Here is a 72,089-nt window from a genome sequence, read left to right as displayed (position 1 = left end):
TAATAAACCTCTGTTTGTTTTTCTCTTGTTAATGTGTTTTTTATTATAGGAGGTAGAGGAAAAATTACTTTTCCTCCCCTATGGTGACTTTGAGACTGGCTTTTTTCACTTAGTGTCAGGCATCTGAGATTTAGCCAAGCTGCTGCATATATTGATGGTTTGCTCTTTATTGTCTAGTGGTATCGTATCCCATTGCATGGGTGTACCACAGTCTATTTATTCAATCAATGAGAGACATTTGGGTTATTTCCAGATTTGGGAAATTGTGAATAATAATGTTATACACATTCATGTATGGGTTTTTATGTAAACATACATTTTCATTTCTCTAGTACAAATACTTATATTTGCTGGGTCATATGATAAATGTATGTTTAGCTCTATAAGAAATAGCCAAACTATTTTCTAGAGTAGTTGTGAATATTTCACATTCCCATCAGCAGTGTCTGAGAGTTCCAGTTGCTTCATATCCATAACAGCATTTGGCGATGTCAATAGTTTTAGCCATTCTAATTGGTATGTAATGGTATCTCATTCTGGTTTTAATTTTCATTTCCTTAATGACAAAGGATATTGAGCGTCATTTCATGTACTTATTTGCCATCTGTTTATCTTATTCTTTGGTGAGGCTTCTGTTCAGATCTTTGACCCATTCAGTACATTTGGTTGTTTCTTTTCTTATTAAATTTTGAGTTCTTTGTATATTCTGGATATAAGTCTGTGGTGTGGTATGTGATCTGTAAATATTTTCTCCCAGTCTTTGGGCTTTTTTGTCTTTCTCTTTAAGGTGTCTTTCGCAAGAGTAAAAAAAGTGTTTAATTTGATCAAGTCCAATTTATTGATTTTTCTTTTATGGACCATACATGTGTTATTGTACGTAAGAACTTTGACTTATTCAAGATCACAAAGATTTTCTCCTCTGTTTTCTTCTAAGAGTTTTATAATTTTATAGTTTACATTTAGGTCTATGATCTATTTTTAGTTCATTTTTGTGTAAGGTAGGAGATATAGGTCAAAGTTTATTGTTTTTTATAGGATGTCTAATGTTTTAGCACCATTTGTTGAAAAGACTCTCCTTTCTCCATTGAACTGCCTTTGCATCTTTTTCAAAAATCAATTGACCATACTTGTGTGGGTCCATTTCTGGGTTCTTTATTCTGTCCATCCTTTCATCACCACCACCCTGCCTTGATTACTGTAGCCTTACAGTACACCTTAATGTCAGATAGCATGAGTCTCCAACTTTGTTCTTTTTCAAAATTGCTTTGGCTTTTCCTTCCCATATAAATTTTAGAATTTCTTTGCCTGTGTCTCCAAAGACCCCTGCTATGATTTTGATTGGGACTGTGTTATACAATCCCAGTTGTATTGTATTGGGATGTGAGAGAGATCAATTATGGAGATCAGTTTGTGGAGAATTGACTTCTTACCTATGGGGTGTATTCCAGTCGATAAACATGCTCCAGCAGGGAGGTGGGAGGATGCTGAGGCCCAGCCTCGGTGTAAGGAGCCTCCTGTCTCCCGGCCCAGCTTGACCATAAGAGTTGAGTGATCTTGGAAAAGTCACGTCACCTCTCTGGCCTTCAATTTCCTCAGCTATAAGATAGAAAGGTTGGATTGGATACATGGAAAGTTTCCTTTTCAGCTCAGACATACTGGTGATTCCCAGTGTAACCTTGAACTGACCTGCCAGAACATAAGTGATATTATCGGGTCTCCCCTCAGGGCCTGTCTGATTAGATGGTCCAACAGCCACTGTACCTAAAAGGCCAGCTTCGAAGCAAAGAGTTCCAAGTGGGAGCCCCGCTGATTCAAGAGTCCAGAGGCTTCAGCCAGCTGAGTGCCCTTTCCCATTCCTGGGGCACCACAAGCCAGATAAGAATGACAGCCTGAGACCCTGTCCTGTCTGTGACAGAGCAGCAGACCTGGGCCTCTGTTACCCCCCAGTCCAGGCAAGCAGTGTGAAGAATAGCCTTTCCAGGAATGCAGGTAAGAGGCGGTCCCCGTCCCCATTCCACTGCCCGCCCCCCCAACCATGTCCAGGCGAGGGGGAGAAAAGCCAGGTGGCCCAGCAGTGTTATTTATAGTGTTCAAACACTGGAGGCAACCCAAATGCCCGGCAATCGGGGAAAGCTTAAACAAAGTGAGGGACATCAGGACCCTGGAGTCCAGTGTAGCCATTAACAATGACAGATATGCAGATTATGCACTGAAGTGTGCAATAGATAAAATAATGTCAAATAAAGAATTTTGAGAATCAGATAGCACTTGCCTACCATTACAGTGACGCTAACACGTTTAGAAATTACACGGGCAAGATTTGGGAAGAAATTAGTAGTAATACAGACAGTCTGTGATTGATAACATGCGTATAATTGAGCAGCTATTTGGCTGAGACACCGCGTTAAGTGCTTTGGGAAGTGCAGAGGGCACTGCGGCTCGAGCCTGGTCCCAGGAGGACCTCGCGGTGTAGTTAGGGATCCATCACCAAACCTAAGACTGTGAGGCGGATTCTGACTGGAGGCCGCTCCACGGTTATTCCACTTCAAGAGTCTAAGTCGAGGGATCGAGAGTCTGGGACGGGAGGGCTTGTACAGAACAGCCCTCCCAGGCATCCTGTGGACAGTGGAGGCACTTGATAAAACAAAGCTGCAGGCCAGCTGGAGCTCCACTGCAGCTCAGGCCCCAGCCCAGCTTCGGTGGCGTGTGATAGGCCTCAGGACCAGAGACTTGGGCTGAGGCCCCTTCATGTGTGCCTTCTGGAATTTCCCAGAATCCTGCTGGGGTAAGTGGGCCTCCAGCTCTTTGCTCTCTGGATCTCCTGGTCCACCACCTTCAGAAGGTGCCCCTCGGGTGGGTCTGCTGTCCCAAGAGCACTGGCAAGCCAGAGGCTCCCTCTTCAGCAAGCTGCAGTGGGTAAAGTTGGCTGGCACAGGGCCCCGGATTCTGACCCAGGCTCCACTTGCCTACCGGTGGTCCTAGGCAAGTCGCTTAATGCCTTGGGCCTCGATTGGCACATCTGCTATGAGGAGCAATTGCATAGTGTGTTACAAAGCACGTTTATATTCACTAAAAAAGTGGCTTTTGTTATATCTGTTTACTGATGAGGGATAGAAGCTCAGGGAACCTCAGTGACTATCTCTGGGCCACAATGCTCAGCCTTCCTAAGGGCATGCAGTGGTTGGTGGCTAAGAGTCCAGTGTTCACCCTCAGGGCAGCTCCGGGCCCTGCCTGGCCTCTGGGACCAAGGAAGGGAGTGGCCTTGAACACTGGCTGGGTGACCAGCGCTGGGGCAGAGGACGTCCTGTTGAACTCAGGCAAGCCTCTGTTGATTCTAGAGGGCTCAGGGGTTCTTAATGGGAAGAAGGAGCCAGGCTCGCTGTGTCATAATTGCATCACCCCGTTGTTGATGGTTAATTAGTTAATTACAGTGGGAGAGGGTGAACCAAAACAGAAATGCCAACTCTAGGCTGGAAACAGCACTTAAACCGTGAGTTAACGCTCATTAACCCTGATAACAGGCCTACTTTGCTGGCAGCCATGGGAGAGGGAGCTAGGATCCCAGGAGGCCCTTGATTCCCAGGGCATCGGAGCACTGACCAGTTTCCAGCATGAAGAGGCAGGAGAACAGGCCTGCGTGCCCCCCACAGTGCCAGCCTTCACCCCACAAAAGCCGGGGATTGGTGAGGTGCCCAACTAGGTCAGGGGTCTCAGACTCCTACCCTTCCCCGACCTGGGCTAAAGGAAGGTCCTGCCTGCTTCCTGCTGCTTTTTGGACGGAAGGGCTGCCCTGTACTCCTGGCTTCACCTGGCTCTGGGGGACTTCTTAACTGACCCTTTGGAAGCAAGATATGTCATCTTCAAGCTTCTTTGGGTGACTAGCATTGTTGCTGGTGGTCACAGAGAATCCATGAGACTGAATTAGAACTCAATCACTTCTTCTGGTATTTGAGAAATAGTTACCTGAGAGGTAGAAATGATCCATTATCGTTCTGAGACATGTCAGTCTGTGCCCACACTCCACAGCAACATGGAAAGGAGGCCACGTTCCTCTCTCCCCACATCATCCCCCAGACACTGCCAGGCTCCCTACCTTCCCACTGCCCTAAGGGGGTGACCGTATCATTAATCATCCAACCCAGGCAGCTCTGAAGAGTGAAAGGAAATGGTGCTATTCATCATTCCCCTGAGGCAACAAGCATAAACTATGACTGTCCCTGGCAGACAGGTCACCTTTCCTAGGGAGGACGTCCAAACTGTTTTCCGTGGCACATGGGATCCTTCGTCATTGGCCCTGGCTGACACCGCAGCCTCATCTCTAGACACACTGCCCCTGCTCTCCCTCCTGGCTCCAGGTTTCTTTTAGTTCCTGCCTATTCTCTCCCCTCTGCACCTTTGCATATGCTGTTCCCTCTGCCAGGAACCTCTCCTCTTCACAGTTTATTCCAGCTCATCCTCCAGCTACCAACTTAAATAGCACTTCCTCCTTCCCAAATCAATTTCCTAACCCCCTCTCCCACTTCCAAGTCTGGATGAGATGCTCCTGCCTGGTGCATCCGCATCCCCCTGACCTGTCCTGTCGCTGCACTTACTCCTTCTATTGCTGGTTCAATGTCTCAGGTCTCCACTGGACGGTAGCTCCATGAGCACAAGGGACATATCTCTCTCGACCACCATTGTCTTCCCAGATAGAGTATCTTCCCAGTGCAGAGTAGATACTTGCTGAATGAATGAGTCACAGTGTCCGAACTTGTGGCCAAGAATACAAACTCATTCTCAACTGAGGTGAGGTGTTTTCATTCAACGTATAACAAAACCCCATCTAACTATCCTAAGCTAACGTGTTAACATTCTGATCATAGGTTTCCAATGTCAGTAGCCAGTTTAGAAATCACCCTCATGTAAGTGGTGGTGAATTTCATTTAAAACTGACCCTTGGGGGCTTCCCTGGTGGCGCAGTGGTTGAGAGTCCGCCTGCCGATGCAGGGGACACGGGTTCGTGCCCCGGTCCGGGAAGATCGCACATGCCGCAGAGCGGCTAGGCCTGTGAGCCATGGCCGCTGAGCCTGTGCGTCCGGAGCCTGTGCTCCGCAACAGGAGAGGCCACAACAGTGAGAGGCCCGCGTACAGCAAAAAAAAAAAAAAAAAAAAAAAGACCCTGGTCTGGTAGAAGGTCATGACTAGAAACTCACCCCAATATTTTTGACATGGATGTACTTGACAGAGCTGTGCTTGTCACTGTATGAACTCTCTAGTCCTTGGGAATCCGAGGGGAACTAGCATCACACATGAAATGTTTTAGTTTTGAAAATACTGACCCTTTGTCTCAAGAAGAATAACTGCATCTCTGGGCTATTTCTAATTTGCCTGCTGTTTGCATGTATACTAACTTACCTGTGTCGTAACAACCCGCCAAGGAAGCAAGCTAAACCCTTTTATAGACACGGTGCCCACAACCCGCAAAGTTTAAGGCAGTTGCTCAAGACCTCACAGCCAGCATACGGCTGAGTCTGGAAGCCCATCTGGATGCGCTGAGTCCAGACCCAGAGCTCTCTCCACCATGTGTCCTCGTCAGCACAATGGAACCTGAGGCCGTTTTTCTCCCGGCAGCACAGGGCTGGCTGGCTAGATATTGGCCATGGTTTTTAGATAAACTACTGCTGATTGATCACTACATTTTATTTTCCCCATTCGATTATAACTCCTTAAGGATAAGACTTATTCTTGTCTTAATAGGACTTATTCTTGTCATATTTACATATTTTCATCTCCTTACACAGTTTCACATGCCCCTGGAAGGTAAGCTGGAAGAGGGCAAGGACTTGCCTCTTGTGGACAGCCTTACTCTCTGCACGTGGAGAGCACACTATGAGTGTTTATTGAAGGAAATTATTTGCATGTTGCGGAGGGGCCTCCTGCAGAGCTGAGGCCATAGCAGACGCTCAGAAAATGCTTAAGAATCACACAAGGGTAAACACTGGCTCCTTCTCCAGGAGGGTGGTTCTGCGAGACAGATGTCCTGGGAAGAAGGTTGGCTACTGAGACAGATGGAGGGGCCTAGATATGTGGGAGACGGCTGTGCCCTCGTGTGTATGTTCCTTCTATTGAGAGAAAAGGTATTTATCACAGCAAGTGGCAGGAACACAAAGGAAGCAAAGTCAGGGCTCAGGCGAAGAAGCATTTAAGATGCTATCTTCTGGTGCAGAATAATTCATTTCACACCAAGATCCCAGCTCAAAGTCCTCCTCTGCTGTGCAAGTCTGCCACAGAAGGGATGGCAGGTCTTTCCATATCTGAACGGTATGCCCAGAGCTGGGTGTGAGAAGGCAAACCAAAACTGTAAATAGAGATAAAGGACTTTGTGTCTGAAGACATGAGTGTCTGATCGGGGCCAGGCCTGCTGTTGGCTAAATAACCTGCGATACGTCATTTCCCATCTGTGACTCTCAGTATCCTGTGGTTACGTCATCCGGGCTCTGCCAGGAGAAGGTGCGGAGCTGGCGGCATTAGCACAGCACTAGTTCCCTACCCACAGCTGATCTGGGGGAGAAGGGAAGAAAGAAGAACAGCCTGAGCCACAGACATTCATACCTGAGGTGCTTTTCTATAAAGAAAGTGCCCGCAGCACCCATTCCCAAGACGCTACTCTTAAATAATAGACTCCGGGCCTAGACGAAGGGAGAGCGTGGGTCTGGGGGCAGCCAGCGAACCTCCCTTCTGTGCCCTGTGATCATCTGTTGGCGAGGAAGGAGGTCTTGGCCCTCATATCAGGGAGGCACCCAGCTCACCCAAGTGGATCTGCGCCTGAGCCAGGCATTCGGAATCCTGGATTTCCTCTGCTTCCACAGGTAACTCATGGCCCGATCTGTCATTTGGACCCCAGATGTGGGCGAAGGAACCTTGAAACTATTCAAGGCCAGGAGCTGGTAGATTATAACCCAGGATAGAGCCAGGGACCTGTGCACACCTACTGAGGGGGTGCCTGATAGAAAGGAGGAGCACGTTAGGGAAGTAAGGTAGGCTTTCCAGGAGTGAGGCCTAGGATAGGGGAGAAAAGAGAAGGTGGGCTTACTGGAAAGTTCAGGGCAATGACACCACTCACCCTGACACCATGTTGGAAAGTTAGGCTAGCTTCATAAAATACCAGAAGTTAGGGACTTCCCTCGTGGTGCAGTGGCTAAGACTCTGTGCTCCCAAAGCAGGGGGCTCAGGTTCGATCCCTGGTCAGGGAACTAGATCCCACATGCGTGCTGCAACTAAGAGTTCGCATGCTGCAACTGAGGAGCCCATGAGCCACAGCTAAGGACCAGGGAGGCCACAACTAAGGACCCCATGAGCTGCAACTAAGGAGCCTGCCTACCACAACTAAGACCCGGTGCAACCAAATAAATAAGTAAATAGATAAAATTTTTTTTTAATACTGAAAGTTAAAGTGACCTCAAAGCATCCAATCCTATTCTTTCTTCTACAAAAACTGGCAAATGAGGCCCCCTAACATTAAGTTGCTTGTCCAAGGACTCGCTGCCAGTCAGAGGCAGAGTCGTAAGGAGAACCGACTCCCCAGGCTGGACTCAGGCGCCTTCCTTTACGCCACCCACAGACCTGACAGGATGCTAAATGGAGCTGGAGGGCAGCCAAGTCTAGGAGCACAAGAAAAAGCATGCCAGAGGGTATCAGATGGAGTCACAAACACCAACGTCAGCATCATGGAGGATGACAGAAGATTGTGGAAAGAGACTGGGATTGGACGAGGAGGAACAAACTCTGAGAGTTTGTTATACATCGAGGGCAACGTGGACAACTTGCTCAGGCCCCTACTGTAGAGCTCACTGGGATATAGCATGGATATTTGCTTCTGTGGGTATTTCTCTCACTAGGCTGTGAGCTCCTTGGGGGCAGGATGTATTATTTATCTATAGATCCGTGGCACAATCCCTGATTCAGTAAATGTCTGATAAAGGAATGAATAAATGCACACATGCGTGAATGAATGAATGTCAGCAGGGCTTCCAGAACAGGACATTTGGAGTTCTAGCCTCAGCTGTGCCACTTACCAGCTATAAACCTAAGGCAGGGAACTGAAAAATGGGATGAATGACGGTGCTTGCTTCCTAGGGCCATGTAAGGATTAAATGAGATCAGGCATCAGAAGTGCTCGATAAATATTAGCTATTTTTACTATGACTATTTTCAGGAAGCAGAACAAGGGGGTAGTTAAATTTGATGAGCCTGGAGGCTGGCATACAAGTCAGTGAGAAGTTTAGGCTGAAGTGCTTTGTGTATCTTATCTCTCATCATCCCTGCTTTCCTCTCCCTGCACCACCATAATTTCTGGAATCTACCTGCTCTTTATTTGAGAAGATCTTTATTTGAATCTTCCTGGTCTTTATTTAGGAAGATGTTTATTTGAGATCAGGACAACCTTGCCTTTCTCCAGCCTGTGCTCTCATATAAATCCGTGCTTGTGAGGACGACATAGACAATAATCACCCCTGCATTTATGATTCTGCAAATGGTGGCATTTCAGACACCATGGTGCCTGGGAGGACCATGGTGCCACTTCACTGGGGGCCTTGGCATTCTTGAATCAGATCACACAATGATGATGGACAGCCATGCCATGGACCTGCTCCTAAGGCCATCTTGCACAGGGTAACAGGCCAGGCCAGTGGAGGTCAGTCTCCTGTTTCTGACCTGTCTCCTCCTAAGCTCTGGAGAACCTGAACTAATACACAGGGAAAGCATTTATCCCCTTTGTGCCAGGTGTAGGGATATGAAAGCAAATCTCAGGGCAGAAAACAAGCAAGATATGTTAGAACTAAATCATGGAAAGCCTTACATGCCAAACTATAGGTTTTTAGGCTTTCTCCAGCATCTCATGGGGGAGCTGTTGAGAGCAGGAATATAACCTGATCAAAACTCTGTTTTTGAGAGATGATTTGGCAGACATATTCAGGAGAGAATTGGCATGAAAGGATAGGAGAGGGAGGGAAGTAAGAACAGCAGGAAGAGAAGTTTGGTGGGGTTTTTTTGGCCGCACTGCGGGATCCTAGTTCCCTGACCAGGGATCGAACCTGAGCCCCCTGCATTGGAAGCACAGGGTCCCAGCCACTGGACTGGCAGGGAAGTCTCAACAAGGACCTACTATATAGCACAGGGAACGTTGCTCCATATTATGTAACAACCTAAATGGGAAGAGAATTTGAAAAAGAATATGTCAATCCTAATCTCCCAATTCATCCCACTCTCCCCTGGGAGGGAGGTGGGAGGGAGGTCCAAGAGGGAGGGAATATAGGTATACATATAGCTGATTCACTTCTTTGCACAGCAGAAACTAACACAACATTGCAAAGCAATTATACTCCAATTTTTTAAAAAAAAAGAAAAAGAATAGATACATGTATATGTATAACTGAATCACTTTTCTGTACACCGGAAACTATCACAACATTGTTAATCAACTATACTCCAATATAAAATTAAAAATTAAAAAAAAAAAGAACAGCAAGAAGGGTCATTAATAGCAGAGGGCAAATGAGAGGAGGGAAGAAAATCATTCCAGAAGCTTCCCAGAAAACCTCCTCTGATATCTTATTGGCCAGAACCAGGTCACACGGCCATGCCTGGCTACAAAGGAGGCTGGAAAAGGAAGCATCTGGACTTTCTGTCTCTATCCTGGTAAGTGGGGTCTGCTGGTAGGGAGGGAAGGATGGGGAATAGCTACGAGGTAGGCAGCCAGCAGTGTCTACTGCTTGGTCACAAATAGACTGAGCAACAGGTCTCGGGAGATGAAGGCCAGGGTCATAGAGGCCAGGAGGAAGAGGAAGAAAAGAATTCAAGAGGTGGAATTGGCAGGACCTGGTAACCGATGAGCCATAAGAGATTAGCAAAAGGGAGGAGTTGCAGATCAGCCCAGGGTTTCGAGTCTGGGTGACTAGGAGAGTGGTGATGTGTGAGCAGAAACAGGGAAGTCAAAGGGAGAAGGGAGGTCATGGGGGATGGAGAGGTGATGAACCTTCTGGGGTCATGTTGAGTTTGAGGTGCCTGTGGAACATTCAGGTGGAGACATCCAGCTTGGAAACATGGAGCTTTGAGGGGCTCAGAACAGAGTCCCTATGTCACAATCTATCTGTTTAAGGGCTAAAGGGTTACAAAGGGGAAACTGGCTAGAGGCACATGAGAGGGCTTCCTGCAAAGGGTTGAAAAGAGAGCTTTGCAAAAGGAAATGCCGTGGGGTCACAGGAAAAAACCCAGGAGGAGGGTCACGTGGAATGCAAAGTGGTTTGTGCAAAGCCAGGAGAGGGACAGAGGACGGACTCTCAGCTGCTGGGGAGAACTGACATTGCAGAGATGAAGACAAACTGTGACTGGTGAGGTTGGCTAAGGTGGGAGCGGATAGGTTGCCACTACTGGGTTTTAGACATAGAATGAGGAGCGTGGGTCTCAAAAAGTAACTAAGAGGGACCCACTGACTTTTCTTGAACAAGAGAGGATGACAAAGTGATGTTCAAGAAAAATCAATATTGTGGGTACTCCCAGGGCCTATTGTCTAATATAAGAAGTTCCTCATTTGGAGAAATAGAATCTTCTTACATTAGGTCCATCTTCAGAGTTTAAAAAAATTTTCACATCTGCTGCCATCACCCTTTTGAGGAGAATTAGGAAGACTAAGCCCCATTGCAGACAAGGAAACTGAGATTCAAAAAAGTTTAATTTTCTTGATATATGATTGGCCAAAGAAGCACATGAAGGGATGTATAACATCATTAGTCACATGGAAATGCAAATGATAACCACAGTGAGATACCATTATACCTCCTGTAATGGCTAAAATGGAAAAGACCAACCTCAACAAGTGTTGACAAGGATGTTGGGCAGCTACAACCTTATATATTAATGGTGGAGTGTGAAAGGGTACAGTCACTTTAGAGAAGTCTGGCAGGGTTTTTTTTTAATTTTTTAAAAATAAAGTTAAACATACTCTTAAAATGTGGCTCAGGAATTCTACTCCTATTTACCTAAGAGAAGTGAAAACACATGTCCACACAAAGTCATATACACATATACTCATCACAGCTTTATTCGTTATAGCCCCAAAGTAGGGAAATAAAAGCCCATCAACAGGTGAAAAATTTTGAGGCCTATCCGTACAGTGAAATCCCACTCAGCGATAAAAGGCAACAACTTGATAGATGCAAAAATGTGGATGAATCTCAAAAACATGCTGAGAGGAAGAAGCCTTTAGGGACTAAAGAGAACATATTGTATGAGTCCTCTTATATGAACTGCTAGAACAGGTCAAACTAATTTGCAGTGAGAGAAAGCAGATCAGCTATTTCTGGGGTGGTAGGAGAAGGAACTCTTCGGGGTGATAGAAATGCTCTATTTCTTGACGGGGTGGTTTTTGCATGGGTGTGTATACATTTGTCAAAACTCATTGAGCTGAACATTTTAAATGAGTGCATTTCTTGTTTGTAAGTTCTATCACAATAAAATTGGTTTTAAAAAAAGAAAAGAGGGGGGCTTCCCTGGTGGCGCAGTGGTTGAGAGTCCGCCTACCGATGCAGGGGACACGGGTTAGTGCCCCGGTCCGGGAAGATCCCACATGCCGCGGAGCGGCTGGGCCCGTGAGCCGTGGCCGCTGAGCCTGCGCGCCCGGAGCCTGTGCTCCGCAACAGGAGAGGCCACAACAGTGAGAGGCCCGCGTACCGCAAACAAACAAAAAAAAAAAAAAAAAAAAAAATCCTGAAGCCTGGCCCCACCCCCATCCCCAGAGATTCTGATTTAATTAGTCTGGGCTTGGGTCTAGGCAGTAAGAGTGACTTGAAAGCTCCCCAGGTGACTTAAAGGTACAGTCAGGGCTGAGAACCCCCAATCTACACAAAGGCATAAAGAAGAGAGTGAGCATCACCTAAACTCCCATTGCCTGGAGTTATTGGTGTGGGCTGCAGGGACCAGGGCAAGGAGTGAGAACACTGGTGTTTACACCTTTCAAGGAGCATCATCTGGGGTCCTCCAGGTGTCCTGTACCAGAGGAGACGCTCACCCCGTCCTGCCTCAAGAACCAGGTGTTTTAGATGTCTGTGGTGCTGCTTGTCCCTACCTCCTAGGGTCACAAAGATGCTGAAAAAGCAAACATCCAGGCAGCCTTTCAAGTTTGTAAGACAAGACTCCAGGAGAACCTAAACGGAGGATGTGAAAGTGGTGGTGGGTGGAGAGGTGTGGGAAATTCCACCACGACTCCAGGGAACCGGTGCATCTTCCTCAGCCTACCCAACCCTCAACAAAGAATGCTTAGCCGAACCTGGAACTTCTGGGCTTCCCTGGTGGTGCAATGGTTGAGAGTCTGTCTGCTAATGCAGAGGACACGGGTTCAAGCCCTGGTCTGGGAGGATCCCACATGCTGCGGAGCAACTGGCCCCGTGAGCCACAACTACTGAGCCTGCACGTCTGGAGCCTGTGCTCCACAGCGAGAGAGGCCGCGACAGTGAGAGGCCCGCGCACCGCGATGAAGAGTGGCCCCCACTTGCCACAACTGGAGAAAGCCCTCGCACAGAAACAAAGACCCAACACAGCAAAAATAAATAAATTAATTAATAAACTACCCCCAACATCTTCTTTAAAAAAAAAAAAACCTGGCACTTCTGAGCAGAGAAACTTCGTTGACTTGACTAAAAGCAGAGGTAAGGGCTTGGAAACACAGTTATCTAGTAACCTGAAGAGAAGGACAAACATCAGAGGAAACAGTAGGGGGAGGATTTGAGATGGATTCTAGGAATGGAAGAATGCAAGAAGCCCCCTTGTGCCTCTGAATTTCTCACACTGCCTGGAGTTAGCCAACTGTTCCAAAAGTTTTGTTCCCTCACCCTTTGTTCACTGAGCACAGTGTTCCGGGCTCATTGGAGTAGAGGGCCAGATCTAGAGCCCCAGCCTTCATCTTGTTGGAGAGAGAGAGAGACACACACACACACACACACACACACACACACACACACACACACGGAGAGAGGGAGAGAGGGAGAGAGGGAGAGAGGGAGAGAGAAACCACCAAAAACTGCATCATTTAATACAGTCATTCACCACACAGCCCTCTTTTAAATGGCTCTGTTGTTTCTCCAAAATCCCTTGCCAATTCTCCTTATTGACCCCAGAAATCCAGCTCTGGCCCTCAGCTTACAACCGCATCTCAACCATGGAGTTAGCCAGCCCTGCCCACCTTTGAAAACAAGTCAGTGGTTACGTATCGTAATCAAAAATGTGCCCTTGAAGTTTCACACCTACACACACACCCACCAAGAATTCACCCCACAGAGCACATTTCTTTCTAGGCAGGATGTGGCAAACATTGTCAGTGCCTATTTGACCATCATTCCCCAGACTTCCCGGCCAAAAGAAATGTTCCTAGGCTCTGGCAATGAATTGGGATTGGTCCACGTCAGTGGCTCTCAACTTTTAATTTTTTTAAAGACTTTGTTTTTTTAGAGCAGTCCTAGGTTCAAAGCAAAATTGAAGGGAAGGTACAGAGATTTCCCATATCCCCCCTGCCCTACACATTCACAGTCTCCCCCATTATCAACATCCCCCACCAGAGTGGGACACCTGTTACCAAGGATGAACCTGCATTGGTGTGTCATTATCATCCAAAGCGCACAGTTTACATCTGGGTATGCTCTTGGTGCTGTACAGTCTATGGGTTTGGACAAATGTATGACATGTATCTACCATTATAATATCATCCAGAGTATATGCCCTAAAAATCCTTTGTGCTCTATTTGTCCTTCCTTCCCCACAGCCCCTGGAAATCAGTGATCTTTTTACTGTCTCCATAGTTTTGTCTTTTCCAGAATGTCATATAGTTGGAATCATACAGTAGGGAGCCTTTTCAGATTGGCTTCTTTCACTTAATAATATACATTTAAGTTTCCTCCTCGTCTTTTCATGGCTTGATCAACTCATTTCTTTTTGGAGCTGAATAAGAATCCATTGTCTGGATGTACCACAGTTTAGTTGTCTGCTAACCTACTAAAAGACATCGTGGTTGCTTCCAAGTTTTGGCAATTATGAATAAAACTGCTATAAATATCTGTGTGCATGTTTTTGTGCCAATCAATCTTTTTTTTTTTTTTTTTTTTTTTTTTGCTGTATGCTGACCTCTCACTGTTGTGGCCTCTCCCGTTGCGGAGCACAGGCTCCGGACGCGCAGGCTCCACAGCATGTGGGATCTTCCTGGACCGGGGCACGAGCCCGTGTCCCCTGCATCGGCAGGCAGACTCTCAACCACTGCGCCACCAGGGAAGCCCGCTAATCAATTTTTTAAAAAATTATTTTTATCCCCTTAGGGAGTTTTTTAGACATTTTTTCCCTAATTGCCCCCTCCCATGAAATTTTAATACCACAGACACACTGTATATGTCTATATACTGTTTGTATATCTGTGCTTATACATAAAAAGAGTAAGATTTTTTTGCTCCCCCGCCCCACCAAGAACCAAGTTTCATCCCATGGAGGGTGATATCACCCCCACTGGGAAGTTAGGGTCTTAGTCAACAAAGAATTGCTTTTGCCAGTGATTGGGGTGGGCATCTGATCCAGGTCTGGCCAATGAAACATAAAGGAATCCGATTTGGGAGAGTCTTTCCTCCTTGATCAAAGAGCGATGTGAAGAGAAATGACCATTAGCTCCGTCCACTTCGAATTATGGTATCTCATGTGAGGATTTGCCACTTGGAACTATGGCTATGTTGTAACCATGAGAGTGGTAGAAAGAAAGCAGAGAAAAAGCCCAGGCCCTGCTGAAATCATTGAGCCACTAGACAATCATAACCACTGCCTGCTTCCAGACTTCTTGTTAAATGCGAGAGTGAAGGTCTCTATGCCACTATCAACAAGATATTCTGAGGCTTGCAGCTTCAAACCTCCCAAGGTTTGAAGGGGGCTTCTCTTGCTAAGAAAGAAGCTTTTCTCCCCACAGCACATTTTATGGAGGCAGGCTTGAGCGAGAAGGGCAGGAGGGAGGTTAGTTCGGTAGGGTTGCAAACATTTGGATATTCATAAGCGATGTGGTTCAGGCCTCTCAGAAGATGGGAGCTGTGCTGAAAAGTGGGCCACTGTGGCCACACACAGGGTCTCCCTCAGGCCAACAGCCCAAAGTAAAGTGCTAGGATTCGCCTGAACCCTTGTTTCATTTTAAATAAATGAGAGACAATAAAAGCTGTTTCCAAGTGCAGAGTGTTTTTCTGAGAGTGTTTCCCCAAAATAAAAGTGCTTCTGTTCTCACTCACTGCACGTCTTCCACAGTGAGTCAGGGTGCCGAGGCCGTGCACTCCCTCCACAGAAACCCCCATCTGGAGCTCTCCCGACCCCGCTCTCTTTGGTCGACCAGTTGCCTGGCGTGGGGAGGGGGCTGTACCTCCCAGGAGGGGATGGTGAGGTGTGATATAGGCCACCAGTCTTACAGCTGGCTCTTCCCCCAGAAGCCCAGTCCCAGCCCTGAACTTGCGTAGCAGGTATTCTGAGAGCTGAAGCAGACCTGGAGAGTGAGCACAAGTCCCACCGTGTTTATAGAATGAGGGGTTTGGGGGCCCAGTGAGCCAAACACAGGGGCTTAGCGGTCCAGGCCAAACACTCACCTCCCAGGAGGTCATGGATTACTCGGGTAACAGAGCAAGATGTTGGTGGTCTTGGGAGCAGAGCCCTCCTCTCCTAACCCCCCACTCAGTAGTCTTGCCCAGCACCCTGGGGCTGTAGCTTATCTGTCCTCACCCTGGACTGTGCTGGGGTGTCTCAAACTCTCTATTCACCTGTTTGTTGCTTCCCAACAAAACTGCAAGCTTCTCAAAAGCTGAGGTCTTGACGCGCCTGTCTTGGGACACCCTGTGGCACACGTAGGCCACTCGACATCCAACCATCAGTCAGCTTGATTTCTAAGCAGCTGATGTGGTGAAGAGACCAGAAGTACTTTCACGGGATAGTGAGATGTTTGGGGAATTCTGTATTCTTTTATGTGATGATCAGTCAGGTTCGGCCACAAGAGGAGACGAAGGAGAGGCTCAGGAAAAAACAAGTTTATTATGTTCACAGGTGCCAGAGACAGGAGGCCCACGCTCCATGTAGGGTCATGTGGGAAAGACACCAGGGTGCTCAGAAGACAGAAGACAGGAGCAAGAGGAAGGTATAAACCATGGCCTCGTTGGGGTTTTTGTGGGAAAAGCAAGGCAGAGCTGGGGGAACAGGTTAGGATTGACTAGTTGGGAAGATTTCAGTGGGCTTTGGGCTATAGAAGTGGTCTCTAGTTGCCTGGTACCTGGCCCCAGGATGATTAAGGCCAAGGAATATTGCCTCCCGGAATGGATGGGCCAGGTAGAAGCTGTGTGGCTCTGGATTGGGGAGTTTGTATATCAAAGGTATTCGTCTTATGAGTACTTTGCTATCCCTAAGAATTGGCTAGCCCTGGGAGGAGCATTCTCCTCCCAGCCAGAAAGGTTTTTTAAGATGTCAAAACATAATAATATACAGAACAAATTATATATAAAGTATTTATATATATATATATATACATATTTAGGCTACTCCTAAATCACTGCAGATCAATAAGTGGGAATGTCCACAATAACCCAGAATCTGGGCCCCCTACCTCTTATCCACTGGTTGGCAATGATGCTATGTATTTATATAAATAAGTATCAGAATCATATGATCCCCGGGCTAGAAAATGCTCTATATATTCTGACATATTCAAATCTCCTCTTGTAAATACTTCCTTTGAAGCAATCTCCCATTTAGTCAAAGGAGAAGTTGAGGAAGAGGGAGGGTCCCGAGATGTTGCCCTGAATCTGAATCGAGAGCCACTCCTCTGGGTCTGCTGCGTGGCATCCTCACCATTGGAGCCTCTCTTCTAAGCAGCTCTTTCCTGGACTTCTGTCTGTGTGGCTGCTGTGACAGGCACTGAGCAAAGCAAGCTACACGCATGGTTTCCACTCTCTGGACATTAGCAACGCGAGACGGACCGCGATGAGGAGATGGAGTTACGGGACACGTTTGTAAACAATGAGAATATGAAATACTTTTGTGCAAGCGTCTGATGGACTGAGAAGACCAGAGGAGGGGTGGCCCAAGCAATGTTAGTGTGGAAAGGACAGTGGACCCATGTTCTGACTGCCACTAACTAACTGGGCAGCTTCAAGGAAGTCTGTTCCATTTCATTTTCTCATCTTCAAATTTTGTGATTGGATAAGGTGATCACAAGGTCTGTTTTTTAGTTCTTCTAGTCTAAGACTCTCCAAATTTGGGGAAAGGAATGGAGAGCAATGAGGCAATAGTAATACTAGTACTAATAACAACAATAATAATAATAGACACCATGTATTGAGTGTCTCCTAAGAACCCGGATACTGTCCTACGTGTTTTACGTGTTCATTTAATCTCACAGTGACACGAAGGTGTACGTAATGTTATCTACCCCCATTTTACAGATGAGGAAGATGAGACCTAGCAAAATAAAGCACTCAAAGTTATATATCTAGTAAGTGCTACAGCCAGTACTTGAACCCAGATGGTCTGACTGTGCCACTAGGAAGCCGGCGTTGGTGTCCTAGCCTCTGTGAAGGAGCTGGGTTGCTGTTCCATCTAGCAGTCTCCCTGGGGAGTGGAGGCCTGGCTCCTGCATTCCCAAGGCTAGGGTACAGCTCGAGTGCCAGCAACAGCAGAAAGAGGGTGGGGAGAATGAAGAGGAGGGGGAGGCTGGCTACTCTTCTGTTTGGGGCACACACATACCTTGCTGATTAGCAACGATGGGAAAGGAAGCACACGCTGAGGGCCCTTGACAGCTTAATGGAGTTTTAGAAAAATACACATCTATATTTTTAAACTTTTTTTTTCCATTCGTACATTTTTAGCTTCAAGTTCTGGACTGAAATAGCAGTTGTCTTAGATAACTCTTCCTCCTTAGGCTCCCACGTTTGGAAAAGGTCTTAGCCCAGCCTGGGGGTGTGGGGAGGGAGAGAGAGAGAAAGAGAGAGAGAGAGGTGACAAGCTTAACATAACGTCTGGCACAGATAGTAGTTACTTAATTGGATACTGGATGGATAGATGGATGCATGGATAGATGGATAGGAGAGAGAAGGGATATGTCGGGAGCAAAAGAAAAACATGTTTACCCATGAGATTTTCCTAAGAATTAAGAGTAGACTCCCCGTAGAAATGTACTTACCCTGCTTAGGATCACAACTAAAAAACTGACACTTCACCAGGGCCTGGCCTCTTAGAAGCAGTTTAAACCAAGTCTTGAGAAAGAAGGACATTCACAATTCAATTCCCATCAAACAGCCCAATCTCCAGTCACTTCTCACATCTTCTGACTACTGTGGACCACTCATACCTTTCCTAAACCCACTATGGCAGATACCGTAGTTTGGCTTAATTGACATCGATTCTAATACCCTTCTGCCATACCTTCCTCTACTACAGGACGTGGAAAAAGAACTACTCAAATCCCCACCTTGTCTTGCAAGTAAGGCACCAGCTTGTTATACTATTCTGGCTGGTTCAAGATAGGCAGAAGTCCTGGAGGAAGGTTTCCTACTGACATAAATGGGCAAAGCTTTGTCTGTCATTTCTTTTTCCTTCCTGCCTGGAACTCTGATGCAATGTTTGGAGGTATGGCAACCATTTTATGATGAATAGGGCAAAAGCTTTGAGCTAAAAATGGCAGAGCAGGAGGACAGAAGGAAATGGTCCCAGTGGCCTCATTAAACTGCCATGTCAGCCCTGGGCTCTCTCCCTCTGTTCTTCCAGTTTATGAGAAAGACGAACCCCTTACTTGTTTAAGCTACTCCCTGCCAAACACAATCTTAAATGATATATGATAAAGTTAAGCCTTCATACCTTTGTTCATGGGACTCCTCCTGCCAAACTGCCCTTCGCTGCCTTTTCTTCTAGTGAACTCTTATTTTCCATTCATCTCAAATCTCTGCAGACTTCCCTGAGCCTCTCGCTCCCCCTCTAGGCTGCTCTCTTTTTGAATGCCCTTATCACCTGTGGGGGCCTCTCCTAGCATTTGCACTGTGGTTATTTATGTACATATATTTTCTCAGTAGAGAGGAGGCATTATAAATATTTGAAATGTGGAACTAGAGATGCCATGAAGTGGGACTGAGCAATATGTTCTCTTAAATGCTGCTCCCTTCCCACCCAGAATCTTTAATTTCTTCCTCTCTTGGGGTTCCATCCACCTTATCTAAAGACGTGCTCCAGTATTCCCAATCTTGAAAACACTTTGGTTTGCTCTTGCTTCCCCTGTGAGCTACCAATTCTCTCTACCCTTGACTCTGTATTTGACTTTCCACCTATAGGAAATACGGTGTAAGGTAAGGGGGTATCAAACAGGCTGGCATCACATCTGATCTCTACCACATACTACCTGTGTATCTTTGGGCACCTGTCTCTGAACTGCTGGACCTTCATCTGTAACATAAGACTAATCATCTTCATTGTACAGAATTGTGGGGAGAGTTGAGTGTGGTGAGGTATTCAAAGTGCGTGGCGCAGAGTAGGTGTTGGATAAATACAAGTTCCCTTGCCATTCTGATTCCCCCCTGCCCACCCTCCCTCCCTCCCTTCCTTCCTTTATTTTTTCCTCCCTCCCTCCCTCTCTCCCTCCCTTCCTTCTTCCTTCACATTCTAGGCACTGGGCTGGTTTAAGAGACAAAGCTGCATTATGCATGATTTCCCTCCTCCCTTCACTCCTCTATGTGATCTACTCCAAGCTTTAATCCTTAGAGGAATTTGCAGTTCCAGTACAGTATTTCTCAAAGATCTCATCCACTTTCACAACTTCAAGCTTCAACTCACAGTGAATCAATCACTCCCAAATTGACAAATCAAATCTAGGGCTGACTCTCCTCCTAAATGTCCTGCCCCAGCCATCCCCACCTCCTGGGGGGTCTCCCCCCAGAGGTCCTACAGTCAGCTGCCCTCCTCTTCCTCCCAAAGCAGGAAGTACTCTGTAAACATAGCGCTCCATCCAAAATCCCTGAGGGGTAGAGTAAGGAATAGGCAAGATGAAAGCCCCGCCCTCACCCAATAATGGCAGCTATTAAGCCACAAGATGCTCCCTCTTTCTTAATGAAGTTGACTTAAGTTGGTAAGGTGTTATGATGCTGTGTATAAACCAGCACAATGGAGTCTCTAGTCAATATTACAAACCTTGGCCCCAGAGATAAGGAAGACAGAAACTAGGCGAGTGGACGTGCATTTTCAGCCTCGGTATCTATTCGAGGAATTCTGGGCTGCGACCTTGGGAGCGCTCCCTGCTTCTGCAGCAAGGGAACACATTTATCCCTCTCCTTAGGTTGAGCCTTAGGCCCTGGCAGTCCTCAGAAGCACCTCCCCACAGGTCCCTTACATTCTTTTCTAAATGCCTAGTCTGTTGCCAATGGGTCCCAGTTCTCTGCGGCAATAACCCTGCAGTCCCGACAGTGCACTTGTGGGAGGCTTTCTATGGAAGGCCCCACTCCACCCCCGTGGCCCTTCTCTCTTTCTTGGAGAAAGGGACCACGTGCCACCAGTCAGGGCCCGTGCTCAGCTCCCCCAGTGGACCCACCACAGAAGGGCAGAGGGCAGAGGGCAGAGGGCAGAAAATAACTCATGAGAACCAAAAACAAAACCCCATTGGAACCACAAATGAAAATGGCTTAGGGAAAAAGGGTCCTGAGATGCTTGGGCTATTAATAAAGTCACATGGGCCTCAGCCCTCTCACCCTCTCTCCCAGGGAGCAGGCCTGGCCAGCTCATGGCCAGGCACGTTCATTCTTGGGAAGGCCCCAATTCACCAGATAAAATGTGCCCCAGACCCTATTCATTCTGCAAGCCCCTCCCAGTGTGTGCACATTCTCTCCCTCTCTCTCTCTCTCTCTCTCTCTCTCTCTCTCTCACACACACACACACACACACACACACACACACACACACACACACCCCTTCTTGACTTCTTGTCTATCATGTCTTCTAGGCCCTGCCTTACCTTTACCCTCTTGTTGGTCAGCCCAGTGAGGGAAGAAGGAACAGAGCGAATGGAAATGTAGAAAGGCTGGGAGACTCCTGAGGACTTGGTCAGAGGTAACTATGTCTTTGCCTTTACCCTCTATGACCCTGGGAAGCTTGAACCACAGGGACTTGAACTACAATCCCATCAGGGACAGACGGGCACATACACTTGCTCACAGACTGTTGGGAAAAGAATCCCTAGAACTTCCTTCTACAGAGTTGTCTGCTGTTTTCAGCTTGAGTAATTTGTGTAGTTAGTGGATTTATCACTTCCACTCCTTGTTCACATTTTCTACTACTTCTCTCCTCTTCACTGCCCCTCCCCCATGTCCTGCCCCAGGATCATGGACAACCCTAGGGAACATTCTAGAATGGGCTGCGCCAGAAGAGCCCTTCCCAGCTCACATCTTGGAAAACGACATGTGAACCAATTAACACCTCTCAGCAGTGAAGAAGCTCTGAGTCACCAACTCATAATCAAGGTTTTGAGAGCAAGACGGGACCACACAGGGTCATCCTGCCCAGCCCCCTACCTTCAGGAAGAGAGGCTGTCAAGCCTGTTGCATAGATGAGGCCACGGCTACAGCAAAAGCCTCCAGCTGGGGCAAATGCTATATTGGTCTGCACGTCTGCTGGATCCACTTGCTTCCTGAGAGTGTCATAGCCTCGGGTTTTGTCCAGGGTCCTCATTTCCTGATACCCTCTGAACCAACTTAGGGTGGGGGATAGAGGCCCAACATCCCAACCATCCCATCATCCCACTGACATTTAGCTTGGTCGGGGACCCCAGAGTAAGCCACTCTCAATTTGATTCAGGAAGAGCATTTTTTTATTAGCATAGTCAAGAGATTAAGTTTCACCCAATCCACCCCATGCGGTACAGAGAGGAAGTGTGGCATAGTAGAAACAGTGCTAGATTGACCTGGGTATGAGTTTCTGCTCTGCCCCTTGCAAGTGGGATGGTTGACCTTGAGCTACGCATATAACTTCTTAGAGCCTCCATTTCCTGATCTACATAATGGGAGTGATAGTGACTCCTCTCGTGTTTGGTGTGCAAGTTCCTTGAAAACTCTTCAGTGATTACTGTTAAACTCTTTAGTATGCCTCTGGCAGCCTAGTAGAAAATGGTGGCAACTGTTCTGCTTTGCACATGGGAGATGTCTGTTCTTCCACCACCGGGTCCCCTGGCAGAGCTCTAAGCGCACAGTAGGCATAGAAAATTATTTGTTAAATGAATGAATGATGAGCTCATATCAACCTATGATTTCAATAGCCAGACGCCTTCAACATGGTCCCCTTTCATTTTAAAGCTGATGATTTGTCTTGGTGTTGGTTGGACTCTGTGATCTGGAGTGTAAGACGGTCTTAGGTTTGGTTCAGGGCTATTTAGACCAGAAATATCAGACTAGGCTGCTTGGTATAGAGTGAGTGCAGGCTACCTGTGCTGTGAACACTGCTGTGAGTCAGTGTGTGCACCTCTCACGCCCCATAACAACAGACATTGTAAGAGAAGCACCTTGCCAAGAAAGCCAGGAGCCCCTGGTGGTGGGCAAGGCCCCAGTAACAAGGCCCATTTAGTAGGTACCAGGAGTGCTGCATGCCTTTTCTTTTTTTTCTTTTTTTTTTTTTGCGGTACGCGGGCCTCTCACTGTCGTAGCCTCTCCCGTTGCGGAGCACAGGTTCTGGACGCGCAGGCTCAGCGGCCATGGCTCACGGGCCCAGCCGCTCCGCGGCATGTGGGATCTTCCCGGACCGGGGCACGAACCCGTGTCCCCTGCATCTGCAGGTGGACTCTCAACCACTGCGCCACCAGGGAAGCCCAGCATGCCTTTTCTTGTTCAATGCACACAAGTCCCATGTGGGGTGGGTGCTTTTTTGATCCTCATATTACAGGCAAGAACACTGAGCTTCAGAGAGGTTAAGTCACTTCCTGAAGGTCACCCAGCTCTTAAATGGAGGAGCCAGGATTGGGAGTCTAGACCCTGACTTTAAAACGCTTGCTCTTTAGCTGCTCTGCCTGCCGTGAGCCACATTGCAGAACCAAAGAACCAGTCGCAGAGTCACAGATTGACAGCCCTGGATGGACCCAGCCCATACACCTCGTTCTGTGCACTAGGCCCAAAGCCATTCACAGATTAGTGGCCACACAGGGTCTACAACCCAGGCTTCTATCTTCTAAGTCAGCTCTTTCGGCAGACCCACGCCCCATTCCTTCTCCATTCCTGCTGTCCGGAGCTAGATTCCCACCGGCTCACTCTTCCCACTGCCCCAAGGTCCTTCCCAAAGCAAGAGAAGTCATTTAGGAGGAACTGAGATTCAACGTGGGCCCGAGCACACAAATCATTTCTGCTGGAGACCGAACAGATGATTCACATCGTGGGGACTTGCAACATTAATAACTGGGTTGCCATAGGGGATGGTAACAAGTCCTAATCTTAAAAGCCATAAAATTCCAATAGACTGCACCTATCAGGGACGACAGCTGAGACCAGAGCTGAAAGGATAAACTAACTAATCAGACTCTATGCCCTCCTTTTGCAACAAATATTTTATAACACCCTCTATATTATCCTGAAATGAAACTCATAAAAATATAAACTACTACACACATAATTTCAAAAATTCAATTCCATGCCTTAATAATAAAGGAAAAATAAAAAGATATATATGTGTATATATATACACACATATATGTTATATATATAATATATATTCATTTACATAGTCAAAATTCACTATTACACTCAGAGACATAGCGAGAGCTACGTGGTCAGAGCCACTTCCGTTCTAGCCAAGAAGCACCTTCCATGCCTCCCAAGGGGCAGCAGCCAATCCCAGACTTGACCAACCTTGAACTTTTCAGGTAGAGGCTGTCCCAGCCAGAGGGAGGAAAAGCAGGGCTTGGATTATCTGTGAAGCTGAGCAGCCCATGTTTAGGGCACCAGCCAAGCAGGAGAGAAAAGCTATGTTTGGAAAAAATTTTTTTTTTAAAGCATTACAGTAGTCCTCAGAGGAAACAATCAGAACTCTCCTGCACCTTCTCACATTCTTTCATGATTTAGCCCTAGTTTTATTTTTGAACTACATATGTGGGGTGGGGGTGGGAGGATGCTGTAAACCTTTCCATGCTTAGAATAAAGCATCTGCCAGTGGTTACTGGTTCAGCCTTTGGAGTCAGACTGGCTGCCTCTTACTAACTACGTGACCTTAGGCAAGTTACCCCTTCTTTGTGATTCATTTTCTCCCTCCATAAAATGGGATAATAATTTAGTACTTACCTCATAAGATTTTGAGAGGATTAAAGAGAGTTAATATACAAAATGCATATAGAAACACTCTAAGCATGTTGTAAGTAATATGAGTACAGCTATTAGTAGTCATATTCCTCTTATTATCATTGTCACTAAGGTCTTATTCTGGCCCTAGGAGAGACGATGGGAGCAAGGTCATGGCTGTATGTTCCCAGACCTCAAAGGAGTCAATAGCACTTGGGTTTCTGAATTCTGTGATTGAGAAGAAAAAGCAAGAGGGTTTATGGGTGGGAGGAGTTTAAGAACACGGATTTATACCAAGTGCCTGCTCTCCCTCTTCCAGGCAGGGCCTTGATCTTGGACACTGAGCGTATAGAAATGGTTTGTAGGCTAGGAGAAGTGACTGGGGGAATCCCATTCCTGGGAGGGTAGGGGGAAGGTTGGAGCTGGGTAGCTGAAGCTAGGAATTGTTGGAGATGTCAGGAAGGTGCTTGGGGCCAGTGGCTGGCCTGCCTGAGGCTGGCCTCCTATGCGTCTGTGTGCGCATGGGCACGTGTGTGCGTGTGCACACGTGTGTGTGCACACACGCACATGCACCCATGGGCCTGTCACAGGTTCCTGAGGTGGCAGACTTCAGGGGCCATTGAGCAATCTATCCCTTTGGTTAAGGAATGAACATTAACATTGGGCCTACCCATACTGTGATGACTTTGCTCTTCCTAACTTTCTGGTCGCATTCAGGAATTCCCTGGAGAATTGGATCATTTCTTCAACGGGTCAGGAGACCCAACCCTGCGCCAGGTCCTGCACAGAGGAACTAAGATGTTGTTGACATATATTAAGATACTACTCTGTGCCAGGCCCCATCCAGAGCACGTTATATTTATAACTCATTTAGTCTTATGAGCCAGCCATCACTGTTTTTATCGTTCTAGAGGAGGAAACTGAGGCATGGTCACGTAATAACTTGCCCAAATATACACAGTTTGTGACAGAGCTGGAACTTGGATGCAGGAAATCTGGCTCCAGAGTCCACAGTTCATGGTCTTAACCCCCAATCTCTTCCCATGGCTTCACCCTCCAGGCATGTGTGAGGTAGTGGTGCGGAGGGGTGAACAATTAAGTAGGTAACTCGGACAAGAGCCACAGCTGAGGTCCAACAGTGAGGCAGAGGACCTCCAAGGAAAACAACCAGTTTCACATCCAGGGTTCTTCTCTTCGCAGCTCCAAGGGAGGATGCTCTCATTGTTCTTACTATAGCTTCTTCTGACTCCTGCCCCATCTAGGGTTTTACCTTTTGCCATTTCCTGCTGGAGGAAAAAGGGGAGGGTATGATAATCACCTCCACTGCAAAGAGGACTCTCCCCACCCACAGATTCCACGGCAACAATCTTAGACCTTCTTTTGCTGTGTCTTGGTTGATCAGGGAGGAGGGAAAGACCCAGGCACTGGTGTGGTTGCTTTGTTAAGTCCAGGCACTTGTTTTCTAGAATTGGCAATGACAAGTGTGGAGTCACCTGTCCAATTAGCCCTATGTGGCAGAGAAGATGGCATCATGTGTGATGAGTACAATATAGATTCGTCCCATCTGCCACTGTATTTGCTCTTGGGACCTGAGCTTAGCAAAGAGGTAGATCATGAGATGGGGCGTTAGGAGCTAGTCTCAAACAGCCAAGTCTTAAACACAAGTGAGTCCGCCCTGTGCAAGTAAATTCCCAGTCTTCAGCAAGATCACTGGCACAGTGACCGTCAAGGAAAATCGCCTTGCTGGCTTTGGGTTCTGTTGGCTTTTGACTCCAAACTGCCTCTCCCGAGCTCCCTGAGACTTCAGATCACCCCACTTGCTTTCTGGTTTTCCATCCTGCCCAGATACCCCACTCCAAATGTATTAGTGAAAGTTTGGGTTGCAAGCAACAGAAACCAACTGTGGTTAACTGAATAGCGAAAATCATTCCTTGGAAGGGTACTGGGTCACTCACTGAATCAACAGGAAGGCTGAAGAACAGGGTGGAGTCAGGAACAAAGGATGGCAAGGGCTCAGCCAGGTCCACTGGAGGAACAGTCAGCCCGGGCTGCTGCTGCGTCCACCATCACCACTGGACACCCTGCTGACCTGCTGGAGCTCATCACCCCGGACACTCAGCAGCCCCCAACTCTCAATTTCAACGCTGCTGCCAGGAATAATCCCTGATGGACCCTTGAGCCTCTCTAGATTCCAAGTCCCAGGCAAGTGTCCACGATTGGCTGCACTTAAGTCCCTGCTAATACTCTAGATGTCAGGGGTTAAAAAAGGGGCTATCTCTCCCCCACTCAGCTTCCACAGTTGGAAAAGCCTTGCTGCTCATTGGTTTTGTTATTTCTCCCCAAATAGAAAGAGGTGAGGGGAGGCAAACATATGTAAAACCTGCCTTACTGCAAATTCCCCTGAGGAGTAGACATTGTCTTTGTTGGATGGAGAAAAGTAGCCCTGGCCTCTCCCATGCTTTCTCTATCACATAAAACAAATACTTTACATTTTAGCTAAGCTAATTTAGTATGGTCTTTGTCATCTTTAGCCAAAACAATCCTGACTCTTACTTCCATCTCCCTACCTGTGGTTCTCAACCAAGGACAGCTTGGTCACCACAGGGGACCTTTAGAAATGTGTGGTGTTTGTTTGCCATTTAGCAAATGTTGACTAAGGCACTGAGCATCCTGAATGTCATGGCACAGTAAGACACTGTAAGAATTGTCCTTACTCAAATGCCAACAGTGCTGCTGTCGGGAAACACGGCACCTGCATCAACCATGACGGGCATCACTGGTCTGCCTCTTCAACTCAGCCTGCCCACTGAGGCTGGCTGTGGCTTCATTATTCTCAAGTCAGAGCAGAGCTGTGGCCAGTTCATCACAGCTGGCATTGGGGATTTGCCATCCCTGATTACAGACCCATTCCTTTTTGGATAGCTAAGGAAACTGAGACAAGGAGAGAAAGCAGAGTTTACCCGAGGTCACACAGCTCAGTGTAGAATCGGTTCCTTGGCCCCAGCTGAGGGCTCTTTCCACACCACTCTGCCGCCCTTGCTCTTTTCATTGAGGCAGACTTAGGTGATCTGGACTGGCTTTGTAGTGTTTCCAGGAACCTCCCTGAGAGCTTCCCGGTGATGGCTCACAGGCTCGAGGCAGGGCCCTGGGCACCAGTGTGCCACTTGCAGATGCCGACAGTAAGAGAGAGAGAGAAGTTGTCTGCGAAAGGGGCTAAACTTTGTGGGCAGAGCTGGCACCAGCAAAAGGGATAAACAGAGAGCTGGAATCTCACTCAGGGGAGGGCGAGGGCTGAGGATGATTTGCAGAGACTTGAAGCTCTTGCTTCAACCAGATAATCACACAGGAACTAATTAGCACCTTCCTTCCTGGTGCAGCCCTCTCAGGGAAGGGGGATGCTCAGTGAAGAGAAACCCATTAATTACTTTATCAGGAAGCGCTGATAAGCCCCCGTAGAAGGTATTGCTCTAAGGCTCCCAGCTAATTCAAGAGGTCTGTGTGGTGAAGGATGTGTGTCTCACCCCAGAGAGCAGAGCACTTACTTTGAGCCTGAGCCTGGCCCGCGGCCCCAGACTGCCAGCAGCTAGGGTCTCTGGTCCCCCAGGGAGACTCTGCCCTTGCAGTTCAGCAACCCCAAGCCTGGGTCATTGGGAGTCAGGGAGTCTGCTGGCTGCCATGCCCGCCCAGCCTCATTAGGGAGTGAGGGGTCCTGAGGGAGGCGGTCTGGGCTATTTCCCAAGACTCCACACAATAGCACCATGAGGATCTGATGTGGCGTGTGCCTCTTCTCACTGGGATTATTATCATGCCCATTTTGCGGGGGAGTGAGGCTCAGAGCACATAAAACGTCTAGTCAGGGACTCTCAGGTAGGGAGACGCCAAAGTCCAACTCGAATGCAGATCTCCTGCCCAAAGTCCCATGTTATTTCCACCTTTCTCTGATATGACTCTGCAGGGTCTGGAGGAAATGCTTCCAGCCAGGCAACCCTGGGTTCCAGTCCCAGGCTCCTTCCTTCTTTAGTGCTTAGGGCCAATTGCTTCATTTCTTCGAGTCTTGGTTTCCTCATCAGTGAAATGGGTCTAACAATGCCGACTGAACTGGTTATAAGGAGGAACATATGTCACAAGATGACACCTAGACCACCTAGAACAAAGGCTGGTCTTCATTATTTTAAGTCTCTAATGCACCAGTTTTCAAAATGGTTTTTAGCTGCAGAACTTTCAGTTCAAATGTAATCTTATAGAGATGCCCAATGTGCAAATAGTTAAGGTACTTCTCAGGAGGGAGGCTGGTGAGAGGCTCAGCCCTGCTCCCTACTGCAGACTCTGCTAACACCCAGCATTCCTCAGAGCACAGTTGGACAACCTGGATCTGAGAGAAGCAGGACACTGAAGTCTCAAGGGCCTCTGCATAAATGTTCACGTTAAAACAAATTGTGTCCTTTTAGCTCACAGCCATCAGTGGCCCATACATTGGAGCTTTTCTTCCAGAAAGAGCTAATGGATATACACAAGTCCCTCCCACCTTGTTCCCAGAAGGTTACCTGGCTAGGGAAGAGGGAGGGAATATTATCTGCATAAATGGGACCAAACCCATGACCTTGGCATCCATCGCTTTAACCCCCGGGCTAGGTAGCCGGTCGTCCATTACGGTGATAAATGTCTACACTTTATGTACATTTTGCGTAGACACATTTATTTCTGACCTTCCAAGAAAGCAAAACGTCACAATAATAATCGCATGTTGTACTGGATAATTATAAAATGGCCTAGAAAGGGTGGAATGCGTTTCCTAAGGACATATCCGAAGACAAGAGCAGGGTTGGGAAATACTGAGGCCTGGATCCCAGGAGGCAAAATGTTAGCAGAACACACCCTGATTACTCAGGAGACACGTGAAGGAGAGGCCATCATCCTTGGAACACCTGATCACGGAACTTTCCTGGAGCAGAGTTAAATGTTTCTTCATTTCTGTTATTTACGAAAGGTGGCCCAGAATCTGTGGCTGTATTGGCCTTCTTGGAGGTCGGGATAGAAGGAATGGGATGGGAAAGGGATACTTGTCGTGGATTCTTCCTTCTGTGAATTTAGTTGTAATTATTATAGAGGCCGTTATAACCCATGGATATTTGAACTCCTGCCTCTGCCCTCTCCTCTGCCAACTTGACTGCTCAAAATTCAACTAATGTTGATGGAACGCCCACATGTCTACTAGGTGTCTGGTACTTGCTGGGCACATCTTAGGTGTTATTTCATTCAATCCTTGGAACTTCCCAGCAATTCAGGGACTCTTGTTCCAATTTATGGACATGAAACTGAGGCTCAGGGAGGTGTGAGCCTCACAGGTGTGTAGCCTTGGCCTCACAGCTCTTGGGTGCCCAAGATTCAAGCCCAGGTCTGTCTGAGGTTAAATCCAGTACTTTTTCAAGCCTTCTCTATGAAAGTTTTCCAGAAAAATCCTACCCGTGTTCTGCTAGTCTAGATGCTGCCCAGAAAAACAGCCTAGAAGATTCAGCTTAGAGGGACAGAACCGGAGAATGGGGAGACTTGAGTTCTAGTTGGTTCTAATTTTAACCAGCTACCTCCTTTCTCTAGATCTCCGTGTTCTCATCTGTGAAGAAGAGGGAGTGGTTCTCTAAGCCACTTCCTGCTCTACCCTCTCCACCCCATGGCTGCCTGTGCGTATCTGAAGCCAGTGTGCTTGCTTCTGCATCGCAGTCTGATGTGTCAGTGTGTCGGCGGGCTCCCACCCCCCGTGCCCGGCCTGTCCCCAAGGAGGAACGCCAGGCCTGCTTCCTGCCTCCCCTTGAGCTGTGGCTGCTCCCCTGGTTTCCCAGCTCAGCAGAGCCCGGCGACCTGCACTCTGGGGAAGTAAGGAAGGAGGCAGGAGCCGGGAAGTTGGCACGGCCCCCTGGCGGCTGTGGAGGTTGTAGACTTTGCTCCACAGATGTCTGGGGTGGGTGCTCCCAAGCCAGGTGACTCCTGGGCTGTTTTCACGAACTCAACGCTCACTGTCTCTGGGAGTATCATCGCCCCCATGCTGTTCTCAGCAGTAGCAGAATTGCTGGACTGGTACACAGGCAAGGGCAGTGGTGAGACGAATGGGAAGCACTTTGAAAGGGAAAGTCTATTCCAGGAGTTTATTAGTAGAAGAAGGCCCTTGGAGGTGTCAGGGGCACAATGCAAAAACAATTTACCATAGTCCCTGCCCTCATGGAGCTTTGTGTGATAAGGGAAGAAACGGACAATAAATAGGCAGATAAATAAATATATATATGTGATATCAAATTGAGAAAGTGCTAGAACAATAAGAAGCAGAGTGGATGGAGAATAAAGGGATGGGAGTGACAGCAGGAGCTGAGGGAAAAGCTGCTATTACAGCAAGGTTGTCAAGGAAGCTCTCTTTGAGTTCAAAGTCAAGGAACCAGCTGGGCCAAATGTTGGGGAACAGCCTGAGGCAAAGTCAAAGCCCTAACACAGGGGTCAGCAGACGTTTTCTGTAAAGGTCAGATAGTAAACACGTGAGGCTTCATAGTCCATAAATGTCTGTATTGCTGGTGTTCCAATAAAACTTTATTGACAAAAATTGGAGCAGACATTATGCTGTCAGCGGGTGCCCTAAAACATGAAAGAACTGGGTGTGAGTCAGGAAAGAATGAGGCTGGCTAACAGGGAGCAAGGAGGGGAGGGTCTCAAGGTGAGGAGGAGATAGGAGGGAAGGTTGTGGAGAACGTTGTCCATAAAGATAAGGAGCTTGACTTTGTTTCTAAAGGCACTGGAAAGCCACAGTAATGTTTTAAAGCAGCAATTATGTTTTGGAATTACGATGCTATTTAATTCTGTATTTGTTTGAAATCTTCAATACTAAAATTTTTAAAAAATGAATTTCCATGGCATTCATTCATTTGACAACGTTTGCTGAGTACCTAATATGTGATCAGAGAAAATGTTTCATGCTGAATAGGGATCTCCTTAGAGTGGAGGAACAAAGGCTTCTTTGGAGGTAACTTCAAGTCATGTCTCACAGGGGTCAATGTTAAGGCACTCTCTTTAGTTGACTTGGTTTCTTTTAAATGATAGGGAGTACTCAGTGATATCTCCCAATCTGAGGAAGTCATTAGCTCCTCTGGACAATGAACGGTCAAATCACTCAAAGAAAATTGCAGGAAATTTTCACAAAGCTGTGGAGGGGAAAACAAGCATCAGATGAAGTTTAGAGGTGCTCACAGGTCAGGTAGATGGACCTGGAGTAAAGAATCCAACGAAACATACAGAATGTTGAGCTCTGAGCCATAGCCACAACCCAGGAAAAGCATCCAGGAGACATCATACTCTGTCGCTGTAGAATTGGCCCCCAAAGCCAGTGAGACCTGTTCAGAATGTTATTAGCTAAACCCAAATAATATTCAACCCTGGCAACCAAAAGAAGCCAGGCTGAGGACAAACCAGAAGGATGGAGGCTGCCCCATATCCTTAATTCCTTGTGGTCATCAATTGCAAGACATACCATAAATTTAATAACAGGTCTGGGGGGAAAACCCTACGCCATAAAAAGTGCACCCTGATAATAATAATACACATCCTAATTTCATCTACACTGCATAGTGAAAAGTGTGTCCCTGAGAATCCGTGTTATTTATTGAGAGCCTACATTGCAGCAGAATATCTTATAGCCTCATTTTATTCTAATAGCAGTCCTCTGTGGAAACCTACAGGTTTGATCATTTGCTTGGGGTTATCAAACACCCTAGTAAGTGGTGAAGCTAGATTTCAAATTCGAGCACAGCTGTCCTTTGGGATAACACAGGACATTCCAGAGGGTAATCAGGCAAAAATAGTAATCAGGAAACCACTTTCCAGATCTTCAACTTCTATGGGCCGTCTTTCCTAAAATGGAATTACCTGGGAATAAGACTGAAGTCACACGCTTGGGCTCTCCCCACTTTGCAAAACCCAACATAGAGAACAATTCTCTGGAGGATTTCATACCCACAGAGCCTGTGGTACTCCTGCACTGGCAGTGGGGAGAAATAACAATTTTCATTTAATAACTTTGTTTTTCTTCCTTCCTGCTTCATCAAAGAATGCATACTCGAGGGAGAGTCCTATGAGAGCAAAAAGAAAACGTATTGAATGCTAAAAATAGCTTTCTCCATTTACTTAAATATGATCAATAAAATACTTTGAAGCATCAAAAATAATATGTCGGGACAGAAATCTGTAGAGGATGTGGGAATAGTAATACACGTTCAGGGAGATAAAAGGATGTAAAGTTTCTGAATGTTAAATGAAATTTTTCATACATTTTTAAGTGGATCACAGTGGGTATCAAATCATAGATGGTATATTTCATGGGATAAATTTCAAAGTGTGATGTAACAGCTAGTTTTAAATGTCAATATTTACAATATGCCAGAAATCACACACTCTACAGCTATTTAAGCTTGGACAAACAATTTCTAGCCTTCATTTTTTAAATGTGCCGGAGGTGGGAGTGGATAGTTTTAGAAAATTATGTTTGGGGTACGTACATAAGCAAGCAAAGTTAGGATTGCTGCCCCTGCCCGTCTGATGGAATTCTATGCTTTTTTTTCACTTCTCTTAGTTGGCCTCAATACTTGAGTAATAATAACACCAAAGTCAATGAAGCTTGGGGATGGGAAAATGGGGAAATGTTAGTAAATTTTTAGTTATGAGTAAGTTCTGGGGAGCTAATGTACAGCATGGTGACTATAATTAATAACACTGTATTTCATGCTTGAAATTTGCTAAGAGAGTAGTGAGAACATGTTATATGTTCTCACTACAAAAAAAAATGCTTAAAACAGACAATGAAAAAACAAGCAACTTTTTCTTTTGAACTCTAGGAAGTAGGTAGGAAACTAACCTATATTGATTGTCTACCATGGGTCTGACCCTATCAGGGGCCTTGCATCCATCAATCTTTTTGTTTGTTTGTTGTTTTGAATTTTATTTTATTTATTTTTCTATACAGCAGGTTCTTATTAGTTATCTATTTTATACATATTGGTGTGTATATATGTCAATCCCAATCTCCCAATTCATCCCACCACCACCCTCCCCACCACTTTCCTCCCTTGGTGTCCATACATTTGTTCTCTGCATCTGTGTCTTGCCCTGCAAACCAGTTCATCTGTACCATTTTTCTAGGTTCCATATACATGCGTTAATATACAATATTTGTTTTTCTCTTTCTGACTTACTTCACTCTGTATGAGAGTCTCTAGATCCATCCACATCTCTACAAATGACCCAATTTCGTTCCTTTTTATGGCTGAGTAATATTCCACTGTATATATATGTACCATATCTTCTTTATCCATTCATCTGTCAATAGGCATTTAGGTTGCCTCCATGACCTGGCTATTGTAAATAGTGCTGCAATGAACACTGGGGTGCATGTGTCTTTTTAAATTATGGTTTTCTCTGGGTATATGTCCAGAAGTGGGATTGCTGGGTCATATGGTAATTCTATTTTTATTTTTTTAAGGAACCTCCATATTGTTCTCCATAGTGGCTGTTTCAATTTACATTCCCACCAACAGTGCAAGAGGATTCCCTTTTCTCCACACCCTCTCCAGCGTTTGTTGTTTGTAGACTTTCTGATGCTTCCCATTCTAACTGGTGTGAGGTGATACCTCATTGTAGTTTTGATTTGCATTTCTCTAATAATTAGTGATATTGAGCAGCTTTTCACATGCTTCTTGGCCATCTGTATGTCTTCTTCAGAGAAATGTCTATTTAGGTCTTCTGCCCTTTTTTGGATTGGGTTGTTTGTTTTTTTAATATTGAGCTGCATGAGCTGTTTATATATTTTGGAGATTAATCCTTTGTTGATTCATTTGCAAATATTTTTTCCCATTTTGAGCACTGTCTTTTAGTCTTGTTTATGGTTTCCTTTGCAGTGCAAAAGCTCTGAAGTTTCATTAGGTCCCATTTGTTTATTTTTGTTTTTATTTCCATTACTCTAGGAGGTGGATCAAAAAAGATCTTACTGTGATTTATGTCAAAGAGTGTTCTTCCTATGTTTTCTTCTAAGAGTTTTATAGTGTCCAGTCTTACATTTAGATCTCTAATCCATTTTGAGTTTATTTTTGTGTATGATGTTAGGGAGTGTTCTAATTTCATTCTTTTACATGTAGCTGTCCAGTTTTCCCAGCACCACTTATTGAAGAGACTTTCTTTTCTCCATTGTATATCCTTGCCTCCTTTGTCATAGATTAGTTGACCATAGGTGCATGGGTTTATCTCTGGGCTTTCTATCCTGTTCCATTGATCTATATTTCTGTTTTCGTGCCAGTACCATATTGTCTTGATTACTGTAGCTTTGTAGTATAGTCTGAAGTCAGGGAGTCTGATTCCTCCAGATCCATTTTTTTCCCTCAAGACTGCTTTGGCTATTCGGGGTCTTTTTTGTCTCTATAAAAATTGTGAAATTTTTTATTCTAGTTCTGTAAAAAAAATGTCACTGGTAATTTGATAGGGATTGCACTGAATCTGTAGATTGCTTTGGGTAGCATAGACATTTTCGCAATATTGATTCTTCCAATCCAAGAACATGGTATATCTCTCCATCTGCTTGTGTCATCTTTGATTTCTTTCATCAATGTCTTATAGTTTTCTGAGTACAGTTCTTTTACCTCCTTAGGTAGGTTTATTCCTAGGTATTTTATTCTTTTTGTTGCAATGGTGAATGGGATGGTTTCTTTAATTTCTCTTTATGATCTTTCATTCTTAGTGTATAGGAATGCAAGAGATTTATGTGCATTAATTTTGTATCCTGCAACATTACCAAATTCATTGATCACCTCTAGTAGCTTTCTGGTGGCATCTTTAGGATTCTCTATGTATAATATCATGTCATCTGCAAACAGTGATAGTTTTGTTTCTTCTTTTCCAATTTGTATTCCTTTTATTTCTTTTTCTTCACTGATTGCTGTGGCTAGGACTTCCAAAACTATATTGAATAATAGTGGCGAGAGTGGGAATCCTTGTCTTGTTCCTGATCTTAGAGGAAACGCTTTCAGTTTTTCACCATTGAGAATGATGTTAGCTGTGGGTTTGTCATCTATGGCTTTTATTATGTCGAGGTAGGTTCCCTCTCTGCCCACTTTCTGGAGAGTTTTTATCATAAATGGGTATTGAATTTTGTCAAAATCTTTTTCTGCATCTATTGAGATGATCATATGGTCTTTATTCTTCAATTTGTTAATATGGTGTACCACCTTGATTGATTTGCATATATTGAAGAATACTTGCATCCCTGGGATAAATCCCACTTGATCATGGTGTATGATCCTTTTAATGTGTTGTTGAATTCTGTTTGCTAGTATTTTGTTGAGGATTTTTGCATCTATATTCATCAGTGATATTGGTCTGTAATTCTCTTTTCTTGTAGTATCTTTTTCTGGTTTTGGTATCAGGGTGATGGTGGCCTCATAGCATGAGTTTGGGAGTGTGGGTTCCTTCCTCTGCAATTTTTTGGAAGAGTTTGAGAAGGATGGGTGTTATGTCTTCTCTAAATGTTTGAGAGAATTCACCCGTGAAGCCATCTGGTCCTGGACTTTTGTTTTTTGGAAGATTTTTAATCACAGTTTCAATTTCAGTACCTGTGATTGGTCTATTCATATTTTCTATTTCTTCCTGGTTCTGTCTTGGAAGGTTATACCTTTCTAAGAAGTTGTCCTTTTTTTCTAGGTTGCCCATTTTATTGGCATAGAGTTGCTTGTAGTAGTCTCTTAGGATGCTTTGTATTTCTGCCATGTCTGTTGTAACTTCTCCTTTTTCATTTCTAATTCTATTGATTTGAGTCCTCTCCCTCTTTTTCTTGATGAGTCTGGCTAAAGGTTTATCAATTTTGTTTATCTTCCCAAAGAACCAGCTTTTAGTTTTATTGATCTTTGCTATTGTTTTCTTTGTTTCTATTGCTTTTATTTCACTCTGATCTTTATTATTTCTTTCCTTCTACTAACTTTGGGTCTCTAGTTCCTTTAGGTGTAAGGTTAGATTGTTTATTTGAGATTTTTCTTGTTTCTTGAGGTCGGCTTGTATTGCTATAAACTTCCCTCTTAGAACTGCTTTTGCTGCATCTCATAGGTTTTGGATCAGCATGTTTTTGTTGTAATTTGTCTCTAGGTATTTTTTGATTTCCTCTTTGATTTCTTCAGTGATCTCTTGGTTATTTAGTAATGTATTGTTTAGCCTCCAGGTGTTTGTGTTTTTTACGTTTTTTTCCCCTGTAATTGATTTCTAATCTCATAGCATTGTGGTCAGAAAAGATGCTTGATATGATTTCAATTTTCTTAAATTTACTGAGGCTTGATTTGTGGTCCAAGGTGTGATCTATCCTGGAGAATGTTCTTTGTGCACTTGAGAAGAAAGTGTAATCTGCTGTTTTTAGATGGAATGTCCTATAAGTATCAATTAAATCTATCTGGTCTATTGTGTTATTTAAAGCTTGTGTTTCCTTATTAATTTTCTCTCTGGATGATCTGTCCATTGGTGTAAGTGAGGTGTTAAAGTCCCCCACTATTATTGTGTTACTGTCGATTTCCTCTTTTATAGCTGTTAACAGTTGCCTTATGTATTGAGGTGCTCCTATGTTGGGTGCATATATATTTTAAATTGTTATATCTTCTTCTTGGATTGATCCCTTGATCATTATGTAGTGTCCTTTCTTGTCTCATGTAACATTCTTTATTTTAAAATCTATTTTATCTGATATGAGTATTGCTACTCCAGCTTTCTTTTGATTCTTTTTGCATGGAATATCTTTTTCCATCCCCTCACTTTCAGTCTGTATGTGTCCCTAGGTCTGAAGTGGGTCTATTGTAGATAGCATATATATGGGTCTTGTTTTTGTATCCATTCAGGGGGCCTGTGTCTTTTGGTTGGAGCATTTAATCCATTCATGTTTAAGGTAATTATCGATATGCATGTCCCTATTACCATTTTCTTAATTTTTATGGGTTTGTTTTTGTAGATCCTTTTCTTCTCTTGTGTTTCCCACTTAGAAAAGTTCCTTTAGCATTTGTTGTAAAGCTGGTTTGGTGGTGCTGAATTCTCTTAGCTTTTGCTTGTCTGTAAAACTTTTGATTTCTTGCTTGAATCTGAATGAGATCCTTGCCGGGTAGAGTAATCTTGGTTGTGGGTTCTTCCCTTTCATCATTTTAAATATATCGTGCTACTCCCTTCTGGCTTACAGAATTTCTGTTGAGAAATCAGCTGTTAGCCTTATGGGAGTTCCCTTGTATGTTATTTGTCGTTTTTCCCCTGTTGCTTTCAATAATTTTTCTTTGTCTTTAATTTTTGTCAGTTTGATTACTATGTGTATCAGCATGTTTCTCCTTGGGTTTAATCCTGCCTGGGACTCTCTGCACTTCCTGGACTTGGGTGGCTATTTCCTTTCCCATGTTAGGGAAGTTTTCGACTATAATCTCTTCAAATATTTTCGCAGGCCCTTTCTCTCTCTCTTCTCCTTCTGGGCCCCCTATACTGCAAATGTTGTTGCATTTAATGCTGTCCCAGAGGTCTCTTAGGCTGTCTTCATTTCTTTTCATTCTTTTTTCTTTATTCTGTTCCATGGCAGTAAATCCCACCATTCTGTCTTCCAGGTCGCTTATCCATTCTTCTGCCTCAGTTATCCTGCTATTGATTCCTTCTAGTGTAGGTTTCATTTCAGTTATTGTATTGTTCATCTCTGTTTGTTTGTTCTTTAATCCTTCTAGGTCTTTGTTAAACATTTCTTGCATCTTCTCGATCTTTGCCTCCATTCTTTTTCTGAGGTCCTGGATCATCTTCACTATCATTATTCTGAATTCTTTTTCTGGAAGGTTGCCTATCTGCACTTCATTTAGTTGTTTTTCTGAGGTTCTATCTTGTTCCTTCATCTGGTACAAAGTCCTCTGCCTTTTGATTTTGTCTCTCTTTCTGTGAATATGGTTTTCCTTCCACAGGCTGCAGAACTTTAGTTCTTCTTGCTTCTGCTGTCTGCCCTCTGGTCCCAATTAGTCTTAATTTGGAATGTAGAGAACATACCATGGGAAGCACACAGGTCATTGTTAAGCTACTCCCCTGTATGATCAAATTCTTGAATTATTGCATTATAAACCAGTCTGGGGAGGAAGGCGGCATCCGGGAGCACATACGGACTGTGCGGCACAGGCGTGGGGCAGGGCTGAGCGGTGGTGGCGGTGCTGTCCTAGGAAAGGGACTGGAGCAGGGGCACGCTGAGGTGGCGATAGCAGCAGCAGGGGCACAGGAAGCAGCAGGCGGGGAGGGTGGAGGATCCCGAGCTGCTGTGCGGCGTGTGCTCACTTCCCATCTCTCCATCGGTCTTTATTGCTCACGGTGGGCACTATTATCCCCGTTTTACTGATGAGGAATCAGAGGCTAAGAGTGATAAATGAGTTGCCAATATGACTACAGCTGCCTTATGGCTTATAGCTCTAGTAAGCACTAGAGCCAGTGTTCAGCCCGCTCTGTTTTCATCCAAAGCCAGTGTTTCTCCATAGTACGATGCTGCCTCGAATCGTCAGAGAAAAATTTAAGTCCACACTATTGTATTTCTATCTCTGATTAGTACAACATAGTTCACAGGACCCTGCCCAGTTCTAGCCCTCAGTCTCTGTAACATTCCCCAAGGCCAGGGGCATACCCACCCTCTAGCGCTGGGGCAGCCGGTTGGAGGTCAGTTGGCCAGGTTCCACAAGAGCAAGGCCAAGCCCCTTCCTCGCCCCCTCTCACTTTCCTCTCTGTCCAGGCTCCACCATGAGGCTGTCCCAGACTCTCACCCCTCCCAAGCCACAGTAATCAAAGGAAGGGAGGAAAACAGTGGCAAGCCAGTATCCCTCGGGCTGAATGGGTATTTTGGTTGGATGTTGAATTTACCTGGAATGCCCTCATGCTATTTTGGGAAGGCAGACATCCTAGGGAAACAAAGAAGTGGAAAAGAAAACAGCTAAAGCAAAATCTAGAGCTCAGTTTTGGCCAAACAAGCCCCACACAGCCTAGGCAGGCCCTGGAAGCCCAAGTCAGGCCTGCGAGCAGCTAGGGCTGCAGGTGTCCGCTTTACCGGCAGAGAGCGGGAGATGTAGGAAAAGGGTCCTGCTGCAGCCCCCAGGTCAGTGACAGGATGGGAGAGGGGAGCACAGCCTGGCCTGCGTTGGAATTTCTGTTCCATCATTTATCAGCTGGGCGACCTCAGGCAAGTAGACTCACATACAAGATGGAGAGATTCCTAGCAGTTGCCCTGGGGTTTCTGGGAGAAAGCAAATTAAATGCCAGGACCATAGCATGTTTTGTTGCTAGTAGAATGCTGACAAATACTGGTTATTCCTGCCTGAGCTCCGCGGGGACTAGTTAGTACTATGTAAACTGTGATTGTCCTTCTTCAATCTCATGTCTCCAAGGAACAAGGAACAGAGACAATCTCTGCATGCAGTTTCTCCAGGAACTAAGAGAAGAAGCATTCTTCCATATTCGTCTATTTCCCACCAGGGTTGGGGGAAACTCCTTTCTGAAGTGGGTCTGAGTTTGTGCGCTAGAGCAAACAGAAATAGCTGTAATAGAAATGAAGGGTTTAGACATGTTGATATTTATTTCAGGTGACAAAATTTCAACTCCTGTCTTATGTGACAGTCTTTTCATCAAAGAGTCAAAGAGAAGGAGTAAAAGGAGAAAATCACATTTTTAAATGAGATTGGGAGTAAAAATGGAAAAAACAGGCAGAACAAGTGTTGGTGAGGATGTGGAGAAGTCAGAACAGTCATACACGGCTGGTGGGGATGTAAAATGCTGCAGCCACTTTGGAAAACAATTTGACAGGTTCTCAAAATGTTAAACATGGAGTTATCACGTGACTCAGCATTTCCACTCCTACGCATCTACCCGAGAGAAATGATTATGTGTGATCACACACCAACTTTTCCATGAATGTTCATAGCAACATGATTCCTAGTAGTTAAAAAATGAACCAACTCAAATAACCATCAACTAATAAATAAATAAACCAAAGTGGTATGTCCATACAATGGAATATTATTCAACTACAACAAAAGGAATGAAGTATGGATGCAGGCTACAGCATGGCTCAACTGTGAAGGCATTGTGCTAAGTGAAAAAAACAAAAGCCAGACACAAAAGGCCAGCCACATATTGTGTGATTCCGTTTATATCGTGTCCAGAATAAGCAAAACCATAGCGACAGAAAGTAGACTAGTGGTTTCCAAGGGCTTGAAGGAAGAGGAAATCGGGGGTGACTTCTTTTTGGGGCGATGAAAATGTCAGGGATTTGTAAAGTGGTGATGGTTACACAACTCTGAAGAGTCTAAAAACCACTGAGCTGTATTTTAAAAGGCTGAATATTATGGTAGGTAAATTATATCTCAATAAAGCAGGAGAGAGAGAGCAAGAGATTGGGAGATGTCAAGTCCGGGACATAAAAAGTAATAGAATTTGCTTTAAAGGAACAGGAGAAATAAAAGCTTGCACTGATGAGAATTCTAGGTTGTAGGGAACAATTATCTGATAAAAAATGTTTACCAGTTGGGAACAGTCACTGGGGAGAATTTGTTTAGAAGAAAACCTGGGAAAGAGAAAAAGAAAAAGAGCCTATTGGGCCAGGAGGGAATGAAAAGGGAGACCACAAACCTTGCAAGTTCCCTGTGTGTAGTTTGATTTTGGTTTGTAGCCTGGGATCTTCCCATGCATCTTATCAATACATAGTATTTTGGTTCCAAATGGACCCTGCAAGACATAAGTTATTTATTAGGGATTTATTGGGAATTCGTTGTACGCTACACACTGTGCGAGCACGGCGGGGAAAGAGGGGCCGAGTCAAACTCAAGAACTGCCTGCTGGCTGTCCCCAAGCCCTCCAGCCTCTGAGCTCACCTTTTCTTTTCTTTTAACGTCCAGGGCACCTGCCTAGCCCTCCCACCCCACTAGCAGTTATCCTTCCTGCCCAATCCCTGGGACTTCTGCAGGTACACTGCTCTCAATCCAATGTCTTGTTTCCAGTGAATTCTTTTTTTTTTTTTTTTTTTTTGCGGTACTTGGGCCTCTCACTGTTGTGGCCTCTCCCGTTGCGGAGCACAGGCTCCGGACGCACAGGCTCAGCAGCCATGGCTCACGGGCCCAGCCGCTCCGCGGCATGTGGGATCTTCCCAGACCAGGGCTCGAACCCGTGTCCCCTGCATTGGCAGGCAGATTCCCAACCACTGTGCCACAAGGGAAGCCCTCTCCAGTGAATTCTTGATCAACACCCTCGCAGGTCCGTCCCCTGGAGCCGCCACCTGCTCTCCATGTGGCTTCACCTCACACATGGCATGTCCCTCTCCCTGAGTTCCTGGAAGAAGTACTGGCAAGACTATTGGTCTATCAACTTCTACCATTTGGTAGTAATAGGGGGGATGAGGTAGAGCAGAGAAGGAGAAGTCAGCAGGTGCCGCGGAAAACAATAAACAGCGAAGGCCGGAAAGTCTGCTGTTGGGAGTATCTTGCTCCCCTCTTACCCATTTCTCAACCCCTTCCCTCTTTGCTTCTTTCCAGATTCTTCTCTTCTGCATAAAGAAAGAATAAGCCATCTCCTTCGTAAGACATCCAGTGGAGCTGGCTAGAGAACATGTCAGAACATGTAAGCCCAGGAGCTTAGCCTTCCCATCCTAGAAACAGACATCTGCCTGTGCCTTTGTCTGTGAGCCCCTGGCCCTTGCACCTCACTGTGGTGGGAAGAATACGGCGCCTTGACCCTACCCAGCCCTTCTGTTGTTCAGAAGCAGGTGAGCACATGTTCCTGGGATGGAGTGGGTGAAAGTTATAAGCAGAAGCTTGAGATATTTTAGGGTGTTTTCCCAATACCCGCTCCCAGGTCCATAGAACTGAACAGATACCTAATTCTAAGGGGGAGAGGAAGGGGTGATGGCTGAAGGGTAGACTCTGGGGTCCGACTGCCTGGGCTCGAATCCCAGCACCATCTTCTTGCCACTGTGCAACCTCGGGCGGGGGAGGGGGCTTCCCTTCTCTGAGCCTGTCATCAGTGAAATGGGGTAGAAATGTACCTGCCGCACACAGCTGCAAGGCTTGTATGAGGTGACGCGTGTAACACAGAGGACCTGGCACACAGTAGGCGCTCAATGAACGCCAACTGCCAAATTAAAGGAAAAATAATCCTAATGGTGTTGATCCGAAAATTAATGAAAGAGCCCCGTTGCCTTGTTCAGTGAGGCACTCCTGGAAACACAGTTTACGAAGAGGTTGCTACTGTGAAGCATGCCAGCTCTGCAGCCACAGAAGTGCTGACAAGGCGGCGAGCTCCTGCTGCCTCCTGGTTTGCTGGAGAAGCTCCTCCTGGTCTGAGGGCCAGCGGCCCAGTCGGGAGATAACACAGTGGGCTTGGAGGTGGACATTGTTCTCCGACAGGCCTGGCCCCAGCCCAGATGGGACGAGCATTCCCTTTCCTGCATTCCAAGAGGCGACAGTCCCGAAATATAATTAAAAATCAGCTCACAGGGGCACTGAGAGAAAGGTGCTGAGTGTGGAGCAGACAGTCCCCTCTGCGCGGTGCAGGGTACAGTCATCGGCTGGGTAGCTGTCAGCTTTGAACAGAGTTTGTGCCTCTCGATGACTTGTTGGCGATGGGGATCAGAGAGGCTCTCCAAGGTCAATTTTTAGAAGTCGGGTGGAATGCTTGACAAACACCTAGCACTTCACCTCATTTTACCCTGCATTTCCATGAAGATTCCAGAAAGTCTTGGTTTCAGTGGTGTCTCACAAGGGCCCACGACATGGGTCCTATGCTCACTCTCCCTTCCATCACTGGAAAAATTGATGGGCAGAGAGACTAAGCAGGTGACACAGTGGCGGGGATCCAGGGGTCCAGAACCTCCCAGGTGTGTGCAGCTGTGTGTGCTCAGCCGGACGAACCTCACCACGCATCAGTCTCTGTGACCAGACGGAGGGATGACTTAGTCTAGGCCAGAGGCAAGGAAGGAGGTTATTATTTGCTTCCATCCCTGGGACCCTCCAGGGATGAGGCTGCCAGAGATGACCAAGGCTGCTGCGGGCGGGGCGCTGGCTGTGCTAACCTGCACGAGGGTCAGAAGGTGGCCAGCGTGGTGCCTGGATCTGGTCAACGTGAAGTTTTCCTTCTCACCTGCCCTTTCAATGTCATTGTTTCCAGTTAGTGCCCCTAATGAGGGGTATTCCGTAGACTGGCAGGCAGAATGGACCCTGCCCAGCACCCTGTTCCTGGCATTGACTAACACTTTCTCCTCCACCACCACTCACATCACACGTGGTCAGAGCAGAAGCCGCCATCTTTGTACAATGGGGCAATGGTCAGATGTGATTGGCCCCGATGCAGGACTTGACCTAAGACAGGGATCAAGTTGAGAGAGGACTTATTTTCTCTCCAGGTGTTCCAATCACAGGTAAAACTTGGAAGCTGTAGGCAGTCATCTTCTACTATGTATTTTGGGAACAGAGAAAAATATAGTGAGAATAAAGTCAAATCACCCTAAGCTCTAATCCAGGTTCCACTACTTACTAGCTGTGTATCTTTTTTTTTTTTTTTTTTTTTGCGGTACGCGGGCCGCTCACTGTCGTGGCCTCTCCCGTTGCGGAGCATAGGCTCCGGACGCACAGGCTCAGCGGCCATGGCTCACGGGCCCAGCCGCTCCACGGCATGTGGGATCTTCCCGGACCGGGGCACGAAACCGTGTCCCCTGCTTCGGCAGGCGGACTTTCAACAACTGCGCCACCAGGGAAGCCCACTAGCTGTGTATCTTTAGGCAAATTAATTAGCCTCTCTGAGCCTGATAAATAAGAATACTGATAGCTATCACAGAGGGCTGCCAAGAGGCTTAAATAATAATGAGCCAAACACTGAGACGTAATCAATAAATAGTGATTCTCCTTCCCGTTTCCTGCCTGAGCTTCCAAGATGAGGTGAGATCAGGACAGCCAGGGTGCTGTGGTTCTAATCCACTGTCTACATACAAACAGGGAGCTTAATAGAGCCCAAATACAGACAGGCTTTGCTGACTCGGGACTTTTTTCTACCATGTGAATATATTTATATGAAGATTTTCGTGTAATTCGGTTGCAGAAACACTTATAAAGGAACACAAAGGCGAATTAAATGAGAACTATACTCTCACAGAAGCTCCATGTGACACCCACAAATTCTACAACAGTTGGCGGGGCCTGTGACCCAGATAATGTGATGGGATGAGGCTGGTGCTCCCCCGGTCTATGAGGACCATTTAAGTCAGGAAGGACTCATGTCACCCACTTCTGCTGGAGTGGGTTGTGCTAGTAGCAGCCACTAGCAGGATTTTCTGTTGTCTCTCAGCTCCTCGGATGCCCTGAAAGCAAGAGAGGTTACCAGAATCTGCTAGAGAAGAGAGGTCATGTAGTCTCCTAAACGGAGATAGCAGCGCTGTCATGCTGGGAGGACAGAGGTCTGTGGGCAGCAGTCAGCAGGGCAAGTGAAGGTGGAGCAGGCGAAGAGGTGGTGTCAGCTTACAGATGGGGCCAGGCCAGCATCGTATCCTCTTATTATTCATGATGCCCAATATATATTTTGCTCCTATCATGGGCTAGGTCTAGCGCTACATGTTTTCTTTCCATAGATTATTGCATCCTCGGGCCATCCTATGGAGCAGGTACTATTTATATCTAAACTTCGAATGTTCAGGGAAGTAGAGTCTTGTTCAAGGTCATACTGCTGCTAAGTGGGGGGGCCAGGACCCTAACCCAGGTCTCTGGAAGTCCAGACCCTGACTCGCCGTTTCTGCACGGCTTCTACTATTGAAGCTGAAAAGAGCCTTAGGAAGCAGCCCTCTGGGACTCACTATGTGGTCTCTGGGCCAGTAGTGTCAGCATCACCTGGCAGCTTGTAGACTAATAGAATCTCAGACCCCAGCCCAGAGCTTCTAAATTAGGATCTGTGTTTTAACAAGAGCGCCTGGCGTTTTGCGCACACCTTCAAGTTTGAGAACCCCAGCTCCAGATTTCTCACGTGGTTTTCTCCAATCACTAGTACTCCAGGACGTTAATAGGAATGAAAAGCTTCATGGTCAAATGAGTTTAGGGAAAGGTGAGTTAAACAAAGCCAAACTGGCCTCTGTGTTCCTGAATCTCTCAGCGCCGTTAACAGGCTGATGTATATATTGCGATGTGCTAATTGGGGTGGGATTTACAGTAGTCCGCAAACTTATTTGACCCTTGAGACATTTTTTTTTTTTTTGAGAAGCAGCTTGCCAGACCAGTGTACTAAATAATTCACTTTGGGGAATGACTGAGTGAGACCAACTGCCTTAGACACAGCTGTGGAAATGAGGTCCAGAGAAGCTGTGGGTTTGCCCAAGGTGGCAGTCAGCTGGCAGCTGGGCCAGGGCTGTGAGTCAGGCTTACAGGCTTGGTGGACCATGCTCTTTCCAGGTTTCTGGGCTGGGAGGCTCAGAAATTTCACTCTGCTCCTGACCCATCTACCTCTTCAACTTTCTCTCAGTTATGAGGGAGTAATCATGCCCTATGATCAAGCCGGATAGGAGGATGGAGTCAAATAGGTTAACGTGTGTCTGAGCTCCTCTCAAGAGGCAAAACCCCAGGCCCAAGGTCCCAGAGCTCACAAGTGGAAAGCAAAGGAGGGAACGCAGGTGTGTCTGGTTCCCCTGCTCGGGGCTCCCGCCCTCCCTGGAGGCGGAGATCCTTCTAAACTGCATCCGCACCGGGCAAAACTGGGCCTGGAGACTCTGCGAAGAGTGAATCCTGAAGAAGGAGCTGGGTCTCCCTCGGACAAACCTTGGAAAGCTCAACCACAGGGCGCCCAAAAATGTGAGTCACAACGCAGCACTTGGGAGAAAAAAGGGACAGTGTGTATGTGTGTGGGACAGGGCAGGAGGGCTGTTCTGGGCATGTAGAAGGGGGCAGGGGTGGAGGAGGCGCCCACCACCGGGCTGAGTGCTCTGGATCTCCGAGAGGCAATTCCTCCAGCTTCAACGAAAGGTTGAGTAGCTGGCAAGAGTTTGCAAGCCCTGCATCTGGGCATCTCAGGGAGAGGTCCAGTGAGAATGATCAGGTCACAGAGACAACTCGCTAATCTGCCTAAAAAAAAAAAAAAAGGGTTTATCTCCCCTGGGTGCTTCTGCCTGGACCTTCTTCTAGTTTCCCTTTATTGTGACCCCCAAGACACTTTCGTGTGATCCTTTGAACTCGGAGCTAATCGTTACAGAGTTTAGTGGAAGTCATTCTGCTTGGCTACAGTCACTGAGGAAGCTTCCATGGAGGAAGTAGGAAAGGAGACAGAAAGCCCGACCCACTGGCAGGCTCTGTGTGCGGTGCTCTGCACCTAGTGTCTCATTCTCCCAAGAGGCCTGCAAGGAAGCACTATTTTCCTCCTCATCTTTTGTTTTTTGGTTTTTTTTTTTTTTTGCGGTACGCGGGCCTCTCACTGCTGTGGCTTCTCCTGTTGTGGAGCACAGGCTCCGGGTGCGCAGGCTCAGCGGCCATGGCTCACGGGCCCAGCCGCTCTGCGGCATGTGGGATCTTCCCGGACCAGGGCACGAACCCGTGTCCCCTGCATTGGCAGGCGGATTCTCAACCACTGCGCCACCAGGGAAGCCCCCCTCCTCATCTTATAGGTCAGGAAACGGAAGCGCAGAGAGGTTAAGCAGTCAGCCTGAGGTCACCGAGAGGACCGAGATATGAACTCACAGCTTTGGGGCTCTAACGCCCTCTTAGGCGGGAGAATTTTTAGTCTGGGGAACCAGACCTAGAGAGACGAAACAAAGTCGGGGACAGCAACATCCATCCCCCCATGAGGGGCAGTCCAGGTCTGGCCCTCCACACCTGGACCCCTTGGACCACCAGCTCAGCAGCAGAACCACATAAGGTGAGACGCTCAGACCACATCCCTCACTGATTAAATCTGAATCCCCAGGTGGAGCCAAGGCAGCTACTCATTAAAGCCTCACAGGTGATTCCAACACAGAGTCAGGCTTGAGAACCAACCTCCTGGCTTTATAGATGAGGACGGTGAGCCCAGGGAGGGGAAGCAGCCCTCCCAAGGACACGCAGCCCACAGCCCCAGTAAGGACCCCAGCCAGGATCTTCTAATTTGTCATCAGCCGGACTGGCTTTTAGGATCACCTCTCCCAATGACTAACTGTGTAACCTTGAGTCATTTAACCTCACGATGAAAGTTGTAAATGTATTTAAACTCTTTCAATGGCAAAAGTGTTCCAGAAACAACGATGTTTTCCCTACCCAACCCCCATCACAAATTCAGCCCATTTTCTACTGTATAACAATGAACAGAGAAGATTCTGAACTAGAGTGGGATTGAGAATCTGACCATACTTGCGCCTTAAGGACAGGGCAGGACTCGGGGTGCCCTGGGAGTGTTACCTGCCCAAAGGAGTCCTGGGGAAGGACCCAGATGTCATACCAATCACCAGTGAGATGTGACTGGGGCGTGAGGAAGAGGAGGGAGGATACGGGGCTGAGATCTCCACTACTGAACTGGAAAGGCAGCCAGAGCTGGGCAACTCCATCCCGCCAGGAAATGCAGGTAGTGCCACCAGGTGGGCAGTGAGGCTTGGTCTGCAAGGGCCCCAGCAAGGTGCTCTCCAGATAGGGACAGCGGAAAGGCAAGTTAAACACGTGCTTCCCCTCCTGCACGTGCCTTTCCTATGTAAATAAACGATTGATTAAAACCCTAGTATAAACATCCTAAGCTGTTTAACAGTGTTTTTTCCCCAGCCCCATGGAATTACAGGGGGACTTTCACTTTTTTGGCCCTCTGTATCTTTGATATTTAGCTTTTGCATAATAACCACTGTGCTACTTTTGTCATTAAAAAATGAATTTTAAAATGCTGGTATAAATATTTGCAGAACACCAGTTACCTATGCTTCCAAATGGACTTTCAGGGAAAATCAGTCATTTGGAGAAAGATTTTCAAATGATGGCAACCTAGGCACAATTCCGTGTCCTCTCCCTTATCTTGGCTGTTTGAAACGACAGGTGCCTTAGTCCTGGGGCTGCCCTTCGCTCTGCCACTGGGAGCATTTCAGGCCCAGTCAGCTCTTCTCTCCCCGCCACTGCTTTGTCATCACAAGCACCCTCTGCCTTTCCCTCTCCACACAGCTGCAGGAAGACATCCAATCTGCAGGATCAGTTACCCCTTAACACACGGTAACTCTCAGTGCAGGAACAGGCAGAGGGAAGAGGCTGTAACAGAATCATCGTGCCAACGAAACGTCACAGTTTTGTCCCAGAAAGTGACCCAAAGCCTGGCTGCCCCTAGATATGACATAGCGAGGAGACAGCCATTGGGAGCACCTCAAAATGAGAAACTTTCCGAAAAGGAGAGCAAAGGTGACCTAGGTGCACAGGGTTCCAGCCTCTGGGGCAGCCCCTCAACTCCTCGGTGTTGTTCACCCCGGTCCTGTTGCTTTGCCCAGCCGGACACACCCGGGCCTGGGAACGCTCGGCCAAATCACATTGTGTGACCCTTAGCTTAGGGGCAGTCGTGGGAGCACAGGTCAGCTGTCGGTTAGTGCGCACGTGCCCTGGGTGCGGGAGACACGCGTCTGTCTGCGTCGTGGGTGAGTGTGAGTCTAGTGCTGAATGTACACACTTTTCGCACAACGTGGTCCCCGACTGCGCGTCAGCCACCTTGATGCACGCTCGCCCACAGTGAGCATCTGATCCTCTGCTGCTGGGAACCGATCCTCTGCAGCTGGTAGGACTACATGGGAGGCAGTTTGTCAGAGACCCCAACATGGTACCTTCTGAAGGAGGAGTCAAAGGGATTTTGACCATTCACGATCCCTCCTTATTCACTGATTTCGGAGAGTAACCCCCTATAGGATGTGACTCCTTCAAATGTAGGACCCCCAGCCGCTGCTTCACTTGCTGCCAACATTCCTTTGTTCCCATCCAGCTCCAGAGCCTTGTCCCCAGGTTTTGACTCCACCCCAGGCCTTTGCCGGGGATGGAAATCCAAGATCTCCATCGCAGGGGATACCCAGGGTATCTGGGTTGGATCAGAGGTCACCAGAATTTGGGAGGAAGTGTCCTCTAATCCTGTAATGGCTTTAGGACTCAAGGGCCTGGTATTTCATGGAAAACGCATCACCTTTCTCATGGAACTCAGCTGGAAGGGCTCCTGCTTGCAGGTGCCAACCTCTTCATGGCGACAGGAATCTGAACTATGAAGACACTGGATGGGGGACAAGGCCCTGGGCTCCGAGACAGATGAAGTGTTTCTCTGGAAGGAATCTTGGCCTCTTGCAGACCTGGGAAGTGCTAGGGCTTAGCTCCTGAGTGAGGAGAGCTGGCGCTGACAGCTGGGAGTCAGGGCTCTGGGGGGCACCCATTGTGCAGGAGCCAGTGGGGCTGGGGCCGGAGGAGCCCTTCCATAGGTGTGGGTGGAGGGGAGCTCTGGATTCTGCAGACACCCCCAGGCTGGCCCCTCCAAGGGCTCCTGTGCTGTCAGAGCCATTTCACAAGCACCTGCCATCGTTATCAGTTCAAGCCCAGTGCTTCTGGAGTGTGGAGAGAGGGCAGGGGGCGGGGGGTGGGGGGAAGCAGCGGTGGGCTTTCTTCCAGGAAGCTCTGTGGCCTAGAGGAGCCTGAGAGTCACAGGACACTGTGCATTCACCCCAGAGTTGTCCCCACCCTGCTGGCTCAGAGCACACACTTGAGGTCTGGACGGATGAGGTTCCAATCCTCCTCCTGCTGGGTACCATCTGGGTGCTGTGGACAAGTCACTTGACTTCTCTGAGCCTCGGTCTTCTCACCTGTAAAGTGGGGATAATGAGACCATACTCGCAAGGTCGTTGTAAGGCTACAAGAGAGAAGGGACAAAAGGTGCAAGGTGTGTGGTAGAGTGTGAGCCTGCTGGGATAGGCTGGGCCACACACTGGACGGGGGCAGGATAGATGGGGGCCCCAGGCGACGAAAAGGATCTTTGCATCCTCAATGATGTCTTCTGTTTGCTTGTATCTAATAAAGGCTTTGAGGAAAGGAGAGACTCCCTGTGAGGAGAGGACGGGCTCTAGACCACACGGCGGTGGTGGAGGAGGTGTGGAGGCCACCAGGCGCAGGCACCCGTCCTCCTGGGTGCCACGGGGTCTGCCTACATACTTTTGACATCCCACGTATCAAGGAAAGACTCCCATTGAGTAAAACCGTTTATTTATGAAATGAAGGGATTGGATGGGCTGAACTTCAAACTCTGTCCAAGTACAATCTGGTGTCTCTGGATACCCTGAGCCTGAGAACCACCCTACCTATACAAGCACACGTGTACAGACATACACACACACAGGGATGCGCAGTCCCTCACACTGACGCACACGTTGCGTCCCCAGGTTCAGGTCGGAAGCTGGTATTTGTGGAAAGCTATGGGCTTGTGCCCCAGCCTCAGGCACATCTTTGCGGCTGCTGTTAGGGTGAGAAAAGGACTAAGACAGGGATCCCTCTCTGCTCTGGTTGCTCTGCGTTACCCCAGCAGCAAGGTGGACAGTCAGACCAAGAAGAGTGCAACAAAGAGGAGGCTGGAGATCTACCCTCCAGCCAGCAGCAGGGGTATATATAGGGCCTTAGCTTTACTGCATCCCGTATGTACCCTAGAGAGGACAAAATGCTGGGCTCAGCCCAGGAAGGCCCTAGAAAACCAGCCAGTGCCCGGGTTGCACCTTCATGCTCAGGGTAAAACCAGGGGGATTCAGGGGGTGATACTTGGTCATCTTCCTGTAGCTCCCCTGCCCTGGGACCAAGCAGGGTGGCTCCTCATAGTAACAGCATTGAGTCATAGTGATCCACCTGTTCACCTCTCAACCATTTCTGAAGCAGACCCATATCCTGCTTTGAGGAAGCTCAGAACTTCTATCCCCCAATGTTTCCTGTGCTGCTGACTTCCCAACAGGATGAAGGAGGCCTTCTCCTGGAATCTGAGCCTGATGTGGGGAGGCCTCCGTGCGGCGGAGTCCAGTGGAGGGCAATGTTTGCGGCCTCTGGGTTTTGAGTGTCCCCCCAAGCCTTAGAGTAGAGAAGACTCTCCTTTGCCCTGTACCCCCCACACCTTGTCCCCACCCTGTGCCTTCTCAGCTGAGGCCAGGCTGGAACAGAATGTTCTGGCCTCTTTAACTGTCGCCCCAGCAACCGTACCACAAGTCAGACCTACACAGATGCTTCCACACAGCTGTTAATTAATAGACACACTGTAGGGACACAGAAGGAAGTGGTTATAATTCTGGCCTGGGGAATCGAGAGAAACTTTGTGAAGGAGGGAAAAGGTGGACCAGGCCTGAGAGATGGCTAGGATATTGACAGGGGCTGAGGGAACTTTGTCAGCAAAGGCTCGGAGGCAAGAACAAATGAGGGCTGAATGCATTTGGATACAGGCCTCAGATGGCTCCGTGACTTAGGACAAATCACTTCCCTGTACGTGGTTGAAAGCACGTGGTTTTGGAATCCAAAAGATCTGGCCATGTACTAAGCATGTGACTTTAGATAACTTGCTTAACCCCTCTGAGCTTCAGTTTTCTCATCTGTAAAATAGAGATATAACCGCCTACAGTAACGATTTCACAGGGTGTCTGAGCTTTGAATACGTTATCACGTAAAGCAACTCACTGCCTGCTCAGTACAAGGTGGGCAGTACCTGCCGTGTCTCCTCCTGTTCCTTCCTTCTTTTGGCCTCCATTTTTCCTTCCCTAAAATGACAAGAAGCTGCTCTGCCCCCATCCCACTGACATTCTTCTCAGGGGACTGGTGGGTCCCCTGAGAGAGCCCCATTGCTCAGGAGCAAGTGGCACGGGGTGGGTCTGGGGAGAACAGGGCATGAGCTAGGCGGGCCTCAAATATACACGATTTCGGGCTTCCCTGGTGGCGCAGTGGTTGAAAGCCTGCCTGCCGATGCAGGGGACACGGGTTTGTGCCCCGGTCCGGGAAGATCCCACATGCCGCGGAGCAGCTAGGCCCGTGAGCCATGGCCGCTGAGCCTGTGCGTCCGGAGCCTGTGCTCCGCAACAGGAGAGGCCACAACAGTGAGAGGCTCGCATACCGCAAAAAAAAAAAAAAATACACAATTTCCCCAATGAGAGGTGCCTTTAGACCACATCAGGAGGTGAGGCATCAGCGGAGAGCTAAGGATGGAGCTGGGAACCAGCAGGCAGAGGGAAGGAAGGGATAGAAGAGAGCCAAGTTGTTTTTCATTTGCAGAACTTCCAGTTCCGGCCAAATAACATCTTTAAATACTATTGACATGACAAAGCTAAACTTCTTGGCTTGGGCTTGAATTTTTTCTGTTCTTTTTTTAAATCCCAAATTGAAGAATGTGTCTGCTTTAGAACTGTGTCTGCCAACCCAGTCCTTTCTGCCCGCAAGGGTCCAGCTCGGAGCTAGTCCAGTTTGCCAAGGTCAAGGAGTGATTACCTTCGCTCCGGCAATGCACACTTGGGGGAGGAAGTTGAATGCTGGGGAAGGCCAGGCATGCAGGTTCTTCTGGCGGAAAGCGAGCCTCCTGGACACCCTCTCTCCTATCACTCTCCCACTCCTGTTTTCCTTCGTCCCTGTGTGTGTACCATGCCTGTGTGCTGTGTCTCATGGGGGTGGGTGAGGACATGTTCCAAACAGGGAAGCATTTCCACATCTGTCTGCAGCTAGGACTGCACGAATCAAGTGAAATTGAGAAAGAAAGCAATCATTCCAGTTCTTCAGGTTTTAAGCTACTTCCACCTAAAATAACCAGGTAATTGAAGTTGGAGTGGGTGGTGTATCTTCTGCTCGAATTACCCATAAAATTGCCACCATTTTCCCGTTCACTTTGTGTGGATAAGACATAGCATCATCAAGGTCAGGGAACACAGATATTAAATAAGGCACATAAATAAAGATAAAGTTTCCCACCCCAGTCTCTTAACAGGTGGCACGTTTAGTCATTTCGTCAAAACAAACATTTGTCTTGCAAGAAATATTTCTTGGGCCAGACCCCATGCTAGGTATTGCAGATACAGTCATGACTAAGCAAACCCGGTCTTTGCGCAGAGAGAGTGTATATCTTGGAGAGGGAAAAAGATAAAAATAAGTAAATGAACAAATATGATCATTGGAAACTATAGCAAAGGTCAGAATGAGTCAAAACCTTTTCTACGCTTGTTGTAAGCAATGTTTGGCAACTGTCCACAAAAATAATTAACACTCTTGTGTGAAGTCAGATCTGCCTGTGATCAGACCTGGTTACTCATCCCATCACCACCAGCAGCCCCTCCCCAGGTCAAGGGCTCCACTCAAGGCTGTACTAAGTTAATGGGTTTGCAGGGGAAACCAGCGACTCTGGCATGAGAAGCTCTGAGCCTACGGTCTCTAATAGCTGAAAGACCGTGAACGAGTTGCTTTGGTCTCCTTTTCCTCATCCACAAAATGGGCATCACGGTTCCCCCGCCAAACCGCAGAGTCCTTATGAGGACCACGGTGTACGCTACGCGCTCTGCAAACTGTAAAACTCTAGACAGAGGACATGGTGTTGAGAAGGTTTCTCCACAAAGAAGTTGAGTAAACCTAAGAGGGAAAGAGAGAGGAAAGAAGATGTGGGGAGGGGAGGGAAGTAGAGCTCAGGACTGCATGGCCAGTGAACTATTTAACCCTTCCCCCGAAACAACCTATGGGACACAATCATCCTCATCTGTATTTGGGGAAACTGAGGCACAGACAGGTCAAGGAAGCCACACCACTCACCTGTGGGAACCTGGGGTTTGATCTGCCCATCTCCAAACTCAGATCTTTCTTTTTTTTTTAATTGAAGTATAGTTAATTTACAATGTTGTGTTAGTTTCAAGTGTACAGCAAAGTGACTCAGTTATACATATATATATTCTTTTTCAGATTCTTTATAGCTTACTACAAGATATTGAGTAGAGTTCCCTGTGCTATACAGTAGGTCCTTGTTGTTTATTTTATATACAGTAGCATGTATCTGTTAATCCCAAACTCCTAATTTATCCATCTCCCCTCCCCGCTATCCCCTTTAGTAACTGTAAGTTTGTTTTCTGTCTGTGAGTCTATTTCTGTTTTGTAAATAAGTTCATTTGTAACACTTTTTTTAGATTCCATATATAAGTGATGTCATATGGTATTTGTCTTTCTCTTTCTGGCTTCACTTAGCATGATAATCTCTAGTTGCATCCATGTGGCTGTAAATGGCATTATTTCGTTCTTTTCATGGCTGAGTAGTATTCCATTGTGTGTGTGTGTGTGTGTGTGTGTTTGTGTGTATGTGTATACACACCACATTTTCTTTATCCATTTATCTGTCAGTGGACATTTAAGTTGCTTCCATGTCTTGGCTATTGTGAATAATGCTGCTGTGAACATTGGGAGCAGAGCTCGACTCTTTACCACAAAGCCGTAGCCAGAGCAGGGGAGGAAGACACCAACCCCTTTTTGATTTGAACTTGACGCTTTGAGTGTCAAATGGGGCCTTCCCAGGAAATGCCACAGATGACTCTTTTTAAAGGAAGACTGAGACCAAACTACACAACTTTAGGGAATTGAGGAGATATTGGAGCTTCTTTTTTTACGGATGAAAGAAGTCAAAGGCTCTGGAAAGTTTAAGGTGACTTGGCCAAAGCCATGTGACTGATTAGTGATGGCATCAGAGAAAAGAAAAAAGGAAGGATAGACTGATGAATGTTTTTCAAACTGTAGGTGCTACTCACTAGTGGGTCATGAAATTCATGAGTGGGTCATAAGCGGGAGTTTAAAAAAAATGAACTAGCATAGGATAGAAAATAAAGCTCGTTGTACTTGGTAGAGGGAAGTACCATTTGTGAAACTTTTCAGTTCTGTGTGTTTGCTTGTGTATATGAAAAGCCTGAATGTAAAATGCCCGCGGGTCCTAGATAGAACCCTCTGAACACCTCCAGACAGGAGGGTGAGCTTGCAGAGGAAGAGACCCGTGGGACTGACAGGAAGTTTGAGCAAAATCCGAGTTGCTCCTCCAATTCAAGCAAAACAACTCTAAAATAACCACAGGGCCTATTTTTAGCATGTGCCAATACTACCTTTCCTTTGCTCTCTGGCCTAGACCACAAGAGCCCGTCCACAGCACGCTCTGCTCCTGGGGAGCCGAAGGGGCCCAAGAAAGCTGTCCCACAGGCAGGAGGCCAAGGCCAGGCTCTTATCTAAACCCCGAGGCTGTTTCCCGTTCCTTACTTCCTCTGCCTGCCTGGGGATTAGAGCAGGTCCTCGGAAACAGGGAACAGCATCCTTCACAACAGGATGTTGCGGAGGAACCACAAACTGCTGCTCTCTGAGTCAGGCCACCAGTGAACCAGGCTCTGGACCTGCTTAGTCACTGCAGGACACCTTAACCCTTCAGGGAACAAGAGAAGACACAGCTGAGGGCCTGAAGGGAGGATGCAGGGGATCTTTCCAGCCTGTGACCTTATGGATGGACCTTCCACAGCATCAGGGCCCAAGTTTCTGCACCTGGAGCCCATCTAGCAGGCAAGGCTTGGGGTGGGCATAAATGGTATTTTAAGGATTCCTCCCATGTCAGAAGGCACGCTCAGGCATGTGTATGTGTGTGTGAGTCTGTGTGGCAGGGGGATGGTGTGGGCAGAAGAAGCTAGAATCATCAATAAACTTAAGAGGAAGCACCAGGAACCTCATCCCTGGACCGTGGGAGGGGCTGGCAAGGGCCCTGCTATTAGATAGCGGCAGTGCCAACCTCTACCTTTGAATGTGTGTGTGAAGGGGGTATGAGCAGTGGGAGTAGAGGGAAGATGAAACCATTCATAATACCAAGGAAAACTGTCAACCCTGAGCATAGATTATAACCTATGAGCCAACCAAGTGAGAATAGAAAAAGTAAACATTTGTCTGAGTTGTGTAAAAGGAACATAGAATCAGTTTCAGAAACTGCTCACCATTTCCATATAGCTTGATAATGATGATGGTTGTCACTCAATCCTATCTACACCAGTAAGACTGACTTTGGTGTAGGTGTATTTGATCACATCAAGCTCTACTCATTGGTGATCAGGCTTCAGTGACTGTTGCTCCTGAGACAGAGCTGCTGTGCTCAGAGCTTACAACATCCCTAATGTGAGAGACCCAGAGAACCAGTTCCAGTCACTGCCCAGCCCCCGAGGACAGCCTCCCTGGGAGAGAAGGGAAGGGAATGTGGCCCGCGAGAGGTGAAGCCCAATGTCCAATGTCCTGACTCCCAACCCCGAATCCACAAGTCTGAGCCGGCTGTTCATAATCCCCCTCTTTACACCCCAGTTCCTGTGGGAAGGACTCCTAGGAAAGAGATTCCTGGGAGAGAGACTCAGGGAGCCCCTGAAGCATGGCCAAGGCTGCCTTGCAGCTAAAGGCATGCAAGGATCTGTCTTAAAGACCGCAGCATCCAATGAGTGATACACACCAGATTTCTAATCCCAGATCCTCTCCTTAAAAACTTGACAAAGTCACCTAATCTTTCCAAACTTCATTTTCCTCATCTCTAAAAAGGAGACTGTGAGGGTGAAATGAGAACAGTGATCAAAGCTCCAAGCCCAGTGCTGGCAGAGTGAACCCAGCACTGGCCTTTTCCCTCTTGGTAAGGTTGGCATTGATTTAGAGCTGACCCTCAGGGCAGGGAGGCCCAACTTCTTGCTGCCTCAAGTTCTCAAGGTTCAGGGTGGTCTCCTGGCAGCTGGGGTTCCCAACTCAGTGAGGTCTGAGCCTTCCCCTCCTTCCAGCACGGCCTCGGGGGAGCTCACAGGCCCCAGCAGGCAGAGACTGGCTGCCACAGCTCCAGAGCAACTGTGGCTTGGAGAGAATCCCTGGCATGTGTCACATCGGCCCCCGCAGCCATGATCCATGGTGCGCTGGAGAAGCGCTTTGTTCTGGGGCCAAGGGCTCAGCTTGTAGGAGGGTCATCCGTGGGTCTCCATGCTGGACAGCTCCCCTCGCCCCTCGATCCCCACCCCCCGTCCTCACACCAGCTGCTCCGGATCACCCGTCCAGCCAGGGAGACTGCAGCTTGTGCCTGGGCCCAGAGAGGGCTGTGCGTGAGCTGTGACTGTGGGGCAAGGCCGAGGCATGGGGAGGAGGCTCTGCTCACCTGGGAGACCTGTAGGGACAGGAGCTGGTATGGAAAGGGTGGTGGGAAAATCTCAAGAACCAAGTTTTCTCAGCTTGTCACTTGGTCACATTAGGGTCCCATGCAAGTCATGGGGCCCCGGTTTCCTTATTGGCGGAATGAAGGGGTTGGACAAAACAACCTCTAAGGTCCCATCTAACTTTACTATTGGGTGCCTTCTTACAAGGTCCACAGTTCTCCCATCAACAGGTCAGCATGTTGAAGCGGATGGGATAGGAACAGGATGGGAAGAGGTGTAGGCAAGAGGTAAATGCAGATGGTTTGGTTCTCCCAGTCAGAAGACTGGTCTGTACAATGTAATTTTCTTTATTTTTCTGTAAGTGGATTTATTTTCTGTCTCAAGCCCCTGTTCTGGCTGATGCAGAAAAACTAGTATAGTTACTTCCAGGTAACCCGGTCACATGAGTCATTTTCTCCAACATTTCAGTACTCAGCTCTATTCAATTCAAGATATCTGTCCTCGTTCCCTCCCTGGAGTTGATGCTATCGACCACATCTGTGGAGAGAGGAAGGCTACACCTCTGCTACATCTGCCCCAAGTCCTCCTTTGAGATGGAAGGTGCTCCTGTCTGGTCGTCAGACATGCCCTCCCCACCTCTGGCCCCATAAACTGGTACACACACCCCGCCCGCCCCCCGGCCGAGTGTTCCATGTTGCTGCCCACTCTCTATATTGTGCCCTGTTTCTGCTAAAGGCCCACTTGCAGGCCTGCAGCTTCCTTGTGATCACTCTCTCCAGTCTTGATTCCATTCCCACTGCAAGAGCCTGAGAAACCTGTGTGCGTGGGGCGGGGCCGGGGGGGTAGGTGATGGGGAGTGAGGCGGGGGGCGTTCTCTGCCCAGACCTGCCACACTGCCACTCCTCCGTAGCTCTGTAGCTCACCATGGTGGCCGAGAGGACTCCCTGAGGCTCACCACCCTCCCTGGGCTCCCAGAGAAGTGAGGCACAGGGGCTCACCATGCCTGGACTCCATCCTTACAGGACTGATCTTTCATTTTCCCCACCCCAGGATCCAGGAGAGGACTGGACCTTGGAGGTTCATCTAGCTCTCCAAACTCTCTTCCTCTTTTCCAGGTTAGGGGTGTTGGTCTGGGGTGCAGTGAGGGTTAAGGGGGAATGTTTAAAAAAGGAAAGATTTTACACATCTCATATCACATCTCCTTTTCGTGTTTCCTCTTTCATTCCTGGATCAAAGCCTTGGGCCTCCAAAGCCAAGCGCTGGTTGTGTTGGCTGTCTGGCTCCTTTAAGACCACTAGTGCTTCCCTTTACTTCCTGAGTGGGAAAGAAACACATAGCACGAACATTCCACATATCAAAGCCCCTGGAAGGGCAGGGCAAAGGGTTAGAGCTCGTCCTAGGCTCCCATATGTCTTTGACAATCATATGGAATTGTCAGTGTCCCAGAAAACAAAAATCCAATCATCAAAAGTCTCTACATACAAAGTACAAACCCTTCACCTGGACTTTCAGGTCTTCCTCCGCATGGCCCACCGCAGCTTCCCTCTCCCACCACTCTCCTAACTAACTTCACAGGCCTTTAGGCAAATTTCCTTCATGTTTCTGAGCCTCAGTTTCTTCATCTCTAAACTAGGGTTAATCGTTCATTTCGTACTGTGTTATGGTCCAAATTCTAAGTACTATTAGCAAATCAATTTTGATAAAAACTCAACTAGAAGTGAATTCTCGCACAGGATCTGGCATGGAGCAGGTTTAACAGGTCTCAGTCCCCTCCCAGCCCAGTCTGCAGCCAACTGGAGCACAGCCTTGTATTCATGGCTCAGCTCTGCTAACTTGCCCCCGGCTCCCCGCTCACCCAGACACATTTTATATCACTTCCAGCACTGAGGCACCTCTAAAATGCTACCACCTCCAAAATCCTCCCCCGAACCGGCTCTTCTCATATAACTGTTTATGCCCACACCTCCTCTTCCACCTACAATGTTTAAGCTCATTGAGGGCACAAACTTTGTCCTGTTTTATACGTCTTGCCGGGAGCCACTGAGACCAGCCTGCTCCACCCAGGACCACACCCCTGCTGGCTCACCAAGTGCTACTCAGTGTTCCAGGCAGCCACCCAAGCATTCCGTCACTCCCGACCTGCTCTTGCATTCATCCCATTTCCACCCGACACCCACTCTTGGATCTATGATTCTGACCTCAGGCCTTACCTCTGGCCTTCCAGATGGGGGTTATTTGTTCTCTCCAGCTTGGCCCAAACCTTTGGCTCCTAGCTGTCCCCACTGCTGGCTTTTATCCCAAAGACCCCAATCCCTGCCCTGGTGTTACACGGCCATGCCGTCCAGGCCTTTGTAACCAGAACTGTAGTGAACATTCATAAGTGTGTGTGTGTTTATGTGTGTGTATGTGTATACATGTGCGTATGAATATAGATTCCAAAGATGGCTGAGATGTCCCCAAGTGACTATATGGCAGAGAAATGAAAGTCAATCAAAGCCAACTTCTCCTGGCTTAGAGTCACCATTTCCTGCCATTTCCTGTGTTTGCTCACTTGCTGGGAGGAAAGAAGACAAGAGTTGTACATCTGGTCCTAACGGGCCTAAAACGAAATACCGGGTGAGGCATGGTAAGGGCCTTGCTTGTGTTCTGGGGAGACAGATGCCAGCAGGAGTCCCCGGATGCAACAGCCCTTGGCCAGCCCCACATCTAAAGATTCATGAATGACTCTAAAAACACTCAGTGTTTGAGCCAATGGCTGGGGTGTGAGACCCCAAAGCTTCGACCTAACCAGGCTCGGGGAAGACCCGTCTGGGACTCCCGAAGCCATGGGGTGTGAAGGGAGAAGTGTGTTGTCGCCACCCTGAATTCAGAGCGGGTGAGATAAAGTAGGACAGGTCATGATGTGAGCAGCTACAGAGCCTCTCTCCACGCGCCTTGCGGGGAAGGTGTTTCTCCCTCCTTCAGTACTCTTTTATTGGGTCCCTTCTATGCCAGTCGGGCACTGTGCTGGGCCCTGGAGCTACAGTGATGAGGGAGACAGATGCAGGCCCCACCCTCACAGAGCCTGCAAGAGTTACAGACAATCAAACAAGGAACAGCAATGGAGTATGTGACCCGGGGAGTGTATGGGCATCTAGGAGCACTTGGCAGGCTGGGTGGGTGGGGAGAGAGGCGGCTAGGGTTAGTCAGGGAGGACTTCCTGGGAAAGGTGACAGTTTAGGGGAGACTAGAGTTTTAAGCCACTAAACAGCAGGTATGAATGACCAGTGACCAGAGAGAGGACATCCCCTGCTGGAACAGACAGCAGTGGCTGGTTGGAGCACAGAGGGCAGTGGGGTGGAGGAAGATGGGGCTTGAGAGGTGAGAGGGTGCCGGCCATCAGTTTGGTTTGAGGGAGTCACTGCTTAGTACCCATTTCCTCCCTTCCCATCTCAAATCCTGAGAGGAGGCTCTGGCCTCTTTCGCACCTTCTATAGTATCTAGCATGGGGCTTTGCATACAGTAAGTGCTCAATGAACACTTGTGAAGTAGTTGACGAAGGAGCGGGGCAAATGTAGGGTTAGGAACTCAGTTCTACATGGAGACCCTTAGAAAATTAAAGCAGGCCCTTCCACTCACGTGATCTGTAAATTTATGGCCCTGCAGTTGAGATTTTATAGCTAAGACAAAATACTTGTTAAAAACTAATAGGAATGTGTAAAACCAGCATTGGCAGATCTCAACTGGCAGGCAGGAAAACCTGGCTCCTTGAAGGCTGCCTGGCTCCATGGTCGATACATGCCTTGGGTAGAGATCCAGAGGTGAAAAGTCATTCACTTCTGGGAGCGAGAAACTGACTCAAACCCTAAGTCACAGGTTTCAGCTCTTTAGGGCAAAAGGGCGTTGCATGCCTCAGCTCGTTACAGATCACCAGTTTAAATTATTTCGCAGACACGTTCATCGCAGTGGGGGTTCAGAAGAGGCTGCCAGTCCTTGCCGGACAGAGTCTTTAAGGGAAAGGTGTAGGCCATTAGCCTTGTGCTGTGATGGGACCTCAGCCAGGTCAGAGGAGACCAAGGCTTGCCGGAGACGGTCTGTCCTTCCGAAACCCACTGGCCTGCCACTCCTCCTCCCCTCATTCTCCCTCTGCTGCCCGGGCTGCGCCCACGCTTTGCTGGCCGTGCCTCCTCCGTCCCCACGTGCTGTCACCTCTACACGCACACGGGCCATCTCCAAGCCAGACACTCATTCCTGTACCAAACGCCTTTGTCCGTTGATTTCTCAGCAGTTTAGGCATGCTGAATGCAGAAAGTCTGGTTTTCTGGTTAAACAACATTCTCAGATATTTTCTCCTCTCACCCCAGATCTACTCTCCAGACCCTTCTCCTCAGTCCTCATGCCCGGATCCCTCCACTGTGTGATTTAGACACTGAATGAGTTTTCTAGAAACACACTGTAGAAATAAATTCCTCAGAGGCAATGCAATAAATGATCTGAGATAGGCATGAGTGATGGAGCCTTTTGGTAAGAGAGGCGAGGAATGCTGATGGTGGAAAAACAAAATTCAGGAGGCCAAATTTTACAAGGAGCAATTCGCAGTAAATGAGAACATGTCAGGGGCACTGGGGCCATTGGAAACTGGTTGCATCTGCCTCTTTTTGTAAGTTGGGTTTACTCCGTGGAACATAATAATATGTAACCAAAATGCTGGAAGACCATTTCTTTGCTACAGAGACCCAGCCAGCGAACCAAGTAGAAAAACAGGAGGTGTGCTTTTCACTCTGGGAGTTTTTTGTTTTGGGGTTTTTTTGGGTTTTTTGTTTGTGCTGGGGTAGGATTTTTATTTTTAAATCTTCCCTGGGTGTTAGAACAGATTGTAGACCCTTGGAAAGGCCTTTCCAAGGGCTAATCAAACACTAGTCTAAAGGTTCCGTGGGTAAAAGTTCTTTGACTCTCCTGAGCTGGGTGCAGATAAAAACGTTACCGTTAAAGAAAGCAAGCCAGTCACTGGTTAAAAGTTTGTATTTGTGAACCTTCTGTCCCAGGTTAAGAAAGGAAATTTTTATTTTTAATACAAATATGTGTTGTCGTCTGAACGATTGGCTGGTTTGTGCCCTCACGGGAGCCTAAAGAGAAAAACTATTTGGGGTTACAACATGGGAAACATTAGTCACCAGTGATTCATGGAGGTTATAAATATGTAGCTATATTGTTCTCTTATTTATGATCCAGCTGGGATGAGCTGTTTGGGAGGAAGCAGGCAGACACACAAACAGTGCCAAAGGGGAGCGGACGCTCCGCTCCAGGCTTCGTGGGGTGAGCACGTCCCGATCCTCCCCGGCAGAGCCTCCTTGGTCTCAGTACTTGCTGAGTAGTGCCAGTCCCTGGAGGGCTGTCCTAGAGCTTCTGTGGGGCCAGGGCAAGAGCAGGCTAGCAACACCCTCGCGTCCTTCCTGAGGCTCTGAGCTGTCACAGGGCAGCACAAGGGTAATGCTCGTGTCCTGGGGGCGATTACTGGCTTTGCTTTTCCCAAGTTGGTGTTATCAAATCGAGCCCCTCTGCTCACTGCTTACAAGATCAATACGCACAAATCTTGTTAGAAAGGAAAGTTGCCTTTAATCAGAATGCTGGCAATCTGGGGAGATGGAGGATGCAGCATCCCTCAAAAGCCACCTCTGAAGATTCTGCTTGGCCATGAAAGCTTTTAAAGGGGAACAGGGAAGTAATCTTAATCATTGAGTCAGGGGATCAAGGTCATCACCATCCCCCACTATGTGCAGGCTTGTTTACCGGCTTGTGGACACCTTGTGATCTTTCTTTAGATGCTATCTTGTTCATGTAGTTTGTTCACGAGATTACTGAAGGGGAAGCTAGGGAAGAGATCTGGTCATCTGTTAATTACAGGTTTTTTTAAATTAATTAATTTATTTATTTTTGGCTGCGTTGGGTCTTCGTTGCTTGGCATGGGCTTTCTCTAGTTATGAAGAGCAGAGACTACTCTTCGTTGCAGTGTGTGGGCTTCTCATTGCCGTGGCTTCTCTTGCTGCAGAGCACGGGCTCTAGGCGCACGGGCTTCAGTAGTTGCAGCATGCAGGCTCAGTAGTTGTGGCTAGCAGGCTGCAGAGTGCAGGCTCAGTAGTTGTGGTGTGTGGGCTTAGTTGCTCCGCAGCATGTGGGATCTTCCCAGACCAGGGATGAAACCCATGTCCCCTGCATTGGCAGGCAGATTCTTAACCACTGTGCCACCAGGGAAGTCCCCATCTCTTAATTACTTATTCTTCATTTCTACTTCTTTGATCATCGGAAAGAACCAACAAGTTAGGCAAAATATTGTGTGATCAAAAGATTTGGAAGTTGTGCTAGGGCTGGAGATGAGTAGAGCATGGCGGTGTCTGGCTTAAGGTTAGTGACAAGATATAGGAGTGCCTCCTGCAAAGAGCACTTTCCTGCAAAGAGCCTTTTCCTGGCAAAAGCTGCTTACACCGGGAAGAGCGATAAAAGCAGGAATGAGGTGAACTGTTCGTTGGCTGGCAGAGTTCTACTCAGAATTCCAGAAACTCATACTCTAAGTCCTCCTTACACACACACACACACACACACACACTCACACATGCATACATATATGTATACATACATACATATATACATACACACATACACGCACACATGCAATTCATTCATCTATCAAAGTGTACTGAGCCCCTGCGTGTGGAGTGCTGGGGAAATGATGGCAAGAAAGACACCCCAGGCCCTGCCCTAGAGCAACGTCCAGCCTAGTGGAGAAGAAGGACATCTGCCCAGGGATTACAGTGGAGACTGATGAGTGTGAGGACGGAGAAGTTCCACCCACCAGGAAACATACAGTAGGTGCATCCCATCCTGTTACAGGCCAGGAGTTGTTTTACAGAGCAAGGACTGTTTAAGCTGACCCACGTGAGAAAGCTAAGATGCAGGCAGGGCACCTAGCGGCGCAGAGGAAGGCAGGCTGCAGAGCGCAGAGGGAGGATGCAGAAAATGTTGCTTCAACAGTGCTGAAGCACGAGGGTATGAATCAGCCCAGAGATGCTCAGAAAGGGAGGGAGGGTGGCCCCAGTGTGAGGAAAGCAAGGCATCAGTGGTAACCTTCCTTCCCAGGGCCATTATGGTACTCTCCAAAGAACTGGGGTGTGAGTGTCCAATCTATGGGCTCATATACCACCTTCCAGGTCTGTTTTTTCGAAACCTTACACTGAGACACTCATGCAGGCCACAGGGAGTCCCCATTCAGCACTCAGGTAATACCAGAATGGGCAGGAAGACTTGTAGCCAGGAGTCGAAGTAGATCTAGATGGTGGCCGGCAGGTGGGGATGAGTCCAGAAACCAGGTCTGAACTAGGAGATCAACTCAAGAGAATGATTTCAGTCACTGTTACCATCTGTCGACCCTGAAACTGCTCCCAGGATCCCATGCCTAGAGAGGGCTGGGGTCAACCTGAATCCAACAGGTAGTGGGGCCAGGTCAGAGGGACACCAGGACTGAGAGGCCCCAAAGCTGAGTCTGAGAACTACTGGATTCAAGCCTTATCTCTATTGACAAGTGTGGATAGAGCTTCACCTTCAGCTAAGGATAGACTAGACATATCCTCGGGGCTGAGAGGCCTGTGGAGGAAGGAATAAGGAAGGCCATGATCCCCTCAGCTGACACCTGACTCACAGTCTTCCTCTTTGCCTCAATTCCTGCCCCACCCTGGCTGATTTCTGCATCCATGTAGTAGACTTTCCTGATTCCCAGGTCTCCCCGTTGATTGACACCTACATCTCTACTTCAGGCATCCAAGTTCACCTCTACACTTCAGCGTTGTGGTTCATGGTATGCCCTCAGGAGCCAGTCTGCCTCAACGGTTCCGCCATTTTCAAGTTGTGTAACCTTGGGCACTCCGTGTGGGATGATATTAGAACCTGTATCAATGGGTGCTGTGGGATTGAAGAGTTAATACAATATATGGCACATAGGTGGGACTTCATAAATAGTGTCATTAATAGGAAAGAATATTAGCTCCAAGGAAGCATTGTCCCCAGCTAAATGCAATGTCTGGCAGAGAATGTATACTTAATCTTTGTTGAATGAATGAATGGTGTCATCATTCTGGGTGGCTCCGCATCTGGAATTAAAATGAAAACATCCACCTCTTCAACCCCACCTTTTATTCTTCTCCACAGACCATCTTTTAATCTCCCAGCCGCCCTCCACCTTGCTCTGTCTTGATCCAGCCTGGACTCCAGGAACTAGCCTCTCACCAGCCATCCTCACAAGCCTCCTTCTCCACACCCGCTACAGAGCCCCAACTTGGACTGACCCTGTTAGTAGCCTTCCTCGTTCCCTGCTCTGTCCTGCCACTCACAGCCACCCTCTCTCCACTCTGCCTTCTCCTCCGCCACCTTTGTTCTCAGGAGATAATCTCTCCTCCTCTTTTATAGGGGACTTTCTCCATCATGAACCCTTTTCTCTCAATTGTAGCTTGTACTCTCCCATCTCCTTGGAGTCCTGTTCCTCAGTATACGAACAAGTTTAAAACTCCCCACGCCCTTCATGGAGTGGGAGAGGGGTATTTGGGTTGATAGGGGAGTGACAGTTCTCTGAGAGGTCCTTTTCGTATAGTTCTGACTCTTAAACCATGGTAACGTTTCACATGCCCTCCAGTAATACAGAAAGACTATCAACCAGGATGTCGACAGAACTTCAGATGGAATACAGACAGTAATGACTGAACCTAACTCTATTAGAAATGAATATATAACCATACTGAAGGGGGTGGGGAAGAACATAGCCAACCTAAGTAATTTGAAAACCAACATTTGACTCTATACTCTAAGGCGAAAGACAAAATGAACTATATACAGATATCATCCTCTAACTAGTATATTTACTTCTCACAAGAGTATGAGTAGCAATTCTGAAACCCCTTTACATGTATACTGGAAGTGAGCAAATGTAAATATATTGCAGATAATGAGAGCTAGGTTCCTCACCGTTGGAGAAAAGAGTTACAAATAAGCGAAGGGGAAAGGCCGGAACGAAACTTGTGGTATTAGATTGGAACTGAAGGTATTAACGTGAACTTATGGTTTTGAATATATAGATGGGTAGACATAGAAATTCACAACTATTTCAAAATACATTTTTTTAAAAAGACGTTACCATTCTTTAAAAAACAAAAACCTCCCTTCACCCCACACCTCTACCTATTCCTCCATCTCTTTCCTTCCCTTCTCGGTCAAGTTTCTGGAAAGACTGGTCCACATGCATTGCATCTACTTTCTTCACCCCATTCACTGCTCTTCTGGTCACAACTGGGCTTCACCCTGATCCCTTGCGCAATCCACAAAGATCTCCAAGGACCTCCGAACTGCCACTACAAAGTGGACTCCTCAGTGACTATTTCCCACTCCTGATGACCTGTGTCTCTCATCGTCATTTTCTGTTTCCCCTTCATCTCTCAGTTTTTTGGTATTAGGCGTTCCCCAGGATCCTGATTCTGGCTCTCTCCTCTTCCCACTCTGCACTCTCTTCTGGGAAATTTTCAAGGCTTATGACTCCGTGATCTATATTTCTGATTCAAACCACTCTCACATTTCAGGGCCAATGGCTATCAATGGCTCTCCCAGGCCCTGCAGACAACACGTTCAATTTTAAACTCATCGTCTTTTCCTCTGGATCTGATCCCTCGCTTAGCTGATGTACCACCATCCGCCCAGTCTCAAAACCAGAAACCTGCATTCTTTCCTGTCCCTCTCTTCCCATACCTGACCAGTTCCCTGGGCTTGCCGATTCTAACTCTGGAAGGCTTCTCCACTCTCGTCCTCTGCCACCACCCAAGCTGAGGCCTTCCTCATCTCTGATGGAGAACAGGGGAAACAGCCTCCTACAGCGGTGTTCCTACATCTGGCTTCACCCACCAGCACTTCCCGACTGTGGGGGCCAAAGCCAACCACACGACTGCCTTTCTTAAAAGCCTTCATTGGTTCTCAGGATAAAGCCAAACACCTTGGTATGATAAACAGGGTTCTCCATAATGGGAACACTGGCTCCCACCTAATTTCTAGCCCCATCTCCCACCGTCCTTCTCTTGATTTTATTTTCTAAGTGTACCTTTACACGATATGTTCACTACACTAAAATAAACTCCCCTGGTCACTTTATCTTATCCCTCTGCTTTTTTCTTTATTGTACTTATCATAATCTGTAATGATTGGGTCTATTATCTCTCCATTTGTTTTTTGTCTGTCTCCTCTAATATAAGGTTTATGAAAACAGAAATCTTGCAAAAAATTTTTTGATAAAATATACATAACATAAAATTTACCATTTTAACCATTTTTAAGGGTACAATTCGGTGCATGCATGTTGTTGTGCAACCGTCACCACTACACATTTCTAGAACTTTTTCATCATCCCAAACAAACTCTGTACCCATTAAACTGTAACTCCCCATTATCTCCTCCCCTCAGCCCCAGGTAATCCCTATTAGTCTTTCTGTCTCTAGGAATTTGACTATTCTAAGTACCTCACATAAGTGGAATTGTATAATGTTTGTCCTTTTGTGTCTGGCTTATCTCACAACATAATGTTTTCGAAGTTCATTTGTGTTGTAGCATGTATCAGAACTTCATTCCTTTTTATGGCTGAATAATATTCCATTGTATGGATATACCACATTTTGTTTATCCATTCATTTGTTGAAGTATATTTTGATTATTTCTACCTTTTGGCCATTGTGAATAATGCTGCTGTAACCACTGGTGTACAAATACCTGAACAGAGGAATCTTGTTATCAAGCATTCCCCATGGTCTGGAACAACGCTGGTGCATAATAGGTGTTCAACTAAATATTTGTTTTGTGCATCCTTGCCTATATATATGCTATATCCTCTGCATAGAAGCCCTTCTCCTTATTCTTGGAGAAACTTTTTATTCTTCTAGGCACACATTTCATCTTCCCCAGGAAGCCTTTCCAGACAGACAGACACACACACACACACACACACACAAACACACACGTCACTCTCTTCCCAGTGCTATTATTGTGATCCATGTATGATTTAGGAAAAGGTTTCAATTGCAGCCATGCACTATGTTGTAATTTATTTGATTGTATATCTGTCTCCACAGCTAGATGATAAATCTCTTGTGGGGAGGAATGCTGTCTTCATCATCTCTGTGGCCCCCAAGTCTAGAGCAGTGCCTGGGACAGAGTAGATTCTTAGTGTTTGATGAATGAGTGAGCGAATGAGTAAATGAATGACTCTCTTACATCTTCCCTAGTCTTTGTTATATATCCAGCAACATTAGTTAATACTTTAGCTACCCTTTCCCTGAGTTGTTTTTGTCACTTTGGGGCTTGTTTACATAAAAGCAAAAGGGAGAGAGTTTACTGTCCCAGGTCAGGAGGACATCCAGAGAGATGGTGTGACTATACCTGGTGTGCTTGGACCGTCCCCATCTATACCTGTTGTCCCAGCATCAAGTTTAATAGTGTCCCCTTTCACTTTGTAAGTGTCCTAGTTTGGATAATAAATTATATGACCATCCTACAGGGAGGAAAAACAACTTTTACTAACCTGTTAGATGGGAAGTGGTACCTTCCACCCAAGGGCAGTAGGGCCTGCCCCCTCGGCCTTACCACGTCAGCGTGCTCCTCTCCCTCAGGCTGCGATTCGCTTGAGTTTTTCAGAAGCCACAGAAAGGTGCTCTGGGCATGCACACCAGGCCAATAATGCCAGGGAATCAATGTCCCCCAGGAGCAGCCCTCAACCAGCGACAGAAGGGGACTGTGTATCATGGCCTGTCATCCTCACCCCTCGGACGGGAGAGAGCCAGGTGTGTGCTCCGCACCATTTCCCGGAATTTCCCCATAAGATTATGCTCCGGTCACCCACAGTAGTAGCTGCTTAATATGACACCTTTGTCAGCTGCCCCGTCCCTGCTGCACTTCTTCAGTGTTTCCTGCTCTTGCTAAATGAGCTCCTTGCCCTTGAATTCTTGCCTCAGGGTTTGCTTCTGGGGGAACGAGCCACTGAGCTGCCTATTTCCTCTTCCGGGCCTGAGGAGCCTTGTTAGTATCAACTTCCTTTGCACCCCTTTCCATGCACCCCGTTCTCAGCCAATCCTCTCCCCCACAAACCTCAGCCCTTCCCCTGCCCAGGCCTGTTCCTCCCTCCGCAGCTGCCAGTGCTGGGCTGAGTCACCAGTACGTTGGGGTGGACCTGGGTCTGGGTGGCTGAGGTCTGCTGTTGGCCATGCCCACACTCTGGACCCTAATGTCTTTCTGGGTTTTCTTTTTTTCTTTCTTACTTTTTTAAAAGAGAAAATATTATTAAATTTTCTGTTTTGGATTGATTCCTTTTTTATTGAAGTATAGTTGGTTTGTAATGTTTCAGGTGTACAGCAAAGTGATTCAGTTGTGTGTGTGTGTATATATATATATATATATACACACACACACATATATATAATACATATACATATTCTTTTTCAGATTCTTTTCCATTATAGGTTATTAGAAGATATTGAATATAGTTTCCTGTGCTATACAGTATGTCCTTGTTGTTTATCTATTTTATATATAGTAGTGTATATCTGTTAATCCCAAATTGCCCATTTATCCCTCCCCCACTTTCCCCTTTGGTAACCATAACTTTGTTTTCTATGTCTGAGAGTCTATTTCTGTTTTGTAAATAAGTTTATTTGTATCATTTTTTTTTAGATTCCGCATATAAGTGATATCATATGATATTTGTCTTTGTCTGACTTTACTTAGTATGATAATCTCTTAGGTCCATCCGTATTGCAGCAAATGACATTCTTTCTTTCTTTTTTATGGCTGAGTAATATTCCATTGTATATATGTGCACCACATCTTTATCCATTCATCTGTGGATGAACTTTTAGGTTGCTTCCATGTCTTGGCTATTGTAAATAGTGCTGCCGTGAACATGGGGTGCATGTATCTTTTCAAATTAGCATTTTTGTCTTTTCTGGATATATGTCCAGGAGTGGGATTGCTGGTTCATATGGTAGTTCTATTTTGGTTTTTTTAAGAAACCTCCATACTGTTCTCCATAGTGGCTGCACCAATTTACATTCCCACCAACAGGGTAGGCGGGTTCCCTTTTCTTTCTTTTTGGTTTTCTAATCAGATGCTGCTGTGTCAAATTCCAATAGCAGTTCAATAGCCTTCTGATGATCCATTCCTGGATCTGACTACAAGTGTCCACCTCTTCATCCATTCCACAAGGAGCAGAGGCCACAGGAATGGTCAGAGGAAAGGAAACTGCCATTCCTGGGGTCCCCAGTTAATATGTACCAGGCTCCATGTGAGTATGGCCTTACAACAATTGTAAGAAATAGGGGCTTCCCTGGTGGCGCAGTGGTTGAGAGTCCGCCTGCCAATGCAGGGGGCACGGGTTCGTGACCCGGTCCGGGAAGATCCCACATGCCGCGGAGCGGCTGGGCCCGTGAGCCATGGCTGCTGAGCCTGCGCGTCCGGAGCCTGTGCTCTGCAACGGGAGAGGCCACAACAGTGCGAGGCCCGCGTACCGCAAAAAAAAAAAAAAAAAAAAAAACAGAAGTAAATAGGATTTTCATCTTTTTAGAACCAAAGATTTTTATCCACAATAAAAGAAATGATCATCGTAGAAATTTTGGAAAATATGAAAAAAAGAAAGAAAAACATCACCCATAATTATTCCATCCAGAAACTACCTTCAATATAGTAGTGGTTGTTTTCCTCCTGACCCTTTATTCATGGGTGTATAATTGGAACCACACTAAGTGAAATCCCTTTTCACTCAATATTAAAATAGAAACGTATCTCCCATGTTACTTCATACTTTGCAAACATTAGGACAGAAATGCTTGCTTCTTACTTGTACATTTTATATGGTGGAGTGAGAACATCTACGACATTCCTGAAGGATGGGCACTTTGGTAAGAAATTATTCCAGCAAAGTGAAATCGATAAAAGAGGCAGAGGGAGACCTCGTCTCTTTCTGGCCTCTTTCTCTGAGTTTAAAAAAATCAAGAAGGAACAATAAAATATTATTACTTAGACGTAAAAAAGAAAATACCAAATAATCAGCTAAAGGAGTTGAAAATAGTTGCATCTGGGAAATGGGAATGAGGGGGGTAACTTGTTTTCTCCAGCAAGGCTTGTTGCACTATCTGCCTCTTTAATCTTTGTGTGACTTTGATGAAAATGAAACAACATGAGGCATGATTTATTGACCTAATTGTGAATACAGTTTTTGTCATGAACTTTGTAAACATTGGGGTTTCTTTGTTTCAATTGGGGTACAGTTGTTTTACAATGTTGTGTTAGTTTCTACTGTACAGCGAAGTGGAGTTCTGTGCTATACAGCAGGCTCTTATTAGTAAACATCGTTTTTATTTATTTATTTATTTATGGCTGTGTTGGGTCTTGTTTCTGTGCGAGGGCTTTCTCTAGTTGAGGCAAGCGGGGGCACTCTTCATCGCGGTGCGCGGCCTGTCTTGTTGCGGAGCACAGGCTCCAGATGCGCAGGCTCAGTAGTTGTGGCTCACGGGCCTAGTTGCTCTGTGGCATGTGGGATCTTCCCAGACCAGGACTTGAACCCGTGTCCCCTGCACTGG

This window comes from Lagenorhynchus albirostris, chromosome 13 (genome assembly GCF_949774975.1).
Source record: "Lagenorhynchus albirostris chromosome 13, mLagAlb1.1, whole genome shotgun sequence".
In the NCBI taxonomy this organism is placed as follows: Eukaryota; Metazoa; Chordata; class Mammalia; order Artiodactyla; family Delphinidae; genus Lagenorhynchus; species Lagenorhynchus albirostris.
The sequence above is the reverse complement of the archived record's forward strand: the minus strand, read 5'-3'. Positions refer to the sequence as shown.